Consider the following 72,089-nt stretch of genomic DNA (forward strand, 5'->3'; position numbering starts at 1 on the left):
GATCTCGTTTCGAATTTGTTTCGTTTTGTGTTGTCGCGTTGCACCGTGGAAGTGAACAGCAATAGCAGCAGTAGGAAGGTGGTGGCTAGTCCACTTCTTCACACCTAACAAGCAACAATTGACTGGTCGTGGCAAAGGAGGAAAAGGTCTGGTAAGGGAGGTGCCAAGTGTCATCGCAAAGTTCTTCAAGATAACCGCCATCGGTCGTCTGGATCGCCGTGGTGGTGTCAAACGTATCTCCGGTCTGATCTACGAGGTGTGCTGAAGGTGTTCCTGGAAAATGAGGTCCGTGATGCTGTCACCTACACTAAACACGCCAAGCGTAAGTGGCCATGGATGTCCTCTTCAATAAAACGGCCCTTTTCAGGGCCATCAAGCTTACATCAGTAAAGAGTTGGAATAGAATTTATCTGTGCTTGTTTGTCCATATTCAGAACCACAAGCCCCCAACGACCACACACAATGCTGTCCAGAGTTGTAATCTTGTAACCAAACTTGGAAGCAGGGGTGCAAGTGATTTTGATCGATTCTCTTCATCAACTATCTCTTTGACAAAAATACTACAAATTTGGTACGCCTACAAATCAAAAACGGAAAGAGTTGAGATAATAGATAATTGATCAATTAAAAGAACTAAATGCTCTTCACATTTATTCCGTCCACTATCGGTCCTACGTCTAGCTTCTGTTCGTGCCCCTAGGCACAGACCCTTCTACTTTTATGCCTCAGAAAAATCCCACCGACCTCGGCTGGGATTGAACCCAGGCCCATTGGGGTGAGAAAGCAATCACGCTTACCACTACACCATCAGCGCTGGCTGTTTGTAATATTTCAACAAATAATAACAAAAAATATTAAACAACACATTTAGACATCTTGTTGGACTTTTTGTAAGTAATTAAAGTGGCTGCCACTTTGTACGACAAATGTGTGCTACTTGGGATATGCGATCTAGTTAAAATTCTCAGTTGAAGTAATGTAAATCACTATGGCCCGGTGGTCGGAGGTGAGGCCAGCAGCTCATTGCTCTATTCATACTGCATTGGACATCCCGTATCCAACATGTGTGATGTAGAACAGAGACGAGTTGTGTTTGTTCACATCGACCGATACTGAGTGGTTGCGGTACAAGCACATATCGTCGGTAATAGACGATTGTTGTGTATTGAGAACGCTTGCGCAAAAAGACTAAGGGTGGGAAACGGATTCGAAACTCATATGTCATTAGCCAAATACATCCGTAGACCATAGGTCCACCGTTGTATAATTGGCAATGCACCCGTGTACTGAATGGGAATTGTGGGTTCGAATCCCACCGGTGCCCTTAGATTTTTTCGCAAATTTTCTCACACGCACGTCTCTTGCCGATGATATGTGCTAACCTCTCAGTATCTTCTAACTGTCGCAAATAACAAATAAAAATTGACTTTCAGTCGCTAACCTAAATCGTAAATCTAAAATGAATTACACTTTGGAATCAACAAAAAAATAATAATATAAATTGATGTGGAAGGGTAGCACATGTCTAATTTTATCCCATGAATTTAGGTAAACACATACATTTTGCCCCATCCCAACCAGCACCTCGGACGGGTGTTCCCATTGGAATCAATTTCCAGTCCACCTGAACATCAACCCCTTCGAATTATTTACTGTGTTTGATAGGCTTTGCCCTAATCCCAAATTGAAGCCCCGAATTCCCATTACACACGGTCGGTAGCCAAGTTTGTGTGCATAGGTGGAACTATCTAGTTTACATTTTATGTCCATCTGATTCGCATCAAAACCAAATTGGTCCACCGGATTATTGCTCCAACGGCAGGAATGCGATCAAAGGTATCGCCATCGATGCTGGTTCACGAACCTGCCATGAACTTGAACCGATGAGGGAATTGGAAGGAATAAACCGTGATAACTTGTTCGTTTTTATATTATAATTTTGGGATTCAAGTTTATTTGTATTTATGATTATGAAAATTGGTTTACATCTCTTGCAATATTCCGTCGCGCCGACCGGTCGGTCGGGTGGAGTGCAGATCCGTACGTGCTTGGTATATTTTTTCGCAGCTTCCCGACAAGTTCCCAGACAGGGAACTGCGCAGACTGTCGAGCGTCGTCGGACTAAATCCACCAGGTCGTACGAAAAGACGACAATGCAATGCTTTGCTTTATTTAGATATCTGCTCATCGTGTCGCTAAGCCGTTCGGTTGGATTTTTTTTGCATTCCGAAGGACGATAAACTGGAATGACACCGGTAAATATTCATTCGCTTCATACCGAGTATCGATGTAGGAAAGCACCGTTGGATGGTAAGAGCTTTTTTTATTCGAAATGCTCCAACTCCCATCGATGTCAGGTATTAGCAGTTCATAAAGTAGGATTCGCGGGGACGAATACTAACAACAGGTTACTGCCCCAGGATGCGATGGAGCGATGGTGGCACAGTTAATGGATTAGTTGAGTTTGCCTATTGACCCTACTCCAAAGTCAATTGGTTCTATTGAAATGAAATCGTTTTTTTATGCGCTGTAATGCGAACTCATTTTTTTTTTTAACGTGAATAAATGAACAAATTTTTAGTCATTATAGATGGGCTTCGCTGCAATTGATAAAATTGACTGCTTAATGGGAAATAACTTTTATCAATAATGCAGAACGTTCTATTCATTCAGCCATTTGCTGATGGAAATTAATATTAGCAATCAGCAAACACTTTTTAAATAAGGCATTTTATTAACCAAGCACAAAGCGGATGTTGGGTAGGTTATGGCTTTTTTTTTTCAAGAGTATGCTATCCGATTCAATGCGATTTTCAGTTGAAATTCCAATCAAATATGTGAATGAAAACAAACCCTCTTTCTATGGTACTAATTACAACGCAATAACATATTAAATTATATCGTGGTTCTACTTCCATAGGATTAAGTGTTGATCCAAAATAAACTTTATCGTTCGTAATCAAAAGGGCATTACTATAATGTAAATTAATTAAAACGTAAAAGGATTCATTGCTTGAAAGGCCTTTGAGTTGAATTGATTGATATTTGATTGATTATGTACTTAAAAGCGTCAATTGTTCATGTTATCCCGTATTGCCACCACTATCCTTTAAATGCATATTTCAGCCAGGGGTAGTAATAAAAATCATTCAAATCAAAAATCAGTCCGCATCATGCTTTCTTGCCGTGCGGATCTATTTGCTTTTTGCTGAAGGAAGTGTTACTACAATCTAAAGCTACAACAAATTTAAACAGCACTTTTCAGTGTTCAATATACCTGTAAAATTTCTACCTTGTTCAACTCTTATTCCTCTTCGATCCTTGTTTGGACCCTACCCGAGGTAATTCTTCTTGGATATCGATTTGGAAAATTCCTCTTCGATCTTTCAGATTCTTATAGTAATCTGCTTGGAAGTCGATTTGGATAAAAATTTACTGCCGCCATGGCGCCTAAACGCAAAAGAAAGGGGCAAACTCTTGATCCCCCTTCTGATGAAATTAATTTGAGCAATCAATTTGATCTGATCACGGATGATGAGAATGATCCATAATCCAGGAAAAATCATAGTAAACTTTCCTGGCTTAATGCTGAAAAGGAAAAGTTTCCCCTATTGTGATAACCACTTCCAATTTCCATGCTCTTCGCATGGAACTTTTGAACTTCGTGAAATTTAAGTTTTCACTGCAAATTTGCCGTCGGGGTGAATGCCGTGTATTGGTTGAAACCTTGGACGGATTCAAATCTCTTCTCAAGTATCTTACTGAGAAGCAGCATAATTTTGTTTACTGCGACACCAAAACTGAACGTGTGTTCAAGGTTGTCATGAAAGGACTGCCCAGTGGTGAATCCCTGGATCAGATCAAAGATGACCTGGCAAAATTACTTGGAGCTGTGCCACTTCAAGTAATCAAAATGAAAATGAAATCTCCTGGCGATTCGCTCAAAGGAATTTCTAATGATTTTTATTTAGTTCACTTCAAGTCGAGTAAACTAAACAACCTTAAGACCTTAGATAAAGCAAGCCTTATGCTCCATAACACTTCAGGAAGATTGGAGGAAATTTCCAGAACCTCACCCAGTGCCGTAAGTGCCAGGGATGGGGTCACGGAACAAAAACATTGCTAAATGCCAGCTAAATGCATGAATTGTGGTGATTCCTCTCACGCAAAGGACGACTGTCCTGTGAAGGAAGATCCTAAGAAATTGAAATGTTCAAATTGTGGTGAAAAATACAAATCCAATTTTTGGGAATGTAAGACTCGCAAAGCAATCCTACAATCTCGTTCTAAGCGGCAGGAAGAAAACGCTCCACGTTTCCGAACAGGTACAAATTACTCTGCTGTTAACAACCAACGGTCAGTTGCTTCAAATTTTTCATCTGGGTCATCAGGTATGCCCTCGCTGCTTACAATGTTCAGCGAGTAAATGGAGCTACCTATGCTGATATTGCAATGGATAGAAATCAAAATACTGGCCAACGTAATTCTGACGGAAATTTTGAAAATGTGGACTTATGAAGTATTACTGCTCATAAAATGAATTTTTTACAGAAATCATTAATTGACATGATTACTGATATGTTTACAACTAACTCCATGTTTGATGTTTTTTTTTTAACTGGAGTTTAATTTGCTAGCAATACTGTCATGACATTGAAATTTAGCAATGGATTTTAATTAATTAAATATTTTAAATTGGAATGCGCGATCTCTTAAATTTAATGAAGACGAGCTATTTAATTTTTTGAGATTCCATAACGTGCATATTTCCGTTATAACTGAAACGTTTCTTGAACGTGACCATAAGGTTAAAAGAGACGCAAATTATTTCATTCATATAAATGATCGTCTTGATGGACCCTGTGGTGGCGTTGCCATCATTGTTCATAGACGAATCAAACATAAAATTATTTCTTCATTTGAAATCAAAGTTTTTGAAACTTTGGGAGTTTCCATTGAAACAAATTTTGGACAACTTACGTTTATAGCTGCCTACTTGCCATTTTAATGCGTAGGCCAGCAAAAGAATTTTCTTGAGAATGACATTCAGAAACTTACCCGTCATAGGTCAAAATTATTCATTTTTGGTGATTTTAATGCAAAATACCGCTCAAAGCAATTCCAATGGTAATGTTCTGTTTGATGATTATTCTGCAGGTTATTACACTATTCAATATCCAAACAGCCCAACACGATTTTCATCAGCAAGAAATCCCTCAACTATTGATTAGGTCTTAACAGATTCATGTCAACTTTGTAGCCAACTGGTTACCCATGCTGACTTCGGTTCTGATCACCTTCCATTAACTTTTGAAATATCCCAAGCAATAATTTGTAATCCCAACAGCTCTACTTTCAATTTCCATAGAGCTGATTGGGAGCAAAAGTGAACGTTTATGGAATATAGCTTTGATCCAAACATTCCTTTGCAAACCGAAGATGAAATTAATTATGCTGTTGAATCTCTGACTACGTCTATGGTTGAAGCAAGAGCTGTGTCAGTACCAAAATGCGAGGTTAAATTCGATTCAATTATAATAGACGATGACCTTCAGCTCTTGATCCGTATGAAAAAATGTCCGTAGGAGGCAGTATCAAAGAACACGCGATCCTGCCATGAAAGTTATCTGGCGGGATTTGCAAAAACAAATTAAAACGAGATTCTCTGCCCTGGAGAACAAAACTTTTGAAAATAAAGTTTCTTAATTATACCCGAGTTCCAAACCCTTTTGGAAACTCACAAAAATTTTGAAAACCCACAAAAGCCTTTTCCAGCGCTTAATGAAGGTGGTAAATTTTGATAAAATTTTTTGAAAAAGCTCAGAAACTTGCTTAGCAATTCCAGAGTTCCCATAGTTTCAGTTTGGGTCTAACTAGTCCTATTGAGAATCAGGTTGCTCGGGATTATTTGAATTTTTTTCTCCCGGGAAAATATGTTTGATGTTTCCTGGGGGACTGATTTGAACAAAGTAAGATCTATTACTAAAAAGTTTCATAATATGAAAGCTCCAGGTGATGATGGAATTTTCAATATCCTCATAAAAAACTACCAGAGAGTACCTTGGCTTTCTCGGTAAAATTATTTAACACATAGTTCCATTTGACATACTTTCCTGATAAATGGAAAAATGCAAAAGTTGTTCCAATTTTGAAGCCGGATAAAAATTCAGCTGAAACTTCTAGCTACCGTCCAATAAGTTTGCTTTCTTCAATAATTAAACTTTTTCAAAAGATAATTTTAAATATAATGATGCTTCACATCAATACGAACTCAATTTTTGGAGATGAGCAGATATAAACGGAGTTGCAATTTTTTTTTCCAAAGATGAAATATCTTTGATTAGTACTTGACCAAAACTTAACATTTAAAGGTCACATTGAGGGCATTCAAGCCAAATGTAACAAATATATAAAATGTTTGTATCCTCTTATAAACAGGAAATCCAAACTTTGCCTGAGGAATAAACTTCTAATATTTAAACAAGTTTTATACCGGCCATGCTTTACGCTGTGCCAATATGGTCTAGTTGTTGCACTACCAGGAAAAAAGCACTTCAAAGGATTCAGAACAAAGTTCTGAAAATGATTTTGAAGTTGCCTCCCTGGTACAGTACTACCGAAGTACATAGAATTTCGAATGTTGAGACTTTAGAACAAATGTCCAACAAAATAATTAATAATTTCAGGCAAACATCGTTGCAATCCTCAATTGCAACAATTTATTCCCTTTATACTTTAATAAGATATAGTTTACGTTTTTAGTTTTTATGTCAATTGTTTTACTGATATGCAGGTTGAGAAAACCTGTTTAAAATTCTGAATTGCCATGGCAGCAACAATGTAAAAACACTTGGATATATATCATAACAATTAACACTCCAAACACGATGCCTCCGGTAAAATGTGCAACGGGAGACTTGTAATGTTTGAATAATCATAGCTCAGCCATTTAGTGACGAATTTTTAAATATATTGGTGCCATTTGAAGTAAAATACTTTAAAGATATATTCGGCACCAATAAATTGAAAATGTATCGATAAATTGCTGAGCAATGATTTTTCAAACATTGCCAATTTGCCGTTACACATTTTACCGGGCACATCGTGTTCGGAGTGTTAAGGCTGGTAAGTTACTGTAGTAACTGGAGCACCTAGGTTAAAATGAAATGTTATTTATGTTGAATCCGGAACAAATAGAGATTAAAAAAAAGAACAAAAATCGGATTGAAAATTTTGAGAATTCATGTTTAAAAATTGAAACATTAATTGAAATCGGGGAAATTGTTGACAAAATCGGGGGTATTCAAAATCGAGAATGCACTGTATATCTTGTAGACTTTAAATTCTAACATTCATCCTTATAATATATCGCAAAGAGATGCATAGTTCACTGTGTGTTTGTCCAACGAGGTGATTGAACAAATACTGTTTGGCGTGACCGGATGGAATTCGATTTTGAAATCCTTGTTAGAGAAAGCGCTTTTCGCAGGCAATCGGTGATAATTTTAACTATCATAGCAACAGTTGCACATCCGTGCAATTTTCAATTTTTCAGATTTGTAGGAATTTCCTATCGATTGGCGTATTAAGAATTAAAATCCACCATATCTGGATCAAAATCAGACCACTTTCATGCCACGGCTGATTTTTTGGTTTTTGAAATTGCACCTCGAATGTTGTCTTAAAAACACCTGGTAGGGAAGATGGATGTAATGTCGGCCTAAATGCCCCTAATTTGGGCCCATACATAAATTCAGCAATCGACACGTTCATCTAAATAAAATTGAAAAAAAGCAGATTTTTAGCGATGGGCCCTATCTTAGATCCATAGGCCAACATTAGAGCCATTTCTCCTATGTTAGATTGAAAGTTATGCAAACATCCGATTGATGACCTTGACAAATACTCTTTAACAAAATAAAGGTGGTCCTGAAAAGGACCGTTTTGTCGTGATGGTTGAATAATGCTGAGCTATTAGGGTGTTCAACATACTGGCGAGCTGTATGTTGTGGTGATGCGCTTGGCATAGATGGCCTACAGCGACTCACGAAGAGCTACTGAATCTGATCAGTAGCGTTGCGGTTTCTTCCTCCTTCTTTGGTGAATGGACGCTCAGGTGGACTGCAGTTCGCTGATTGCGGCAAGCCTTTCGTTGTGTACTGGAGACCACACACGGTGATTGAATAAGCACCGTTCGGCGAGACCGGATCGAATTCGGGTTTGAAATCTGTAATTTTGATCACTATTGCAACCGTTGGACATTTGTGCAATTTTTAATAGTGACCTCTTGTAAATTGCTATAGAGTTCATTCAATCAGATTCGTAGATAAATGTCCAATAGATTGGCTTGTTTAGAATTAAAATCCATCCGCTATTGACAGAGTTATAATTGGTAAAAACTTGACCAGTTATCGTAACGTGGTCGATTTTGGTTTTTGGTGGTTGCCGAAAGACGTTATCAATAAAAAAATATGATTGAGTTAGGATGCCTCTAAAAACCAGTTGTTTTGCGCTAATATTCATATTTCCAATTTATCAGCAAAGGTGTTTTCAAATGACTTTTAGATCTTTAAAAGGCGCAAATTTTTGCTGCACAGAACTTGTCGATATCCTTCGCCAATCAAGAGTTATTGAAGTTTTTCTACTAAAAATATGCCTTTTCAAATGTTAATATCTCTGGTTGGGGCAATTGATAGGTTGATTTCAATGATAATAAGAACCACCCTAGAATTCATTGTTATTAAAATTAGGGCCAAGCTATAAGGAACAACTTTGTAGAATACACTTTTTGTCTAAAATTTCAATTTCAGGCTCAAAACTAAACCTTCCAGCTAAATCTGCATTCTGAACCACTGTGCAATGATTGGTCGTTTAAGTGCAGAGGATACCTTGGCTTCCAACAAAGCGAGTATCACGTCAACACATCCCTACCCAATCCTTTCTTGACCTGAATTCGAGCGTGGCCGGTGCTGGTATTGTCTAATTTTAGATTAATAGTTTTACACATTGAGGATAGCGGCGCTGCCTCCCTCGCGTCGGTAGCATTGGTGCTCAGCACGGAAATCAAAATCGACGGAAAACAAACCAAAGGAAAAAAAACTTTAAACTGTGCCATTTTGAACTTATGAAAAATGTATATTAGAACCATTCACCCAAAATCTGGGTAAAATAGACTCATCGGTGCAAACCCAGTTTACCCATTTTTTTACAACTTCATACAGCATGCAAAAATGAGTGCGATCCACCCAGTCACTAAGTAGCCTCAAAATAGCATGTATAAGGAGAAAAAAAACCTTCAAAATGGTTGCCAATAGCGTTATGTTGTTTTTCTGTGAGCTACACATGTTACCCCATGGTCCGGTGTGGGACTCATTTGTTAGTGCCGAACCACTTAAAACAATGTGGTGTTTACATCTGGGCTGATTTGCTAGCGCTAGTCTACTAGAACTATACTAAAAAGCAGTCAGCATAATGTAAAAAAGGCTTCAGCATGAGATTTCAGGAACAACTGAAATTCGTTCTAGTTGGTTGTGCTGGCTGAGATGGTGAACTAGCATAAGTGTGAACAGCCCATATGGGCAGACATCTTCCTTCGCACTGCTTCCAATCAAGGGCAGTCAAAGACCACGTGCTCCCCTGTATCCTCCACGTTTCCATACTCCAAACAGAGAGTGCATGTCCAAATTGCGTCAGGTGGAAGTTTACCTCCTCCACTCAGGTTGAGAGAATCGGTATTAACCGATGAGTCCATCTACCGTTCTGCGCTGAGCCCCAGTCCCGCTGTCACTTGGTCATTGACTCCGCTCTCACCATTTTCCGCACCCTTCTGTTTTCCTGCTGCTTAAAGCTCTCACTGTACTCCACCAGGGTGATACCGATAAAGATCATTCCAGCGATAACACATACTGATTCCGACTGGTTCTGTAAGCATGGCTTTGTACTCGTATGGCCATGAACCGGTACATACTGTTCAGTTTCCTTAGATTCTGATTTGTTTCCAGCGCTGCAATCCTGGCTGGATCTCCATACCTCAGTATCGCCGATTGGTATCCAGAGTTGTTCCGCATGATTCTTGCTACCACGTTAAAGGCCTTCGCCACCTTCTCAAGGCGTAGTCGACGTGGCTGTTGAAGTTTAGCCGGTCTTCAATCATCACTCCCAAATATTTCAGCACGCGCTTAGAGGCTATGGCGTGCTCCCCGACGGTGATTTCTGCCTGTGGTGCAGTAGTTACCGACCAATAGCGCTTCCAATTGCTCCTTATATCCAGTTTACAATCGTGTCGATCACCCCTTCGGTCACCTACATTTCCACCTCTTCCAGTGTTTCGCCTACTACCGTTAAGACGATGTTGTCTGCAAAGCGAACGATCTCAACTCCTTTTGGTAGCGTCACCGACAGTCCAGAGTGTTGGACCAAGGATGGAGACTTGTGGAAATCCCACCGTGATTCTAATCGATCTCTGTCCCATGTCTGTCTCGTAGATCATCACCCTGCACAGGTATTCAGGACCCTCATACAGAGCTTCGGTGATGACCTCCCAGCTGGCGCTGTTGAATGCGTTCTTGATGTCGATCGTTCTCACGGCGCAATATCGTTTTCTTCTCCACTTCTATTTCGGGTCTTTCTACCACTGCACTATGGGGCGGCTCCATACAAAGTGGTGGCCAAAAATATTTTATTGGTTTTTCCGCACTTTTTGATGGTATTATAGTAAGTTAAGCATAAAATTAGTCATATTTATGTATTTTCATCGCATCCGGAAGGTGTAACTAGTATTAAACCCAGTAATGAGCTACTAATTGCTGAACAATAAACTTGAAAGTTTGTTTTTAATTTTAGGGACAGTTCAAATGCAAATCAAAACTAGAATAAGGTTGCTGTGTATAAGATTAAATAGGAAAGGTGGAGGTGGAAACCCCCCCCCCCTCCTAGCCAAGACCTGACCCCTCCCCCATTTTTTTATATATGTGATATAAGAGTATTGTTTTACCAATCAGGTATTTTGATGAAGAATTATTTGTCTATCGAACCTCCCCTCTACTGAAAATATTTTTTCCGTCCAAATCTCGCCTTTAGCATCATAAGGGCGTATCTGCATTGATCGATTTTCTCTTTCGTTAATAACTTGGCCAAACCGAAACCGATCGACGCAATTTTTGGACTGTGGCAAGATGTTATGATCAGTGCTGCGATTTGTCATTTTCATTGAGAAAACTTCAGTGGATATAGACAAAATTCATTTCAGCAGCAACACTGATAGAACTGAAAATCAAAATTTCCTTTGTCAAAATCTCACTCTTTTCTTTGTCAGTGACAAAGATTTCCTTGGTGAAAAAACTGTTAATTTGCGCATTCTGTGTCACATTATTGTTCTCCAGGCTGATAATGATGATGATTCGTATTCACTTTGATGGTTCTACACACTTAGTTTTTTCTACCGAACTCGGCTGTGCAAATCTCGGCAAAAAAAAGTTTCACGAGATCTCAGCAAAAGTGACATTTGATTGCTGAGTCTCGGATAATGCTTAGCTGAATCTCAGCAAACAAATGAAATGTTTGCTGAGATCTCAGCAAAACTTTTTTTGCCGAGATTTGCACAGCCGATCTCGGTGGAAAAAAACTAAGTGTGTATGTTACTGTTTTGCTAAATTAATTTGATTTCGATAGTAATTCAGCAAATGAAAAAACTGCACATCGCCGTCACTGATAGTAATATCACTGACAATTGATATTGATTGCTACTGATGGTGACTCTCTGCTGAAATGAGTGACCAGGGTTGTTTTGTTATTATCAGTTTTTAGTGTCGAAATTTTGCAGCACTGGTTATGATCCTTTTCCGTCAGTAAAAAAATCACGTCGATCGGCTTCGATTTGGTCAAGTTATTAACAAAAGAGAAAATCGATGAAGACAAATCGATCAATGCAGTTATGCCGTTATGATACTCAAGGCGAGAAATAAATCATTAAAGCTAGTCGAAAGGATTATTTTTTTTACTATGTTTCCATTATTTTTACTGAACACATATCAACATCGTTAACTAAGTTGAACTACATTTTTTATACTGCAGGGATGAATATACTACAAAATAAAACATAATTTTCTTTGACTAATTGTCATAATAAAATTTATTTAATAACTTTCTCTTAAAACTAAATTAAATTCACAAGCAATTCTACTCATTTTCTACATTTTCATCAAGACCAAAATCATCATCCTGTTGTTCAACATCATCCATTAATGCATCTAGTGCATTGCCTTCAGTGTTTATATTTTCAGAGCTGTCAAGATCTTCGAATACTAAAAGTGATTTCACAACATCTGGATATTCAAGTGATACCAGCTTTCGGATTATATTACCTAGATTTATTGAACTTATCAAAGGATCAGATGAGTTCATAGCTCGAATAAAGACGTCATGTAGATTATCAACTCGTGACCTTTTCCTAGCATGATGGGTACGACATTTTTTTAAGTAGTTTATGTTGGCACTCTGCTGCTTCCTCAGCTAACATGCCAAGAGGAGCAGGTGAATGGATTATTATGCTTCCAGCGTGAGCGCGTACTTTATGCACTGTTGCTGGAATTTTATACCAATCATACAAATTAAGATACCGCCGATATGTTTCCTTACAATAGTCATCCATTTTTTTAGGATTGATCGGGTCTTGGCAATTGATTACTATTAAAATATTACGAAATCTAATAATAAGCTCTTCGTCGATATCCAAAACTTTGGAAAGTAATTCAGGAGTTGAAAATGCTTTTCGACACACATTTCCTGTTGTACTGGTCCCAGCTCCGCCTGCCCTGGGTTGATCAACTCGTACTCCGAACGCTTCGTACATTTTTTGAGTAACGAGTTTTTTTCCGTTCAAGATATTTGGCCTTTAAATCCTTCGTGATCTTCCACGTTTTAATTTTCATCCTATAGGAAATATGTAATAAACACTCGAAAAATCGCATCCAAGCGTGCAGTGGAGATATGCCGTAATGCAGATTATCTTCGTTCGAATCGTATCCTGCTTCAAACTTCTGTAAAGTATTAAAAAAAAACATTGTTATTTTTATGGCCCTTAAAATTTGAAAAAAAAAAAAATATTACCTCTATATCACTCATTGCATTCGGAGTAGCTCCACAAATTGGACAGTTGGACATGGAAGAAGTATCAGTTACATAATTAAGAACTTTGCCGTCGATCATACTCATAACGAAAATAAAATCAACCAAAACATATTCACCATTCGATAATTGAATTTTTACTGGAACAAGCTGACTTATTTGATTTTCAATATATCTCTTGGTGTTAAGCACCATCTCTTTTGACTCTTTGATAAATTCCAGCATAATTGGCCTACAGAACCGAATGCTTTGGGGTGTTAAATTATGCCATAAACTGTATTTCTTGTTGTTCTTATAATAAAGTTGTATAGGAGTAGTTGTCACTGAAAAGTCGTCACTGTCATCTTTTTGATTTGGCGTTGATAGCGCTTGGTTGTATTGTGAATAGCCTGTTGAGCCATCCATACCCCAGCTGCTTAAAAGCACTAGCTCTGTGTCATCGTTGATATTCATTTGTTGGACGATTTCTGCATCGATGATTTGAATGATTCTTTCTGTTGTATGATTCATGAGTGCCTGTAATTTGACCTGAAAAGAAAGAAACATTTAAAGTTGGTGTACTGGAAAAATATGTGGATATTTATGTCTACCTGAATTTTTGATGATGACTCTTCGTTTGACTCGGCTGAAGGTGAGTATACTTTTTTCATACTCTTAATTACATTGTAGCTCGGAAATCTTGATGGGTTCTTTTTCACTGTTTGCTCATATACATATTTAGAAAAAATCGCAGTCTAAAAAATATTCGAACGCCTCTTCAGGTGACATCATTCCATGCGAATCTTTGAGAGTCGTAAACATTTTAAATGCACTTTCTCGATTTTTGAGAACATGGCCAATCAAATTCACCATATTTGAATCCCCATGTCTATACGCAATTTGTCTTGTGAGTAAAAGAGCCCTTTCTATAGTGCCAACATTACCGCCAAATATTTCATCGGTTTTTCTTCGCTTACTTCTATCACTAAGCTCATCAAACTGTTTTTGTGGATGTCCGCGTCCATCATGGCCAGTTGACCTTGAAGTTGTTTCTACGATCTACTCTGCAAGTTCCAAATGACTATCGAGCCAATTCTTATTGTATTTCTCAAAGCGCTCTTGTAGGCGGTGAGCCTTTTGCCACGCATTGTAAAAATGTTGTGCTACGTCCTTCAACTTTTTAAGAAGTTGTTCTTCTTTGGCAAGATCAATATTATATTTTTTCTTGATATATTCAAATGCTTTTGTTGCATTGACTACTTGAGATTCTTTTGGATCAAATAGTAACACGATGCTCCTATGATCCATATTATCACAAACAATTGTTTTCAGATTTTCGATTAAACTACTGCACAATATTGTTGTTAGCACACACACGTTGTTAGCGTTAAAGCCGAAAACAAACTCATGATTTGAAAATATTGTCCTCGTCTTTTAAATGCAAGTAGGTAACATCAATAATAGTTTTACCTATGTTTAGTGGGTAGAAATTGTAAAATGGCACTCGAACAGGTAATTTCCTTTTGGTAGTGGTCTTTCTTTTTCCGTTGGTTATTATGTATTGAAAATATCAAAAGGTTATCGCGAAAACATTGAAAACTTTTTAGTCCAGTTGAGTAGATACGGTTTCTATATGTAATGATAATTTTCGGTCTGTTTTTACCCATTTTTAACAACAATAATAATTAAGTGTGTAACATTTTTAAGACCAAATTTGACATTTAACAGTTTCACTTTTCAACCAGTGTTTAATTTGTACGATTTTTTTTTTGTTTCAAATGCATTTTTTCTACAATTTTCAAAATTTTCCTAAGTCTGATGTCTGTGGCGCAATGAGTTTTCATCACAGAGGGCTGAAATTTTGGGCATCTAGGTTTGAACTATCTGGATATCAAATGGTTTACAAGATACGTCATTCAAAGCAAGTCAATTTTTCGATTTTTGGCCACCACTTTCCCCATAGTGCACTGTCCGAGTAGCATCCACTGTCGATATTCCTTTCCGGATTCCGAACTGCTTCTTTGACAATCCATTTCAACTCTCTGTACATTTCGTTGCCTGTTGAGGATGATCCTTTCCAAGAGTTTTCCTAGTGTATCCAGCAGGCATATAAGACAATACGATGAGGATCTTCCGGTGGTTTTTCAGGCTTCGATAGTAACACTAAATCTACCTGTCTGGGAAGTGACCATCATCAGCGTCTTGGCCCAGCTTCTTAAAACAGTTTGACTTGCAATGCTGTATTTCCCGGCTTTCTCTACTACCCTATATGACCAAAAAATGCCATCATTTTCAACTACATACAAAGTAGAAGCTTATCACCGAAAAATATTGTCATGATTTTTCTACAAATATTAGAAATGATATAAATTCATCCAAGATCAAGAATCATTTTTTCCTAGATTCCTGGAAAAAAATATATGTTATTTTTATTCTTATCATGGGCTTTTGAACGGTGAAAACATTAACTTTCTATTTATTGATTATGAATTTATTGATATTTGATTGATTATGCACTTAACACTGTCTATTTTTCATTTCAATACGGGCTACCACTTCCCCTAAATTATTCAGGTCGAAAAATTGAGAATTCATGTTTAAAAACTGAAACATTTATTGAAATCTGCAGGCTGCCCAAATACAAATTCAAGAATGCGCTGTATAACTTGTAGACTTTGAATTCTGAGATTCATCGTTACAATTGGTAGGAATGTGCGTTTGTCCAACGAGGTGATTGAATAAATACCGTTTGACGAGACCGGATGGAATTCGATTTTGAAATCTGTGTTAGGGAAAGCGTTTTCGCAGGTAATCGGTGATAATTTTAATTATCATAGCAACAGTTGCACATTCGTGCAATTTCCAATAGTGACTTATTTAAAAATTGATAAAGTCTTAATTTTAACATCTGATTCGTAGAAAAATTTCCTATCGATTGGCGTTTTAAGAATTAAAATCCACCATATCTGGATCAAAATCAGACCACTTTTATGTCACGGCTGACTTTGGTTTTTGACATTTCACCTCGAATGTTGCCTTAAAAATACCTGTTAGGGGAAATAGATGTAATGTCGGTCTCAGCTGATCTAGCAATAATGGAGTAGCATCCACGGGCGGTCAATCATGCTCATGCTCATGCTCAGCTCCAAATTTATCCTATCACTACCGCTTAGTATTGGATTGTCTTTAAGTTATCTAGTAGGGTTAACTACCCCATTTCCGGCCTATTAAGCACAACCCACACTTAGTCTTTCTTAATCTAGCGCAGTTTAGCACCAAACGGAATGTTATTATTATTGATGGCTTCCAAATTTATTTAACTTTCCGTACGTACCGTACGTAGATTTGATAAAGAGAAACCAATCGTTAAGATATTGTCAACAGTCTAACACTACTTCTTGACGCCAAACTCGGCGTACGGATTCTAAACTCGGCCTAATGCATTGAAATGCCATTGAAACGCCAATTAATTCACTTCGGCCTATCGAATGAAGATTAAAAGTGATTCGGTCGGAGCACTTCTTTTGTTTTTGGGAATAATGGGTGCAAACCTTCATATCACTAGCGTTCTCATTGACTTCGTTTGGTAGCTTATTAACTAAAGTATGACATGTTAACTCTGAAATCATGGATTTATTTGAAGTTTTCTGCTCGATAGGCCCAAAATGGGCTATCAGGCCGAAGCAGTTCTCTACCCTAATTAAGTAAAATATATATTTTTCTCGTTTCTTAATTTGGTTTGGTCAATATGGTACGCGTTGGTTTAGTTCTGAGTTAACTGTTTGGCCTGCCCTGAGCAGGAGATCTCATACCAGGTTATATCAGAGTAACGGTTCTTGGAATGGCTGGCGATATAAAAGGCATTAACTTCGTGAAACAGAATAGATTGTTTCGTTTTGTGAGTTGTCTTCCTTTTTTACAAAATTCTACCATAATCGTTGCTGCGCAAAGTAGTTTTATGTTAAAAAAAAAGTGCTCCGTGGCTTGAAAAGCTCAAAAACCTTGACTCTAGAACATCAATTAAAGTATTCTGGAAGTATCCTCGAGATATTATGAATCTGCTCTAGAAGTTCCCTGAATCTGCCTCCAAAGCTCAGCGCTGTGCTCCTCATCAAAGTTCATCCAACCTTCTCCCAAAATTACATGTCTTGTATGAATTGGCATTGCTTGGCCTAATATCTTTAGATCTCGAAACAAAGCTGAGCTTCAATTTTCAATGAGTAAATCCGATTATAAATCCTATTTCGTTATCGATTATAATTGCATATTGTCAATCTTCAATTCAGGCTTCAAAGTTGCCCATCTGGAGAGTTTCAAATTCAATTTTGTCAGTCCTTCGACAGAATAACATGTTCCGGTACAGCCAGATGGCAAACATCAGACTATGATGACGACGACGGAGGAAAAAGAAAGCACCAAGCATCTTCACCAGCCCACCTCAGCTCTGTATAGGTATGTGTAATGATCAAACAGCATTTTCCCATCCATTCCAGCTCGTTTAAGTTTCATAAGTTGTTTATCTAATATTTTATCCACATACACAGACGCACACAGACATGCAGTACCAACCAACACACGCAACTGTGGGAGTTTGCTATCAGACGACACCTCGGGCAAAATTGTTTCCTTACCATTCGAGCTGGAAAGAATCCAAACTCGCTCAGCCGCAAGATTCATGCTGGGCTCTGAAGCATTTTTGCCACAACTTTGTATATTTTAATCTCCCCCAGGAGCAACAACAGTCTTCCAATTGTGCTGCACGCTGTTTGAGTTTATATTCTGTTGCACAAACTGACAGGTAAACATATTTTCTTTCTTGTCTATAGTTCAGCAGCATTATTATGTGCGGGTCTGGGCGGGAAGGTTGGTGAACAGCATAGTTTGGGACCTAGCAGGAGCACTGGCTGGTGGCATGATAGGCTCCCATCCACGAGAGACCAAGAAGGCAAGCAGACGGAGCAACTTGCTCTCAAATTGATATACCTACCTTCTATAGAAACTAATAATTTTGCAGCCTAGGTCCGGAGGCAACCACTTTGTGCATCCATCCGTCATTTTTCCACTCGATACCAACTTAGTGTAACGGTGTGAAGAAAGCACGACAAGGCATCGTGTAACGGCTAAGGGGTTGTCCACATACCACGTGGACTGTTGCGGGTTTGGTGGGGGGAGATTTTTGGTGAGTGTCCTCGAAATGGCTAAAATCTCTCAAAAACTGTCCACGTAATTTCTGGATAGACCCTAAAGGGTGCAACAAGGATGAAAATTGTTGTTGTTTGCGATGCTATCCAATACTGCTGATGACACCGATGACGGCGAACCCTCGGGTGGAATAAGTAGAAGTCAATATATCAAATGGCAAACGATGATAAGACGACGGTGAACGAAGAAGTCATGAAATTGTATAACTGATTGGAATTTATAATGGCTCTGAAAGCCTGTTGGGTTCGGTGTTAACTGACCGATAATCTGCAGCAGAAAAATAATATTTCTCTAGTTAGTTTCCAGGCGGTCGATTTTGAGAAAAAATTCACCGCGTTGTCGTTCGACATTCTTACGACATTCCCAGTCCATCGTATGCGCCTGATTTTATCAGTGTGGACGATGGGTGGTTCTCCTAGTAGCTGGTGAAATTCGCGGTTCATTCGCATCCTCCACATTCCGTCTTCGATCTACATGAAACACCAAATTCCGAGAGTACAACTTGCAGACTCACCATCTGTTTATTGATTTAAAAGCAGCGTACGATTCAGTGAAGAGAAATGAGCTTTGGCAGATTATGCTAGAACATGGCTTTCCGGCGAAACTGATTAGACTGATTCGCGCAACGCTGGATGGATCGAAATCAAGTGTGCGGGTTGCAGATGAGATTTCGACCTCGTTCGTAACCTTAGATGGATTGAAGCATGGCGATGCGCTTTTAAACTTATTATTCAATATGGCTCTTGAAGGAGCGATTGGGAGAGCTGGTGTGCAGAGGAACGGTACCATCATCACACGATCGCACATGCTACTTGGCTTTGCGGATGACATCGATATCATCGGAATTGACAATAGAGCAGTGGAAGAGACCTATGTGTCTTTTAAGAGGAAGACGGCGAGGATTGGGCTCACGATAAGTTATACCAAAACGAAGTTCATGGTAGCCGGTAGACAGCGTGGCAGCAATAGTGGTTTTGGTAGTGAAGTGGTGTTAGATGGTGAACAATTTGTGGCAGTGGAAGAATTTGTGTATCTTGGAACTCTAGTGACATACGATAATTTTGTTACCCGCGAGGTGAAGAGACGTATTGCAGCGGCAAACAGGGATTACGTAACCAGCTGAAGTCCCGTAGCTTGCAAACGAAAACGAAATTTTCTTTGTATAAGACGCTGATACTTCCGGTGGCCTTCAACGGCCATGAATCATGGACGTTAAACGAGACTGACCGGAGAGAAGTTGGTGTCTTCGAGCGTAAGGTGCTGCGAACAATACTCGACGACAAACAAGAAAACGGCATCTGGTGGCGTCGCATGAATCACTAGTTGTACGGTACAGATATAGGTAAGCTTATAAAACACGGCAGACTACGGTGGGCTGGGCATGTGGTGCGAATGCCGGAAGAACGACAAGCAAAGATTATATTCAGCAGAGAACACGGTAGAGATCGTCAACGCCGGGGTAGACCTCGCACACGCTGGCTTTTTTTTCAGTTAAGGAGGACATCAGGTCGCTAAACGTTCGTGGCGACTGGAAGCGATTGGCTCAGGTCCGAGTCCGGTGGAGAAGACTACTCCGTTCGGCGCAGAATCAACAAGGCGATTCGTAGCCCATCAAGTATCAAGTATCAAGCAGAGTCCAGGTCTCGTGTTGGTAGAGGACTACTGGTTTAATCAGCGTGTTGCAGATAGAGAATTTCTTGCCCCGGTGAACTTTATTCGACCGGAGCGTCCTTCGGGACCCAAGGGGAGCACGATCCCCTGTAACATTCCGTCTTTGAAATCTTCTGCTGGTGTCATTATCGGTGGTCAAATACACGAACTCGTTGACCACCTCACTATCATCGCTGTGGAGTCGGAGTCGGAGTCGTAGAGTCGGAAGCAATTTTTGAGCATATGGAGATATGTGATTTGAATTGATGAACAGTAGACTGATGCAAAATTTGAAATTTTTGCTCCACAGTGCTTAAATGGTTCCAAAATGGGTCCTGATTAGCCTCCCAAAATTTGAACTACTTTAGTAAGAAACTGACTTGGCACAAACCATTTCAAGTTTATATGGGAATTGCTATAGGAAAACTTATGTTTTTGTTGATATCTATCTAACAATTCACCACATCACTATGCTTTTAAAAATGATAGCAGTGATTGTAGCAAATTTTCCCAGCTACAACTTTGTCGAAAACTACTTTTCAATCAAATGTAAGGAACAAAAGTTATTAATGATTCAAGTCACTGATGTCTTATGATTATGCTAATTCAACTGTTCATCAGGCAACATTGGTGTTTCTGGTGCAAAGAATAGAGCACAAATATCATGGCTACTATGTCACACTGCTGAATACAGTGTTGCCTACAGAACAGCTGCTTGATCATGCCATCAGATTGTCAATCTCTTAAACAATTAATAACAATTTAATTTGACATTTGGCTGAAAAACAATATTGCGTAAAGTTGTAGCTAAGAAAATTTCCCGTAATAATAGTTATAGAAATTTTCGAAAAAGCAATATGGAAAGTGGGTAGAAGCCAATGAACAAAAAGTTTGGTTTTCCTATAGTAATTTGCCAAGTCAGTTTCTAACCAAATGAATTTAAATTTTGAGAGACTAATCAATACCTGATTTGAAACCGTTTGAGCACTGTGGAGCGAAAATTTCAAATTTTGCATCAGTCTAATGAACAGTTTGAGATCTTCAGTACAATAGAACCTGATCAGCTTGATGTCTTGACAAAATATCTCAGACGACTTTATGGAGATCCTGGGGCTTCCCTTAACTCAGTCGGTAAGGGTGCAGCTACAAAGAAAGACCATGTTGGTGGCTGGGTTCTATTTTCGGTCTGGGCATCGAGTATGATTGTATTTGCCGCACAATTCTACTACTGCAAAAATGGTACAGGTATCGAAAGCTCTAAATTAATAACTGTGGAAATGCGCCTAGAACACTAAATTGAGAACACGCAATAAGCTAATGCGATAAGCAATAAGGTTGAAATTTGAAGAAGAAGAAGAAGAAGAAGAAGAAGATGATGAAGTTTAAAGCACATGAAGGACTTTGGAATAATTTGAGTGAAAATATGAGAGATACCATATGGATTATGGAATACTTGGATATCATTAGAATGATACCTGATCAAAAACAACCTGAGGTTTTCAAGGTGTTATTTTAAATAATTTCTTGTCAACCTGGAATCTTTGAGAATATCTTAGAAAATGAAATTTGATGAGATCTAAGATATATATTTTTTTGATATTTTTGGAATCTATGATCACTAGGAGGTTATCTCAATAATTTCTGAGCATCCTAGTATCTTTAGAGTATATCTGGGAGATACTCCCAAGCAACAATTTTGGTTTTATGAGGGTTCCGTAGACCATGATTTAGGCTTGTAGAATGCTATAAAACATCCATAAAACTTGCAATGTTACTTGGGTAGTTTGAATTGATGTGCAGTCGAAGATTTTCAGAATGATACCTGATCAAACTGAAGGCTTGAACAAATATTTTGAGGATTTTTAGAGATCTATGATCAGTTTGAGGTATTTGAAATTATTTCTGAGAAACCTGCTGATTCAGAGAATATCAGAGAGATGTGATTTGAATTGTTGGGCAGATGAAGATCTTTAAAATGATACATGATCAATCTGAAGGTTTGAAAAATACCTTGAGGAGTTTTTGAAGATTTATGCTCACTTGAAGGTCTTTGGAATAATTTCTGAGCAACCTGGTATTTGAGAGAATATCTGGGAGGTGTGATTTGAATTGTTGGGCAGTTGAAGACCTTCAGAATGATTCCTGATCAAACTGTTAAATATGAAGGTCTTTTGAATCATTTCTGAGCAACCGGGTATTTCGAGAGAATAGTTGATTTAAATTGTTGGACAGTAGAATATCTTCAGAATGATACCTTATCAAGCTGAAGTCATAAACAAATATCCTGAGAAATGCTCATGGATCCACTCAACTGTGTGAAAGGCTTCGAAGCATCAGATGAGCGCATGGAGTGTTCATAGGTCCACTCAAAATTGTGGGTGTCATCAGCCATTAGTGGTTTTCCACCATCATCACGATAAAGAATTAAAACAATTTTAAAACGGTCCATTTGGGCACATACACCCAGTGCAACAAATTTTCATCAATTATTAAACTATCCTTGATAAGCGGCAATGAAACAAAAATGGCTAACCTCCGGATAGAATTTTGTTTTTATGGTTTGAGGCTCTCTATACCTGTTTTGGAATGACCATGAGATAGAAGTCGCTTAGTACGAATAAGTGGCATAATTTCTGCTGAGAGTAGGATGCTCTTAAACTTTTACGATGAAGACGTCCATTGCAAAAGGCTTCCTCTGAACAGGGTTTGGACTAAAACATTAAAAAGTTAAGGTTTTTCTCGGGTACCCATCATATTTTTACCGGTTCATAATGGTAAAAAAAAGGAATTGTGGCATGATTGACTTCGGAACTTGAACTACTTATTTAAATGCAGAAAACAGTCGAAATCTTAAATATAGAATCAACCAATCAACCAAAACAGACGAAGCCCCCTTCATTGAAAATCAAAGTAAATTTCCATAATTTTTAAAATATCTAAGGTTCCACAATTACCATTAATGGGTTTTTCATTAAAAATAATACAATTTGCAATACTTATTAAGCTTCCCACAGGATGGTTTGTTAAGAAGGGCGCGTCAATCTCCCTGCAACTGTTGGAGTAGAATTCACACCACCACAATCGAATCCTTAGGACAAAGAAAATGATGATGGTTATTCCCTCCTAGACTCCGACTGTGAATCATACCATCGTCCAGATCTAGTTTGATTGATACCCTGATATTCCCTCCCAACCCAGTATTTATTTATATAATGAAAATATACACTTTAGAAAGATTCATGTAAATTTAGGTGCTCTGAGAGTGACATATACCAGCGTCAATTTTGACATAAATTTGAGTCATAAAATCTTCGAGCAACGAACTTTTCAGTCTCGGAGCACTTAATATTACATGACATGTTGGTTTATGTCTCATCTTTTATGTTAAAGATGGATTCCGTCTCGTGTAAAATTAGTTATTTCTAAGTGTCATGGAATGGAGAAATGAAGTCTATCCGAACATTAAATTTTAAATACTGAATATAAATTTATATGGATAAAATTAATATTTTACATATAATAAGATGCAGCTCTATGTTTTCTCAGCTTCAAGGTTACATTGCAATAACATATTTTTAGCTCGAATGATACGTGATATTCTCTCAGCCTATATCCGAAATACATCATCTTCAAATACATAAATAAAAGGTTACCGTATGCGTGATAATGTTTGCACCATCGTACAAATAAGGTTCCCGTTTCACCTGTGCATACAATGCCTTGGTTTTTTTTGCATGCACGTAACCTATAGCTCATACCGTAGTAGGCTGTGTATAAAAGAAAATGATTTACTTAGTTTGTCAGTTGCACCATGACGAAGTGGCAGCATATTCGTGATTTGCCGCACGCGCAAATGTCGCAAAAAGACATTTCAATCGCCGTGGGAGTGTCCCGGTGGACCGTCAAAAGGGTTTTAGACCGAGAAATGAAAGGACAACTATCTGCGAAGGTGACCACAGGTCGTCTGAGGTCAGCTCGGGTTCCGAGGGTTATCGCTGCTATCAAAAGGAAGGGGTGAATCCAGTGCGTTAAATAAGGAAAATGGCAAAGGAAAACGGGATCAGTGACTATTTTAAAAGAAGATTGCGGGGCGAAGTCGAGGGCACGGAAAAAAACTCACATGATTACCAACCGCATCCGGGAGCTACGAGTCAAATGATGCAAGAAAATCTTGAACTTCCTTAAGCAAAAAAATCCGGCAATCCTGTTCACCGACGAGAGCATGTTTACCGTCGATCCCGTATCAAATTTCAGAACCGACTGGTATATTAGTTCTCTTCCGGCGTGGCCGACGTTCTCTTCTTCTAAAATACGTGGCCAACGAGCACAAGAACGTGTATCTGACCAAGCATCCTGCTAGCTTTATGGTGTTTTGATTGGTGGCTTTCGATGGCAAAAAAATTAACCCGGTGTTCATTCCAGAAGGCGACAAGGTCAACACGGAGATCTACATCGGGATTTTAAGCAAGTGTGTTCTTCCGTGGATCAAAGAACAGTACGGTCCGAAGCCAAATGTTGTATTTCCACAAGATGGGGCTCCGTGCCACACCTCGAACCGCACTCAGAAGTGGTTGCAGGAACATCTTCCGTTCTGGGTGAAGGATATGTGGCCGCCATCCAGCCCCGATCTTAATCCGCTGGATTACTCAATATGGCGCGTCATGAAGGCCAAGGCCTGTCCTAAACGCCATCCGAGTACAGCAAGCCTTAGACAAACATTTACCCATACCTGGGGGGAAATGGATCCAGACTACATTGTTAGAACCTGCCGTGCATTCCGGAAGCGTGTGGAGGCCGTATTTGCAGCAAGTGGAAACTCGATCGATGTTTATCATAGTTTAAGACTCTGAGAAACATCCCCCCTTTGAATAAATTAAAAATCTCGAAAACGAAATTTTTGAGAATTTTTTAATTTTGACATTGCTCAATGGTGCAAACATTATCACGCATACGGTATATGGCTACAATGTGTGTACTTTTAAATATGTATCAGAGTAATACAAGCACATCATTTATCGCTATCAACTTATTAATAACGTGTAATGCTCAGTAAATGAAAGAATTAGAGCCCATTAAAATGTTACGTAAAGCAACTATCCACACCTACATAACGTACTTTTCTTATACTTAATACTTTGCCATATGACTCCACCAACAAGCACTTGACATACTTTTCTACACAAATTCCGCATGTACGAATGAGAACAACTCAAAATTGAGTAAGAGCTACTCATATTTGAGTTCAGGTTAGTCAAATTCACGAAAACGTAGGTCACTCATAGAATGAGTAAATTTTCCGACGCTTCTTCCAGGAAAACTAATTGTGATTTTAGTCTGTATACTAGTACACTTCTAACATGTGTACAGTTTTCTTAAATTTTCCCCATATTGGAGAAGTTTTGGCCGGGAAAGTATCGGAAAATCTACTCAAACTATGAGTGTCCAACGTTTTAGCGATTTTGAGTAATCTGAACTCAAATGTGGGTAGCATTTTTTGTCCATGTGCAACTCACGCCGACCACGCCGCACCGCCGCCGCCGCCGGCAGAAAATAACACATCACACCGCCGCCGAAAATATTTTGATCGGCGCACAGGTCTAATTTCTAAGGCTCTGCGGCGTATGAAGCTGCACGAACAATCGATTCCTCAGATCTTTTCCTTTTGGAAAAGTAATTGATCATAACAGGAATTCAGCGTCCTTTTGAGATATTGGGAAATTTTGCATTGTTCATCGTCTTAAAGATTTTTATTTTTTTTTCCATTATTTGTTTCCCGTACTGAGTACCAATGTTACCGATGAAAGGAAGGCAGCTCCCACGCCTGGACCCTGCCTACCGACACATCAACTAATGGACCGGAGAACAACGACTTTACTTACCTTTACCGTGATTAGAGATTTTGTGCCTCCGAAAATCCCGGCTGTGTGGACTGTGATGGAATCCAGGCCCTTTGGGGTGAGAGGCAATCACGCTTACCACTATACCACAGGTGCCGCTAACGTTTTAAAGTTCTATGCTTTAAGGTCAATTCGGTGTAGACAAGATGCTTAACGGACTCCCTGAAAAGCGTACCACTCGAGTCTATCGCCGATCTTCTTATTATTCCCTGCTCCAATTCTAAGATCTTAATCTCAATTCTATGATGCTCGGAAAATCGCAAGGTATCTACAGAATTCAAGAAACCCCATCTTTTTTGCATCTAGATCCATCTACTTGCATCGCGTTTTATATTTTTGCACTAGGGAATTCTGAGAGCAACTTTTAGAGAATGCAGGAAAGAATGCTAAGTGTGAAAATCCGCCGATATTAGTTATAGGCAAATCACCCACGGTGCTGCTAATTATTGTTCAACTTACCCGTGCAGTAGCTGAATCCAAAAATGACCTTTCACCAACTGTGTAAGAAAAGTCATGACCTACCTAGTTTTTATCCATCTCGTATCTTCCCTCTCCATTGGTATAAAAGTTATAAAAAGTATTTTGAAACAATAATTAATGATAATTAATTACTGAATCTAGATCCATCGCTTCCTGTTACCTCAATCCCAGGTCCCGCAGCATAGCCTTCATCCGGTGCTTGATGATCGGTATGCCATCCGCCGAGTGCAACTCGCGTCCTGTAATGATGAACAGTTCTTTGAACTGCTGCGTCCGGTGGGTCAACTTTCTGCCGTGCTCTTTTAGGAATCTCTAAACACTGCAGCGCTTCTTCCGAGTGTAGATAGTGCAAATCCAACACGCCCACATTGTTCAGCGTCAGCTTGTGCACCGCCATGATGGCATTCGAGGCCTTACTGCTATACATATCGATTTTGGTTCGATGAAGCCGGGCAACCTGGACATAGTACTCGGTCACCCTGGCCATGCCCCGCTGAATGGCATTCCGTGCCTTCTCGTGGCATTCGTTTTTCAGTTCCTGGTGGTCCTGGGACATATTGCGGCATTCTTCGGCCGTTTTCAGATTGATGTCGTCTTCGCTGGATGACGGTACCTGCTCGACCGTTGGAGGCGGCGAGGTTGAGGACGAAGGAAGTGGTTTCTGTTTTTCAGCTTCTGCTCGCTTCATAAGGGCTTCCCGTTCGCGGGCGATTTGGTTTCTCAGCTCTTCCGGAATGGAATAGTTTAGGACGGTTATAGTGTCGCTGAATTTGTGGGCATGTAGGATTTCTGCCAGGACTTTCTCGTCAATGACAAGTCATATGCGAGGCCAGATCTTGCGGAGCTTGCTTAGCCCATCCGTTGATTTCGCTTCGGTACGCCGTTAGGGCGTAGTCCATTTCCATAATGTCGTTCAGGTTGGGGGAATCCTCGATGGTCTTTTTGAACAAAACGGGATACTTTTCCTTCGCTTCCATTTGCTGTGCCAATCGAGCATCTTTTTTCATAAAATCCTGCTTTCCCCCTGCAGCTGTACATGGAATCCAAGAACGACAAATACAGCTGTTCTGCCATTTCGGAAGCCATGAAAACCTTTGTTCGTTCATTGGTTAGTTCGTCTAAGGAGATGGCACCGAACCATGCTTATTCTTGAAAGTGGCGTGTAGCTGGCTTATGAGATTAATTCCCAACGTCACTTCCAGCACTTCGGGATCGTTTTGCAAATCTTCCGCTTTGTCTTTTCTTTTCGTTGTGTTCCGGGGTGATTTCGAGCTGACGGTAGACCGATTGATTTCGTAACCCCCTCCACCACCACCACCACTACCGGAGGGATAACCGGAAGGCACTTGCGATACCATTGTTTCATTGCAATCGCCGCCGGCTTCCAAATTATCCGTTGTCTCGAATTCGTATGTCTTTTGCTCTTCTAGCAACAGATTTGCTGTCCAATCACCGTGCCCATTGCAGTTCTCGAACTCAAACAAATCCCACAGATACTGGACCGGAATCTGGGGATAGAGGATGCAAATTTCAGAGAAGCTAGTGTTTTCATTTTTGCATCCTCGTCTGTGCCTGACCAGAGCAATCCGTATCTTTTCCGACTTCTTCTTTTTGCTGGGCTTGACCGGCGTCACACCTGTGAAAATATGTCCTCACTCGTTTTCTCAGAACGGCCGTCCCGGTCGCGTTCTCTCCTGTGGCTTTGCCACGGCGAGGAAACGATTTTTGCAAATCCGTCCTCACTTGCATTCAGAACGGCCGTCTCGGTCGCGTTCTTATCCTGTGGCCGTGCCACCTCGATGAGACGATTTTTCGCAAATCCGTCCTCACTCGTTTTCTCAGAACGGCCGTCCCGGTCGCGTTCAAATTTCCAATTTTCCTTGCAAGTGGGTGATTTGCCCTTTATTACCTATCGGTGGTCTCCAAGATTCCAGGTTCGTCTCCTGGCAGGATCGCCAGAAATGTTAAAATCCGCCGATATTATTGTTCAACTTACCCGTGCAGCAGCTGAATCCAAAAATGACCTTTCACCAACTGACAGGAAATGTGTAAGAAAAGTCATGACCTACCTAGTTATTATCCATCTCATACTAAGGTAATTCTAAGAAGAATTCTTTCAGAGTTGCGAGAAGAATTCCAAGGACATTCTGAAAAGATTTCCCAGCTCATTCTCTAGAGAGAGATCATGAAGAGAGATTTTTCCTCCCGGGATAAAAGAGAGATCATGAATATGTTTGTTTTCTGTGTTTCCAAAATTATTTGAATTTATTCGGCTCCGCTGAGTTTCTTAAAACGTGTAAAATATGAGTTGTTGATTGCGATCCTTTAACATTCGATACATTTTTATAAATAAAGGAACTGTCCATTCCAAACCCGGCAAATTAACAATGAGCATTCAGCACGAGGCACCTTGGCCCACTGTCAGTACTCACTACTTGCCCTCTACAATGATTCAATTTCTTTGCTGATGAGTTTGGTTCTCTGCTTAACGCGTAGTTTGGTCTCTTCTGTTGTGCTCCATTGCGGAAGTTGTTGCGAGTTGATGCAGCAGTAGGTACGGACCGACCGACCGACCGACTAGTTGAGTTTCCGCATCGAGGAACATCATTCCGGTGCCGCATTCATCTTCTAGGATAACTGACGGGCTGACTGACTGGATTCATGAGATAGAGAGGAGTGATGGGGCGATGAAAGGGCGAGGCGAAGAACTGCTGCGAATAAACATTGCGCAAGAAGTTCGTCATAATTTCACCGGTTTTGCATTTCCATTTTAATTGTTGGCAAACTTTAATGAAGCCAGCTGCCCCCCAGTTGAAATCGGAGATGGATTTCCGGCATTGCCGAATCGTTCCATTGCTTTTGATGGGAGTGAATCTCCTTTTCGGGGAATCCAACGACGGAAAAAAATGGAAGAATGGAAGAGTGATATTATTAATGATTGTGTAATGGGGAGTCGAGTTAGTTTCTCCAGGAACTTTAACAGCAGAAAGGGGAGTGTATTAAGGCCCCTTTTATTGATTATGTATATTAATGACATGTAACGTGTTGTAAGATTTTGTGACATTATTCGTTTTGCAAAGGATAAGGTCTGTGCCAGAGAATAAAAACAAGGACACTCGAAATTTCATGCCAAACAAAATTTGCAGGAGGTATTTCAATGAATCTTTTTACATTCTTTCATTTAGCTACCGTAAGTGACGGTGAAATTGGCCCAAAAAATCAAAATGTTTCGTTCCCTGCCTCATAGCATTCACATTTTAGCAAGGAAAAACAAATTAAGCATGTACATAAGTGATCGAGCGTATCTTCTCCAAGATGACTATTCTATCACCAAACCATAGTCCTGAGGTTCTAGGAACTTCCCTGAAGCTTTTGAAAGTTTTCTGAAAATTTAGGGTTTTTCCTAAAAAACTTTGAACAACCCTCAGTTTTTTAAGCTTTGTTGAAGTTAAGTTGTCCGGTCGAATAAAATACGCCGCCCCGCCGGTCCCCAGTTCATGAGTTGATGGGTCGATAGGTAGGGTCCAGGTGTGGGAGTTGCCTCTCTGGCGTCTGTAGCATTGGTGCTCAGCACGGAAAACAAGCGACGAAAAATAAATCAAGGCCAACAAAAATACTCTGTCTCAGACGTCATGTCGATTAGAAGTGACATTTTCGTACTACGATTTATAGAAAAATGTTAAATACGGCAATTTAAAAAAAATAAGATCCAAAATGGCCAAATTTCAGAATAAATATGAATGAATATGATAACAAACAGTTACACAAAGTTTCATGCAAATCGAAGAAGGTCGTGGCGTCATTTGGCGTGGATCTGCTCTTATATAATTATTTTAAAAATAAATCGTCCAGCTCAAACCTTTATAGAGGTAAGAGGTGAAACCATCATCATCATTACAGAATGTATCAATCGTATTTAAACTACTCATACATGCTGTAAGTTATTGATCTAGCGGGATTCATTCATGCTTTCCATTTCAGACAAATTCAATGATTAACACCAGCAAATCAATTTGGTTATCTAATTGACTGAACGTGATTGTATCAAAAAAGGTACATTTTTGATAGAGTGCTCAATAATAACTAGTGCATTCCTAGCATTAAACCAACATCAACCTTCGAATCAAGTGCTGATAAATGATCCTTCGTACTGAGACGGTGCTAGAGTCTTCAGATTTGACACATTACGGCTACGGTGGATAGCCTGGCAAGAAAAATATACTCTCACTCACGTACCGTACTTGCCGTCGTGCTAACCGAAAAGTTTCCTGAGCTCTCGTGCTCTCAAATTGACTAAATTTGAATAAATAAAACATAAATTGAACACAATTGTTAGCAATGATCATTGTCGGACGGTGGAGAACGAGGCAAACGAGAGAAAGTGTGTACAGTCCAAGAACTCAACAGAAGATGATTCGAAAATGTGTAGAAAATGGATACCATATATTTTCCTCGCCAGATAAGGTGAATGCGTTGTACATGACTAGCAGAAGTTCACAAAACAGATACAACCCTCCACCCTCCACCCCCCCCCCCTCATCGACCACACGTACACGTATGATTCTCTATATGGAGTCGTTTGTTTTTCGGTCGAATCATCTGGACCCGAAATGGCTTGCGGGTGATGAGGGAAGGAACTAGATGCGGTTGGCAGGATCGCTTGTAGAAGAAAAATGAACGTAAATACAGCGAATCATAAATATATTTATATGTACCACCTTTCCTTCGATATTGCTTTTGTTCGGGATTTTGGTTGTTGTGGGCGCCGGGTGAATAATGCTGCACGATGGTATTATTATGATTTTGCTTTGGTACGCTTCCGTTGTTTCCCAGCCAGCCCATGGAGGGAAGAATACGTGTGTTGGTGGCAGGTATTGCAAGGAGCTGAAAAGGAATCACTTTCCTTTGTTGTGCTGCGGTTGGTTATGCTGTTTTGGTGCGTCGCGATGCTGCCGAGGGTGTAGAATACAAGTCGAAAGCGACTACAGCAATCCCCCGAAGAGCGCGCTTTAAATTTGGGTTTAATTTGGGTGTCAACTCTTAACTATCAAACATTTTTGTTTACTGCGAAAAGGATACTTATCATTTAAACGATGGTTTAAAACACTCTTTTCGATTTATCAATATTTTTGCAACCATGTTAAAGATTAAAGAAAATGAGTCCTCCGTAGTTCAGAGCAGTTTCAAAAACTCTTTCAGTGTTTATTTTTTCTAATTTTTGTTTGAGTTTTCAAAAGGGTGGGGAACTCGGGTACAATTTTGAAACATTATTTTCAAAAGTTTTGTTCCTCAGGGCAGAGAATCGCTTTTTAATTTGTTTTTGCAAATCCAGCCAGATAAATTTTATGACAGGATCGCGTGTTCTTTGATACTTTCCTGACATTTTTTCAGACGGATCAAGAGCAGAAGATTATCGTCTATTATAAATTAATCGAATTTAACCTCGCACTTTCGTAATGGGGCAGCTTTTGTTTCAACTGTAGAAGTATTCAGAGATTCAAGAGCATAATTAATTTCATCTTTGGTTTGCAAAGGAATGTTTGGATCGAAGCTATATTTCATAAACGTTCGATATTGCTCCCAATCAGCTCTATGGTAATTGAAAGTATAGCTGTTGGGATTAGAAATTATTTCTTGGGAGATTTCAAAAGTTACTGGAAGGTGATCAGAGCCAAAGTCAGCATGGGTAGCCAAATGGCTACAAAGTTGACAAGAATCAGTTAAAAATTAGAAGCAGGAATGATGTTTGTATTTCCTACCTGTTGCTTAGCACGATATTGTAAGAACGCTTTATGAGTCTTACATTCCCGAGAATCGGATTTGTGGTTTTCACCACAATTTGAACATGTAATTTTTTTAGGATCTTCCTCTACAGGACAGTTGTCCTTAGCGTCAGAGGAATCACCACAATCCATGCATTTAGCTGGTATGTAGCAATTTTTGGTTCCGTGACCCCATCCCTGGCACTGGGTGAAGTCTTGGAAATTTCATCCAGTCTTCCTGAAGTGTTCCCACTTCACTTGGACATGGAGCATAAGGCTAGCTTTTTCTAAGGTCTTAAGGTTGTTTAGTTTACTAGACTTGAAGTGAATTAAATAAAAATCATTGGAAATCCCGTTGAGCGAATCGCCAGGACGGGATTTCATTTTCATTTTGACTACTTGGACAGGCTCAACTCCAAGTAATTTAGTCAAGTCATCTGATTCAGGTCATCCAGTGGTCATGATCTGATCCACCACTGGCCAGTCCTTTCAAGACAACCTTAAACAGGCGGTTAGTTTGGATATCATAAGTAAAAAATATGTGTTGTTTCTCAGTTAGATACTTGAGAAGACATTTAAATCCGTCCAAGGTTTCCGCCAATGAACAGCATTCACCCCGACGTCCAATTTGCAGTGAAAACTTAAATTGAGCGAAGTTCAACAGTTCCTTGCGAAGAGCATGGAAATCGGAAATGATTATCACAATAGGGGGAATCTTTTTCTTCTTGGCATTAAGTCTGGAAAGTTAATTACATTTTTTACTGGATGATGAATCATTCTCATCATCCGTGAGCAAATCAAATTGATTGCTCAAATTAATTTCATCAGAAGGGGGATCAAGAGATTGCCCTTTTCTTTTGCGTTTAGGCGCCATGGCGGCAGTAAAACGTTTCTCCAAATCGACTTCCAAGTAGATTACAATAAGAATCTGAAGGATCGAAGAGGAATTTTCCAAATCGATATCCAAGAAGGATTACCTCGGTTAGGGTCCAAACAAGGATCGATGAGGAATAAGAGTCGAACAAGGTTGAAAATTTCAGGTAATTATGAGCTAGTGCTGTTTAAATCAGTTGCAGCTTTAGGTAGCAGTAACACTTCTTTCAGACTTTAGAAACTGGACGACGATATACCCCAGCAGATGTTTGCACGTCTACTACTCTAACTACTGAATCCTTGCCAGGATAAACCTTCAAAATCCTGCCCAATGTCCATGACTGTGGAGGTAAGTTATCTTCTTTAAGAAGGACAATAAGACCAGGGACAATGTTACAAGAACCTTTCTTCCATTTGGTGCGAGCTTGTAGCATATTAAGATATTCGGATGACCAACGTTTCCAAAAATGTTCTCGAAGTGACTGTAAGTATTTCCAACGGGTCAAACGGTTTACAGGGATTCCCTCAAGAGTAGGTTCAGGAAAAGCAACCAATTCTCGACCAATAAGAAAGTGGGCGGGTGTTATGGCAGATGGTTCATGGGTGTCTAACGAGCTAGCGAAAAGTGGACGTGAATTAAGGACTGCTTCTATCTGCGTGAGAACAGTGTAAAATTCTTCGAAATTGAGAGAGGCATTGGTCAGAATTTTACGCAAATGGGTTTTTGTACTCTTCACCCCAGCCTCCTCCAATCCTCCAAAATTGGGTGATCGAGGTGGAATGAATTTCCAAACAATTTCGCGGGCACAACAGAACTCATTGATATTTCCTTTCGCTTGATCATCACGGAACATCAAAAAAAGTTCGTGAAGATCAGATTTAGCAACAGCAAAATTTGTGCCATTGTCGGAATGTATTTCTTCCACTAGTCTCCGACGGCTGACAAAGCGCTGTAATGCAGCTATAAAAGCTACTGACGACAAGTCGAAAACTAATTCCAAATGAATTGCTTTGGTAGCAAGGCAAATGAAAATACAAATATAGGCTTTTGTTCGAACGGTTTTTCGTAGACCGACCTTTATGAACATCGGTCCAGCAAAATCTACGCCGGTGTGAGAGAATGGAGTGGAAGGAACAACACGTGCTTCGGGCAAACTGCCCATCAAAGGCTGTAGAAAACGGGGGCGAGAACGGAAACATGTCACACATTTTCTCAATACCTTACGAATGGTAGATTTAGCGTTGATTAACCAAAATTTCTGACGTAGAAGCGACATTAATCCAGACGGTCCTAGGTGAAGATATTACAAATGCATATCACGAATGAGCAGTTCACTAACAAGCTTCATACGGCAAACGGGAGCTATTCAACCTACCACCAACTCTTATTAAACCGTCCACAATAATAGGATCCAGCATCGCAAAACGACGACTAGGCTTTCCTGACGAAATAAGGCTTTTTTCGTCCGGCATCTCAAGATGTTGAACTAACCCAATCACAAAAATCATCGACCTTCGCAATTCGGAAACAGTCAAGTGAACGGAAGACATACGGTTTGCATGGTTTGATCTGCAATTGTTCGCAAAGCGTAAGACGTAACCAATCACTCTTTGCAATTTTCGAAATGAGCCGAAAGCTTCAAGAAATGGAACATCTTGCAGAACAATGGTAGCAGAGACTACTGGCATGCTCGGACAAAAATCGGGTAACTCAGATTCTGGGAATAGATCCTGACTTGCGAATTCACACTGGCGCATTTTCAGAAATGATGGCCCACACCACCACAAATCATTTACTGCAAGATACTGTGGCAGCTGTCCTCGAGACACAATGTCGGCTGGGTTTTCGATAGAACGAACGTAATGCCAGGAATAATCAACGGTTGCTGTATTAATTTCCGTTACACGGTTGCGGACGAAGACTTCAAGCTGGCTGGAAGACTTTTTCAACCAGGCGAGTACAATACGACTGTCGGACCACAAATACACGCGATTTATGTCTATTTTCAACGACGAGATGCATTTGGGAACCAATTTTGACAACAATAAGGCGGCACATAATTCCATTCTAGGGATCGTCAAAGGTTTCAAGGGAGTAATTCTTGATTTACTGCATAGCGACGACATTTTTACATCGCTATCCGAAACAACTCTCAAATAAACAGCTGCTCCGTAAGTAAGCACTGTTGGAAGCGTCAACGAACCCATGTATTTCGACGAATTAAACGTCCGTCAATCCCACGTAGCGGGGAATCTTGATCATATCAATATACTTCAACGAATCTCTAAACGTAAGCCAAGACTGCAGAACTTCACCTTCCAATGAGTCATCCCAACCCAAACCATCTTTCCACAAACACTGCATGATTTTCTTTGTCAAAACAATCACCAGAGCAATAAGACCCAAAGGATCATACAGTGAACCCTCTTTCAAGCTTACAACGTGTTTCTGATTCAATTTTCTTGCACCCAGCTTCTGCGAACGAAGTTACTTTATTATTTAAAAATTTGGAGTGAAATAAAAGCTGTGGTCCTGATTGCATTTCAGCGGTTATTATCAAAAATAACTCTTCGCGAATCTTGGCGGAAGCATTCAATTAAATACTGGAAACAGGTTTTTATCCAGATTGCTTAAAAGTTGCTACGGTAGGTCCTATTCTCAAATCCGGGGACTCAAGCGATCCATGTAATTATCGTCCAATTTCAACGTTATCAATTTTTAATAAATTTTGGAAAAATTACTGCTCAATAGATTCATGCCTTTTCTAAATAAACATAAAGAATTATATAGGGGAAATGGCTCTAATGTTGGCCTATGGGTCTAAGATTGGGCCCGTCGCTAAAAATCTGCTATTTATCAATTTTATCTAGATGAACGCGTCATTGGGACGGTACTCATGGATATTTTTGGTCGCTTTTGAAAATTTAGTCGATTGCTGAATTTATGTATGGGCCCAAATTAGGGACATTTAGGCCGACATTGCACACATTTCCCTTAGCTCACAATATGGTTTTCGGCAAATGAGTAGTACATCTACTGCAACTGCTGAATTGTTGGATGATGTTATCAATGGTATTCATAGATTTGCGTAAAGCATTTCATACGCTAAACCACTCCATTCTCTTGGAAAAACTTGAAGGGTATGGAATCAGAGGAGTTGCAAACGATGTGATACGTGACTATTTGTCAGGAAAAACAGTATGTTTCTATACGTACATCTAAAAGTTCTGTAAAGCCAATTGGAGTGGGCGTACCTCAAGGGAGTAATATAGGCCCATTACTGTTTCTTATGTACGTAAATGATTTGTCCAGACTTCAATTGAAAGGGGTTCCACGCTTATTTGCCGCCGATACTGCTCTTTTCTATCCGCAAACTAATGTAGAGCTTATAGTTCGTGATATGAATCAGGATTTACAGGCTTTATCAAAATACTTCTCAGCTAACCTGCTTTCCCTGAATGCTTCAAAAACGAAATGTATGTTTGTTCGTTCCCCTAGGAAGTCTGTACCACAGCTTGGCAACGTAACATTGAATTCATGTACAATCGAAGAAGTTTGAGTTTGTTGTGTTGGCCACATAAACGTTAAGTTTCATCATTCTATTCAATTACTACTAGAAATGTTAATAATTTACAACTGTCAAGAGCTCACACAATTATTGCTCAGAAAAGGATTTCGATTATAGTTCCACACAGCAAAAAAATAATTTTGATATCACATCAAAGTGGATGCACTACAATCATGTCGAAAATTTCATGTAATTTTTATGACCACATAAATAAACAAATGCAGTAAGAGCAGCGTAATGTCAGTTCATGCATTGTATTAATGATAATTTTGTCCTTTTTAGCAAGTAATATTACACCATATTTTCGACATGATTGTAGTGCATCCACTTTGACGTGATATCGAAATTATTTTTTTGCTGTGCAAAGACATACATCCGTTTGCCTCTAGAGTTAAAACAAATTAACAACCGCGGTGTTTTTAGAATCAAATAAAAAAAATATTTAAAACGGCATTCTTGGATGAGTTCATCTTGTATTACCTACCAGAAGCATAATTGTTCCTCGATTAAAATAGTTGTAAATTTTTGGATTAATGCTTTGTATACAAGTGGGTTCCTTAAAAGAAAATTCGTTTCCACTGGGACATCACATCCATACAATATGATAAATATCAACCTCCTTTTATTATTATTATTTTTCTATTTGTTTTGACGTAGGACTACGTCTGTAATTTATATATGGAGGCACACTTTGTGAAAACCGAAAATGGAACATGTAACAAAATTATGAAAGATTTTAAACGGTTATAACTCAGCTGCCCCTGGATTAATTTCAATGATTTTGTCACCAATCGATCAGAAATATTCCTACGCATCTGTTTATTTTAAGACTTTATGTCAATATTTAAAATTGAATGTGCAACTGTTGCTATTATCATCAACATTATCACCGATTGCCTGCGATAAGCGATTTCCCTAACACAGATTTCAAAGTTGAATTCCATTTGGTCTCATCAAAAGGTGTTTATTCAATCACCGCGTGGGGAGTGATGGTGTTCTCCAGTATACAACGAAAGGCTTCCTGCAAGCATAGTTGAAGATGCTAATTTCAAATAACAGACTGTAGTGGTAATTTTTATACGATAGATGGAGTAGATGAAAGCATAGAGTTGATAGTTCCGTTAGAGTACGGCAGTGTGAAGATTGCATATAGATATTAGAATAGAGAGCTAGGAGAGCCTTTTTGTCAGTGGTGGTGGGGGGGGGGGGGGCACCCCTCACTATCCCTCTCCACAGGGGGAGTTTGGTAAAGAGAGATGAAAAAACCGATTTGTACCTTCCTTAAAAGTTGTCCTAGCTCTCTATTCTAATATCTATATGCAATCTTCACACTGCCGTACTCTAACGGAACTATCAACTCTATGCTTTCATCTACTCCATCTATCGTATAAAAATTACCACTACAGTTTGTTATTTGAAATTAGCATCTTCAACTATGTAAATCGTTGACTTCACGTAGAAGTAATACTAAAACATATAGTCAAAGTTCCTGCAAGCAGCTAGCTATCGAGGTCTGATCGGATTCAGTTCCAATCACCGTTTGTGGTGGTGTCCGGTCGTCGGCATCATCATCAGCAGCAGCAGTGCTTTCGGCGCGTGGCGTTGAACATTGTGCTTCAGTACAGCAAGCAAGCAGCGAGCTGCAGCTTACATGAGCATCCATAGAAGGAGGAAGAAGCCGCACCGCTATTGATCGGAATCAGTAGCTCTTCGTGAGTTGCTGTGCCAAGCGCGTCACCCTCATTCCAAACAACATACAGCTCACCAGCCTCATCTGTATTTAACACGCTAATTGCTCAGTATTACTCAACCATCACGACAAACGGTCATTTTCAGGACGACCATAAATTTGTAAAAGAGCACTTTTGGACATTTGACAAGGTCATCTATCGAATGTCAGTTCCCATATCAAGATAGAGCTGGAGTTAAGGCGTAACAGCTTTTGTTAACAATAACTTCATTCGATAATGTCTTGAAAGTCAAGACTCGTCTACGAAAATCAACATCACCATTAAGTAGGGTAAGAGTTCCCCTACACGAAGGTAATGTTAGTTTGCGTGGGCGTGCCTTGAATTTATAAAAATCATCGAGAGAAGTCATTGTTTACAAAAGCTGTTATGCCTAATTCCAGCTCTATCTAGATATGTTTAAATCTGAGATGACGGCAACATTGGGGGTGCAATTTCAAAAACCAAAGTCGGTCGCGGCATGAAAGTGGTCAGATTTTGATCCAGATATGATGGATTTTAATTCTTAGCACCAATCGATAGGAATTTTTTTCTACTAATCTGTTAAAATTAAGACTTGTCCATTTTTCAAAATGTCACTATTGGAAATTGCTCGAATGTGCAACTCCAATAGTGACATTTGCGGTGTGGTGAGTGGTTGTGTTCTCCAGTACACTACGAAAGGCTGCCTGCAAGCAGCGAGCTGCAGCCCACAGGAGCATCCATAGAAGGAGGAAGAAGCCGTACCGCTATTGATCGGAATCAGTAGCTCTTCGTGAGTAGCTGTGGGCCATCTATGTCAAGCGCGTCATACTAAAGAGTATAAACCGAGAGAACCCCGCTCAAATTCCTATTCCCACACAAAACACAAGCTCCTGCTGCAGTTAACCAATAAGATTTATTATATAAGACCACGTCACCATTGCGTACAACCCCATAGGGCTGTCTCTTGTAGTTTTTTTTATCAGCTCATTATTAGCTTTATTAGTTCCTTATTTTGCTGCACAGATTGAGCTGGGATAGAAGCGTCTATTACCAGGGGCTCACTTGAGCTCTTTGGTGTGGGGGATAGTGGTGGCTCAAAACGTTGTGGTAAAAAAGCGTACCGAAAAAGCTGGACATCAACTAAATTACTGGTTGCTGAATTCGTAGTTCAAGCAAGTTGAACATCAAATTCAACAGTCCACACCTATAGCGCATCATCAACGACGAACGATAAACAAAATCATGAGCGGTTCGTTGGCATCGTGCCGAGCCGATGTGCATCGCACAGTGTTCGGGTTTCTCTTTTGGTTCGGTTTGGTTCATCAAAGAAACCCAGTGCTGTGCATACATGAGTAGGTTGCCACCGAGCCCCACCGAGCGGTGTTTTTACCAAGTCTGGTTAATTTAACAAAGATTTGTGCGATTTGCTAGCCCCGAACTGTACTGGATGAATCAAATTTTGCTTTATATCTGCTCACACTTGCCCCACTTACATCTTCTCCCACTTTTATGTATCTTATATTTCTGAATTGTTGATTTGTTATTATGCAATCACCTACAATTGGCTCACTGTATCGCGCATATTGTCTCATCTCAGTGAGTATCATCTAGGGGAACTGGGTGTTAAACGCGCCGAACTTCTTTAGCAGCAATTGGTATGAAAATGTTATCAAATGATAAATCCTACACACAAGATTTTTTGCCGAATCTCGCAAAAAACTCCTGAGCTGGCAAAACCAAAACGAAGATTTACGAATTTTGGATGAAACATAATTGGATTTCTTTTGAAAACTCCAATGTCGTTGTATTAATTTGTTTTTTTTTTATAGTCACTGTAATACATTTTTGATCATTCGTGACTTGCCCGGGGATGAGGTTTGAACTCGTGACCTTAGGCATGAGAGGCATGGATGCTTTCCACTACGCCACGCCCGGCTTCTAAATGTCGTTTTTATATTACCACGCTGGCACGTTCTACACCATTTCCCCCCTATAAGAACTGGGTAAGGAAGCAGTGAATTACTTGGTTTTCCCACTTGTCGATGGGTGGTGACGGTGCCATCGTAAAAAAGCAGGACCAATTGTTTCTTGCACTTCCAACTCGTAGGGGAGAACAGTCTTTAACGCACCCCATGGGGTTAAATGGCACCGCGCAGTTTATGGTTACTTTCCCCTTTCCTAAGTATTGAGATTTTATGATCCGAAATGCTAGTTTAAGAACGGAACTATCAATGCTACACGTTCCATTCACTTATTAATAATGCTACCAAAAAAAAAACCGCTTGAGGCCATTTTATCCCAGGGGTGCGTTTTGGCCTGTACTACCCTACCTATGTGTATGTAGGTATAAGCAGCGCTGAACAGGATCGAAAGAATATTGCACTCTGAATGCTGTTTCTGATACTTTCGACCCTGGCAAAGACAAGCGGAAGATAAAGTAATGTCTAGTCTGGTGGCTAGTGATGTTGCTCCGGGTTACGGAGATCTTTGAACCATAAAAATATTAAATTTCATCCCTCGACTCGATGCTTGTTTTACGGTGTATTTTTATCATTCGGCAGAACAAGTAATAGAGCTATACCTATTCCGAGAATCAACCAACCATTTCCATGTGCGCTTGACAGTAGTCAGGTATGTATATATTCGCATTGTTTCCGCTCTCGAGAATCAGCTGTTCGTTGGAGCGCGAAGTCTCGGGAAGTCGTCGGTTGGTGAATGATACAGTATCGTTCGGCAGTTGGAACGTTGTATTGTGCGATGTTCTATCATTTGAATTTTCATTGAATTCCTTAGAAAACCTATCAAACGCGATGCATTGAAGCGGACAGAAGAGATATTAGCTTCACGAAAGGATGCTTATTACCATGCTGACGGAGTACAGATTTGATTGCGAGGAGCTTTCGTTGGAAAAGGAATACAGCAGTCGGATCAGTGTGATGTATTTCTTTCTATATTTAACCTCATTCAAATTGACTGTTTCGATCTGCTTTTGACTTTTACTGTCAGCTGATGAAATGCTATCCATTCCCGAAAACCCATCGGGATTGCCTGGGTGAAAAGCGATACCACAATTTTCGAGCCGGAAGCACATTTTTAAAACGTCACGTTCAGCGTGCCAACTTGCAACATCGTATATCCACCCCACGTACGTTCATATCCTTGTTGCTTGCTATGTATTCTTTGTCGCCTCATCAACACCCTCCCCACCCCCGCTGAGGAAAGGGCTCACAATTGTTGAAACCAAACCGCACCGCTCACTTGCTTGCCGGCATGCTTGCTCGCCTTTGGGTTTCGTTTTCTCGCCACACACACACACACACCCGGGATCCGGTTTTGTCCAAACCACGTTTCATTGAGAAATAAACAGAGGCATCGTTGGTTCTTGTATCGCTCTCATCGTAGCTACGTTTTTCTCGCGTTCCCGTGAGCTGAACTTGTGTATTCTTTTTCGATGGGATGCTGCCGTTGCTCCTCTGAGGGAATCTGCATAAGAGCATAATACACTCACGCCTCGGTCGAGCTGGAGAGTAGGGTGTTGATTTCGTCCTTGCGGGATGGTTGGTTCAGCCACTTGTCGGTTTACCAACGAAGATCTACCGCAGCAGCCACCACACATTGAATCACATACGTTCGTTGCCTAGCGAAATGGAGGATGGGGGAGCGTATGCCGTGTGCACGTCGTTCACTATATGGCAGACTCATCAACCAGCTAAGGGGAGTTGGGGATAAGTTTATCTCCTTTGGGATGAGAACGGTCGAATATGTTGCAGCTATTTAGACTTCATGGACAGTTAATTTTTTGAGTCTCAATCATTAAGATGGGTATTGCTTTTTTAATGCTAGCAATGTTTATTGCTGAAGGAGTTTTTTGGGTTGTTTGGGAACCATCATCAAACATGAAAACTATAAGCTGATGGCCAACAAGCTGCGATGATTATATGTGCTATCCGAAAAAAATTAGCAGCTCCTGGTTAAAAAACGGAAAAAACGGAATTTTTGAATTGACCTTCTCTGATTTGTATGAAACTTTACGTAATTGTTTGTTATGATAAATGATTCAAATTTTTGCTCAAACTCGGCCATTTTGGATCTTGTAAAATTTTCAAAGTGGCGCCCCTGAATTTTTTAAAAAAATTGATGCGCTGAATAAAATGACCTCTAGGACAAGGTTATAGTTAAAAATAATGTCTTTCTGTAATGAATATTTTTTTATTAAAAAAAAACAAAACCAAGTTACATTAAAATGTCTTTGCTTGTCTTTTGAAAAATAAATAAAAAAAATAATGATAAAAAGCTTATGAAATTTACAAACTTTTGGAATGTACAAAACCATCGACACTTGAAAACTAACAAAAATCGCAGAACAAGAACTTTTGGTAAAATTTTTGAACTTTTTGTTAGTACGTATGTATTTTTTCCACAGAACATTATTTAAAATGTATCTAACATTGCTCTCTGGGAATACTTTACATGAAAAAAATATTTTAACAAAAAGTTTTAAAATTTGATCAAATGTTCTTGTTTTACGATTTTTGATAGTTTGGCCTTAGATAGCCTAGTCAGGGAAGGCGCTGTATTACCAAGCTGGAGGTGTTGGCGTGTTCACGGTCCGATTTAGTAAGTCTTTCAGATTGTAAATTTTCTTGACTACCCTGGGAACAGAGTATTATTATACTAGTCAAACAATATACAAATTCATGCATTGGTTGACATATGTAGAATACTCTCAATTAATACCTTAGGGAGTGTTTAACCCTACCCTACCCATGAGGGGACTGTTAAAAAGAAACTCTTTCATAATCGTACAAAGCTATTAAGGAGGCTATGAAAACGCAAGATTATCAGCTTTAATAGCAAGCTGTGGTGTAACGATCAGGAATTTTGTATAAATTTGTATATGAATTGACAGGCTTAAACTGTTTTGAATTAAATTTCCTTTGGGTAGGCAATAGGAAAACTTTAGCATTTTGCTGTATCTTTCCTAAGAAAAGTCCTTTCAATTTATAGATAAGGTAGGAAAGGGACTAAGGCACTTCTATCGGCCAAGTTATCTTTCGTGTCTTTAGACTCACGAAAGTACACGATGGGTCTTACATTTCCTTAATCTGAGGATTCACAGGCTCGATCATTTCGTTTGTGGCTTCCCACCAATCCAGAAGTGTGCGCGTGTGTGCTCGAAATTTGCTGTTTTGTCCGCACTCGTGCTAGTGTTCACCTTTCTGTTGTAGTGTTGTACCTTCATTCCACAGCAACCAATTGCGCACGCAAGCGCGATTCTTCTTCCCATCGGATGGAATTTCCCGGCAATTGTCAACCGGCCGGAAGCGGACAGATCCGTGAAAGCATCGGTCCGAATAGGTTCAAGGGACCTCCACGTGGACAGGATCCATACGCCGGCTCGTCATCAAAACCGGCACGGCATAGTAACCGCCATCACATCGGCGTGTGAAGGGCCGAACCGCCATTTGCTACTGTCATCAAAGGGGTGACGCTTTCTACGCGACACCGAGTGCGTCGAACCCGTCGACAGGTCATCGACTGTGACCGTTGGCAAAACCAACGTAAGCTGCAACAAGCCATCATCTGGTGAGTCAACCATGCCTTTATTTATTTGTGGAGTGTGGCGTCCGGTCAGGGCGCCACTAAGTACTTTGACTATATGTTTTAGTATTACTTCTACGTGAAGTCAACGATTTACATAGTTGAAGATGCTAATTTCAAATAACAGACTGTAGTGGTAATTTTTATACGATAGATGGAGTAGATGAAACGGAACTATCAACTCTATGCTTTCATCTACTCTATCTATCGTATAAAAATTACTGTTATTTGAAATTAGCATCTTCAACTATGTAAATCAGGTCCGTGATGACTTGCCAAAACTCGTCGATTCCGCCAAAAACATACATGCGTAATTCAACGTTGCAAATCCTTGTCACCAGGCATATGCCTTTGTAGAGCTGAGCTACCGATTTGTGACGACACCCAACAACACATAAAGCTGGGCTTAGACTAGGCAGTTGAATTCAATTGATCATTTTGGATGGTCAAGCTTTGAACCCACCACAGCAAGCTTTTGGCGCTACTTTATATGGACGATCAAATGTAAAATACTGTGGTAGCCACAGCACAGTTCTGTCAAAACCTCAGCATTTTCATTGATCCATTGGCTTGAAAAGTTAAGCCTGGTTCAACATTTTTTTTTCAATTCAATTGAGTTGATCAAGTCAGTTGAATGGCATGGTTTACACGTTCAATTCGCGTTCAAGTCAGTTGAATTCAACTGACTTGATCAATTGACTTGCCCTGTCTAAATTAGAGATAGGCAATCCGCTCCTGAGCTGTTCTATAGACCCAATTCTCTATAGTGAGCTGATGACCCGCGGTTCATTTTTTAGGAACCGCAGCTCATCAGCTCACTGATATCACAAGTCTAAACCATTCAATCCATCATTCATAGCGGAACTTTTCAAAAAAGGACTCATTACTCCACTTACGCATTGAATAGTCATCGCGTAAACCCAGACGCAATCGTAATACACCATGTGCCTACTGATCGACAGCACCATTGTTAAATGCAAACTTCCAAGCGGCTGTTTGGGAGAGAGAGAGACATAGTATGCACATGTGCTACGCGATGTTAATTTTCTACTGGTATTATCCAATTTATTTATTTACCCAGCTCTTATTGCTGATGTTATTCCTCACCTCTCCTCCCATCATTCTCTAGAGGAGCGGAAGATCCGCACAAAACAAATAACCGAAAAGCGAAATGCAGCTCTCCAGCTTATCAGCTCAGCTCCGGGTCCGAATCATCTACTCGAATAATTCACTGGGAGCTGTTGACAACTCTCGGGCCCGTCCAGCTCTTCGGATCTTTTTTCTCTCTCGATTCTTCACGATTCAGCTCCGGATCCGGATCTGAGCTGAGCTGTACACAGAAAAAAAATGTAATATCGATGAACGTAATTCAAGCTGATGTATGAAATAATGATGTAATAGCAGAAATCAGATACAATATTACATCAACAGATGTAATTTTGTTCGCAAAATCGGTATACATCGTGCAACGTAATATAACACCACCAGCGGAATGACTTCTGTGCAACTATTTTTTTCTGTGTAGCTGAAGCCGATAACAGTGAGAGAAATTCTGCTGGAGAATTAACATCAGAAATAATAACTGTATGTAGACTGGATTGCATAGCTTGAGATAAGGCGTAACATCGTGTGCCACGATGTAAATCATATCATCGCGTGTGACATAGGTGTAGCTCTCTCGTATACATTTTTTGCTTTTACTGATATGATGTTGGCACATATTGCGCGCATTTACGCGATGGTTGATCAGTTGTTGCGTTAAAGGGTGTCCACGATGAAATTGCCACACTATGAAATTGCTCTAACTTTTTAACCGTTGGGTAGAATTTAATGAAAATTTGGGTGGATTTAGTTCATAGTGCATTATTTACATCCTGCAAGTTTTAAAGTCCTGTGATCAAAACTCGCGGAAATGGAGTCGAAAGAACAGCTCGTGCGTGATAAAATCTTGCGCATTCATCACGAGAACAAGGATCTCTCGCATCGTTCCATCGCTAAAACGTTGGGAATCGCGAATTCCACGGTGTCGCGAGTGATTAAGCGGTTCGAGGAACGGTTGACCACCGATCGGAAGCCCAGAAGTGAAGGAAAAAGTATTCCGTACAACACCAAAAATCACAACCGCGTAGTTGGGGCCTTCAACCGAAATCCGAACGCCTCCGTTAGGGATGTGGCTAAGAAGCTGCACCTAAGCCGAAGTTTTGTCCAGAAGGCCAAAACTAAGGCTGGGCTTCGAACGTTCAAGGTACAAAAGGCCACTAATCGCGACGAGAAGCAGAACAAGTCCGCCAAAACCCGTGCCAGGAAGTTGTACCTCAACATGCTGACGAAAGTTGAATGCTGCATCATGGACGACGAAACATATGTGAAGGCCGACTTCAAACAGATCCCCGGCAACCTGTTTTTCACGGCCAAGGATAAGTTCAGCGTTCCGGAGCATGTCCGCACTCAGAAGATGACCAAATTTGCGAAGAAATTCCTGGTTTGGCAAGCCATCTGCACGTGCGGGAAGCGGAGTGCACCTTTTGTGACCCAGGACACGATGAACGGACAGGTATACATAAAAGAGTGCCTCCAGAAGCGGCTGCTTCCTCTCCTGAAGGCCCACAACGTCCCAACAATCTTCTGGCCGGATTAGGCCTCATGCCACTACTCCAAGGACGTGCTGAAGTGGTATGCGGACAATAAGGTCAATTTCGTGCCGAAAATGTTCAACCCTCCCAACACTCCGGAGCTCCGCTCCATCGAGAAGTACTGGGCGATTATGAAGCAGCACCTTCTTAAACGACCTAAGGTAGTGAAGACAGTCGAGGAACTGAAGAAAGTATGGGTTTACATGCAAAAAACGGTTGATTCACAGGTTGTGCAGAATCTTATGGCCGGGGTTAAGGCCAAGGTGCGGGCATTTGCGTATGGACTGTAAATAAAATACGAGTAAAATGGTAAAATGAAGTTTAATAGTTATTTCTCAATCCCTGAAAATTTGATGGCAATCGGATGAAAACTCGAATTTTGCGAACCAATTTTGTGTGTGGCAATTTCATCGTGGACACCCTTTATTGGCGTTTTCCATTGAAAAGTAGTGCCATATTATAAGGTACGGATTTATTGATTTAGACTACTTTCACGATTTTATGCAGTTTTATGCACTAAAACCGCAAATTAATTTTCCGATTTTGAATTTGTGTCATAATTTCTATAATTTTAATGTGAGCTGAAGAGCTGTTCAAAAGAATCGAGTCCCTTTAGTGAGCTAGATGGGTTTGATCCACTCAGCTAGATGAGCTGTTTTGCCCACCGCTAGTCTAAGCCCAGCTTAACACTGAGCACATGAGAACATGAAAAACAAAATCGTGAATGAGAGTATGATAGGGAGGAGAATAGGAACGAACACACAGAAACAGAAATAAAACGAAATTAGTACAAATCTAGATGGAGCTGGAATTAACCAACATAATCGTCGGGTAGGGGAGTCTTCACCTATCCGATGGTGATGTTGATTTCCGTTGACGAGCCTTGACTTTCTAGAAACTATCGAAATAAGTCATTGTTTACAAAAGCTGTTACGACCTAGTTCCAGCTCTTTCTAGAAATGTAAATAAACAGCAATACCCCGTACAGACTATGGCTTATATCATGTAATATAGGCTGTCTTGCAATGAGCACTCATACGTAGGATTTCCAGTGAAAACTAGATGTATGAGTGCTCATTGCAAGACAGCCTATATTTCATTATATAAGCCATAGTCTGTAAGGGGTATAAGAGGCACTCAATATATCGTCGGTCATGATATAAATAAATGTTGGTTTCCCGTTCCAAATCTCCCTAGCTTTAATTATTTGAATGTGTTTGACATCACTCCGCGTTCGTGTTAGTTTTCGTTGCCCGTCCTCTTGTTGAGTTTGAATATTGAATGTTGAATAGAATGTACATTCCACTACCAGATTAGAGAGACGTCTAGCGGCAAGTGACGGGACTGGCCAATGATGAGAAGTTCTCTCTCGTAGAGTTTTAAGGTATGCAGGAGCTCTACCGTTTCTCTGAGTGATTTTCTGGAGTGTGAATTCATGGGGATAATAGGGAATTCCCGTTTGGTGGTTTAGTTGGAAGCTGTCAATGATCCGTAAATCCTATCTAGGTATTAATCTCGCCCTTAGGGAAAATTAACCTTAGACGTGTGGTTTTCCTTGTGGAGTGACGCTTAAGCCAGGCGTATTTAAGCCAGATAGTCCGGGCTAGCTACAGTGGTTGTCATTAGACTTGAATTTTTGTTTTTGGATCTAGGTGGAAGCAAGCTCCAAATCTGCTCAACTATGAGATTAATTGAAATATTCACTAAACTGACACATCCTGGTCTTCATGCTCCCTTTAATTGAAGTCAACGATGGCAGTTCACAAAATATCCAATGATTTATCCACTACATTCAAGAGCTACTTATGTTTAAGCTTACATATACAAAATTCTCGCCGATTTAGGTAATTTTTCAAAGAAATATCAACAACTGGACTTTTGGTAAAACCTAATTTGAGTAATTTGAGTACGATGAGCATGATTACCCGCCCACGGCTGCTACTCTGTAATTGCCAGATCAGCTATAATTACACAGAGAATAAATAGACAATATTTGGGACTAGCATTCATCCTCAATGTGTAAATACTGGTGATCAAACTAGGCAATACCAGCGCCGGGAATGAAAGCCGAGGAATCCTCTGCACTTCCTCGTGGAATCACTGGGATTTTGGGTAAGAGGGTTGAGTTTGCAGCAAGGTTCATTTTGCTAAACGATAAGCTGAATTGATGTCCTAACGATCATATAACACGAAGAAGCTTAGGATTGAACCCACGGTCCTCTGCTCGGTACGCACAAATGATTGCCACTATGCAAACGAGCTCCTTTTATTATTATTGAGTTGCTGTTATTACCATGTAGTCTTGAATGTGGAGGGGCCTGAGATTAGACTCAAACGTTCTGCTCAGTAAGCAAAAACGGTCACTCTAAAGCCACCGAGCCCATCATATCACATCATCGGATTGTTGTAACCATTTAAACCTGGTACCGACGATGACGACAAGTTTCGCAAAATTCACGATAAGCAAGCGATTTAGCCATACATCTCTTTAATATAAAAGAACCTGTTTTACTGCTCTGTAAATAAGTCGCTGCAACTGACGATCTTTCAAATCCGAAGTATGAAAGTTACGAAAAAGCACTTTGGCCTTCATTAAGTTCTACTTTAACGTGATGTTAAATGTTTCGATTTGCTATTAACGCATTGTTTAGGCTATCGTGTCTCCTACATCATAACAAGCTACGACTGACGCAACGGTTGTTTAAACAATGGTTAAGCAAGCTATTCATTTGAAATCACATTATCGAAAGCAGTCAGTAATGTAATTTGTTATTAGTATATTTATTCGCGACGATAACCTATCAGATGACACACTTTTTGTAAGGTCAAGGAAGTGGTTTCTGGATAAATACATACCTCGATCTTTCAATAAAATAAAACTGGATCAAGCGCGCGTCCTATTTGTCTAAACATTTCAAATCGTTTCGCCCGAGAATTATCAGCTACAATATTCTACAATAGTGGCCTGGGATAGATCCTAATGTCTTTTCCCCTCAAGCATCAACTATGTTCTTGCGCTCGGGTGTACACCTAGCCGACTATATATTGGTACCACGGGAAATTATTGACAACAAAACCGTCCGTTTTTGGCATGGGGTTCGATTTTGGCACCATGCCAAAATCGAACGGTATTTGAAAATAATGTATGTTTGCTCCTTGGGATTACAATTTTGAATAAAAGATTAATTATTAATAATTCCTACGTCATGAAGAAACGTTGGGCAGATTACATCGTAGTCGTTAGATGTTTTAAGACTGAGAAAGTGGTTAAATGGCAATTTCCATCAAGTCCCAGTCGACACTATTATTAACGCATATGTGTAATGATTTAGAACGATATTAAATGACCAGGATAAAATTCTAAGTGTTAAGCTAATTAAGATCATGAGCAAAGTAGGCATTGTTAATCATATTTTAAAAATGTTTGGTATCTGAGGAATGGGGGAGGTGTGGGTAAAATGGGTAGGCGGGGTAAAATTGGCAGGTACATGTTTCGTCAGAAAAGCGTCAAATATCACTATTTTCATTATGCATCTGTTTTTGCCCTCTTATTTCATGACAATTGGAACATCAAGGGATTTTCTAAAACTTCAAAATTTTGCAAAAATAAACAAAAAATGTGATACCTTCCTAAAAACGCCTTCTGCTTTAATTTTTACAAGGTCACTGCGAGCTTCAAAATCATCTTTAATACACACAATCTAAGGTGTACACTTTCCTGTAATTGTAGTGTTAAATTGTTCTTCAGCCCAAATGTTCATCAGGCTTCACAAATGTATGAACTATAACAATGCTGATGCATCTGCAAAAAAGTTGTTTCCCATCTTCACTACTTATGCTGGCAATATATATCCTTCACGGCGAGCATCAATCCCACCGCGTCGCCATTTCACCGCCCTGGGGATGATGTGCGGAAAGAAGAGTGTATGAATTGAATGGAATAATGGGCCATTTTTTCCACAAACAGTTTGCCGCTTTTGCATCATCCGGCCCACAGGTAATTAACACTTTATGTGCCTCATCATGGTAGCCCCCCTTCTGCTCCCCATTCATGTTTGCTTGACACGAGGGGGCGAAGTACAACAGAAGACGGCAGTAGCAGAAGTCTGGTGCTACACTGCAGCTGCCTACTGTTCAGCTAAATACGGTTGTTAGCACGAGGCAGCAGTGAGCGACAATGCAGGACGCGTTTGGGGATAGAGATTTATGCCTCCCCTGGCGCAAATCCTGTTCATTTCCATTGTCACACACCCACTCCTAGTACCGGTTCGGAAGGTAAATGGGGTTGTTCGTTTGGTCTTAAATGTAAACAAATATTTGGGTAAACTTTATCGGACGAAATGTGGGTGCAGTAATTACTCAACGTAATTTGAAATTATTTTGATCACCCCTAGGACACTTCATCTCGAAAGGTATATCAGGACAACCCAGTTATGGAGACAGCCTGGAGGTGAAATTTGCGAATGATCAAGAGTGTAATATTTTTTGTTATTGTATATGAGAGGGGAGCGGCTGGAAACGGGGGGCACTAGATGCTGGAAAACAATTAAATTTGATGGTTTGCGTGTCACAGATATTTGCGATACGAATGATATACTTAAGTATAGACATAGGGTAGAACAGGGGACAAATGCACCCGGGGCAAAACGCCATGGCTTTTGATAGCACTCTTAATTCTGGGATTATTTATGGTGAAATGCTAGTTTAAGTACTAAACTAGCATTGTGGCTTGTCAAAATTATGAATTAAAATCGGTATTGCTATGAAAAATCGCATCGGGCGTTTTGCTCCGGGGTGCATTTTGGGTTGATTTCCCCTACGTATCATATGGAGAGTCTGGATCTGGGTAAAATTGATGTCACTTTGACTGTCAAATTTTTTAGGTTACTCCCTCTGTTTCTCTTGGCATCCCAGTTATACATAAACAGACACAGTGGGGACTCGTTTGCTAATTGTCTATGTGTGTGTACATTGTTGTGCTAATAAAACAAACGGCAGCCAATTAAAGCGTGACACGATGACGGTGTAATAAGTGAGGCTAATGAAACTGATAGCATAGAGAGATAAAGAGTCTGTAATATGAGTAATGGCACAGATCAAATGTGTGACATTATGAATAATGCTAGCTTACACTGGTTGCTGTCACTCACATTGATTGTTCCATGTACGAGTAAATGGTTGTGTGAGTGTGAATTATGGCTGCGCATAATTATTGAAGCTGTCTAGCGTTAATGTTTAATTGGTTGGAAAGGATGTTCTTGCTATCAGCAGTAAATTTTACAGGAAAGTTAAATTCATTGCAAAATATTAAGTGAAGGGATTAGGATATACTGTAAATCTTTTGTAGTTTGAAAAAGGGCATTCAATTCAAAATTTTCACACTGAGGTGTGTTTTCCAAACATTAGTGGATTTTGCTTGAATTTGGCAGCAGTTTTCTTCGGTTATGCAATTTAGGGTTACCTGTAGAGGCATGTGAATAAGTTCAGGGTGAACACATTTGATTACGTTTTATTATTAAATTTTTGTGGTACATGCTTGAGATTTTTTGAGGTTTTCTCAACACTGATCCCATCTATCCTACATATACAATCTGGCATCATTTATAAAAACCGTTCTTGGTCGCTGAGCTCATTTGCGTGTAACCAAAGACATCATATTAACTTAGTAACTTAGGCTGTGTTACATTTGGTGAATTTTCACATAAATTTGACAGATGGAAAATTTTCAAATAAACCTGCTATTGTACCAGACTTATTTCTGACAGACCAGGAATAAATTTTGACAAACACCTTCTTGAAAACAGGAAGATCAACAACAGAGGGATTTTCAAACATCTTAATTTATTTTCGAAGTGTCAAATTTAAGTGAACATTCACTAAATGGAACACAGCCTTAGGTTGTGTTCCATTTAGTAAGTTTTCACTTTAATTTGACAGATGGAATATTTTCAAATAAACCTGCTATTGTACCAGACTTATTTATGACAGACCAGGAATCAATTTTGACAAACACCTTCTCGAAAATCGAACGGTAAACAACTAAGGAATTTTTGAACATGTGTCAAGTTTAAGTGCAAATTCACCAAATAGAACACAGCCTTAGGGCAGACCTGCCAAACAGATTATAAATGGGAGTCTGTTTAGCCCACCGGAAAAATACATCCGAGTCCAAGCTGAACCAACGAATGCCCACGGGTATTACCAACCACGAAACAGTGAACACGATGATCATAGGACATATTAGACAAACAGTAAAGGTCCGTTTAGACTATCTGATTTCTTGGTCTGATTTTGACCGCCTCAATAATGAAAAATCTGCTCGAATTTACATTCGACACACTTTGTCGAACACCCCTGTTTGCTGGTTTTCACACTGCTTGCACATGTCGAAAGAACTGTCAATTTTGATTTCAAAACAAAACTGTATCATTTATCATAAGTAAATAATTCCACCTTGAATTACCGGAAACTCTAGCTTCAACAGACGTATTTGTTTTTATTATTTTAAATAAAATTAGAAGGAGAATGTAAACTTTGTGGAGTTGGATATGGTTGCTCAGGAGGAACCCTGGCAGGGATCTGGTCCTTCAAGAACTGCGATATGAAGATGAAAAAGGATTTCAAAACTGCGCCAGGATGTCGATACCAACCTTCGACAAGGTAGTGGGTAAAGTACTCTATAGATCTAAATGATTCCTTGAGTTATGAAATTTTTTGTTAAGAACTCAATTCTGCATGTTTCTCTGAAGAATTTCGGACGTCCCTGGTGTTTTTGTTTCTGTTCTCTGGTATTATATCTTCAGAGATCAACAAACTTTCCTGAAGATCTGCAAATTTCTCGGTAGTTCTGTGGATTTCTTTGAAGTTCTGTGTGTTCTTCAGAAGTTCTGCAAATTTCTCTAAAAATCTACAAAGTTCCTGAATCCCTGCAGATTTAGGATCATTAAAGATCAACAAGTATCTCTGATGTTCACTAAATTTCTTATAATTTGTGCACTTCTCGAAAGCTTTGTAATTTTCTGTGTAGATTTTAATGATTGCAAATATCTCCGAACATCTACACAATTCCCTTAAGTATTGAAAGTTTACCCAGAAATTTTTAAGCTTCCCGGAAGATTTAGGCAGTTCTCTGAAGATCTACTATTTTTTTTCTGAAGTTGTGCAAATATCTCTAAAGATCAGCGGGCTTCCATGAAGCTCTGTAAATTTCTCTTAACATCCAAGAATCACAATAAAATTTTGAAAATTATTTAAACATCTGCAGATTTACGATCTACTCTCTGAACTTTTCCGAAGTTCCTAAAATTTCTTTAAAATTCTGTAAAGTTTTCTGAAGTACTGTATTTCTGATCTGTAGATTTCCAAACCTCTCTAACGTTCTGTAAATTTCATTGTGGATTCTTGGATTTCCATAAAGTTCTGCAGATTGATCTGAAATACCCCAAAGCTCTACAAATTATCTGAAAATATATGAACATCGCTGAAGTTTTTAAAATTTCTCAGAAGATTTACGAATTTCTCTAAAGCTGTGTAAATACTTCAAAAGATCGGTGAACTTTCGTGAGCTTCTATGAGTTTTGCTGAAGCTTTGCATTTGCTGTGATTTGTTTTGGGATCTCACATTTTTCTGAAACTGTGAAGCTTTCTGAACCACTGAATGTCTCTGAAGTTCTGCAAAATTCCTAGCAGTTCTGCAGATTTCTCTTAATACCTACTCTTCTGAAGTTCTGCAAATATCTTCGAAGTTCTGTAATGTTGTCTGAAGCTCCGTAATTCCTCTGTATTCTCTCGGGCTACCCTGAAGATCTGAAGATCTGAAAATTTCCTTGAAGATCTTCTAAATTACCTAAAAATCTCAAAAATTTATCTAAAAACATTTGAGCTTCCTTGAAGTTTTAAATGTCTCTCTCATGTATATAGACCGGATATCAATGTTAGACGCCATCTTGAAATCCAATATGGTGGCTTCTGGTTGCAGAAAAACTGGGAAATAATGTCAAATATCCTTCAATATGGGTATGTTTGGCATCAGGATGACGTCTAGAGATCGGAAATCAATGTCAGACGCCATTTTGAAATCCAAGATGGTTGCTCTCCGATTAAAGGAAAACTGGGCAATACTAGCAAATATCCTTCAATATATGTATTTTTGGAATCAGGATGACGAATATATACTGGAAATCAATGTCCGACGCCATTTTGAAATCCAAGATGGCTGTTTTCGGTTATAGGAAAACTGGGAAATAATGCCAAATATCCTTCAATATGGGTATTTTGGAATCAGGATGACGTACATATATACACCGGAACTCAATGTCTGACGCCATTTTGAAATCTTAGATGGCGGCTTCCGGTTATAGAAAAACTGGGAAATAATGCCAAATATCCTTCAATATGGGTATTTTTGGAATCATAAGTTAAGAACATAAGTTTTCATTGTAGGGTATTTGATAGTTTTTCTAAAATCAATTGCCGTCATCTTGGACTACAAAATGGCGTCCAACATCAATTTTCGATCAGTACTCGTTGTTCCTGTTAGGAAAAAGAAACATACTGTAGGGTATTTGGCCTAAGGGACCTCCCTTAGCTCAGTCGGTAAAGGCACAGCTACAAGACCATGCTGGAGTTGGCTGGGTTCGATTCCCGGTCCGGTCTAGGAATTTCTCGGGTTGGAAAATTTCTCGTCTTCCCTTGGCATAGAGTATGATTGTACTTGCCACACAATTATACTAATGCAAAAATGGTACAGGCATCGAAAGCTCTCAATTAATTACTGTGGAAGTGTATCTACACAGTTCGAAAAAGTAGTGTCAATTTCTGTTCAATATGATGCACATAAATGGAGCGTCACATATAATATACGTTTACATTATATATCATGTAAAGTTCTGACACATTTTATGCAATGCAGCACATATTGTATACAAAAGCCCATCTTTGTAAACAACATTGTTTGCAAGTTACTCGGTTGCGTGAAATGAAATACAAGTCTACGTGAACGAATGTTTACATCATAATTAAAATTCAGAATTTTTATCTGTGTAGAACACTAAGTTGAGAGTACGCAATAAGCTAATATGCCATACGCAATAAGCTTGAAATGCAAGAAAGAAGAAGAAGAAGAAGGGTATTTGACAGTTGATATCCGGCCTAAACACGGCCGCTGTTCCGGAAATTTTCATATTACACAGCAACATCCCATATGGGCAGGCTTTCGATTCATAGCATATTCAGGAAGTCCACATGCACACTAGTGCCACGCATTGAGAGAGTTCTGAACTAGTATGAACACCATCCGGAAGACCGTGGTCATCTTAACAACTTTGCTGAAGAGCGAAACCTTCTATATGGCCACGATCTCCAGATACAGCTTATACAGGAAATCCATGTGCACAATAGTGCCGCGTAGTGAGAGAGTTCTGAACTAATATCCCCACCATCCGAAAGGGCTTGGTCGCCTGAACAGCTTTGTTCAAGACAGCAACGTTCAACGTGTCCAGGATCAAGAGATATTCTACGATGGATCCAAATTCCATATCATATAGCTCACGTCATAAGTAATATGAAAGCGAAGCGCCTTTAGCGGCGTAGTTCACAATTAAACCTGAATCAAATAGCGCAGACTTGATGGTCTTAATAACCCAGTATAACAACTTTGTCCAACACAGTATAGCCACAAACGAAGTGACAGATGACTAACTGGCGAAGAAGTCAATTAAAATAATGTGGTTCGCTGTGAAAGAATTTTCTTAGAAGCTTGTGCCATCAGCCACCTCTTCTTTTCCTTTATTTAACGTCGGTCTCTGTTCCGCAACCTAGTGCCAATCACCGACGGACATCGATTGCCATCCATTGACGGCAACCAAATGTGCAGGAAGGCAGCTTTCCACACCTGCGTAGGATATCGCACCCATTCACAACACACATGGGCCGGGACCAACGGCTTTACTTCCCTTCCGAAGGAAGACGTGACCAGAGATTTTTATGCCTCAGAAAAATCCCACCGACCTCGGCTGGGATTGAACCCAGACCCATTGGGGTGTTAGAAAGCAGTCACGCTTACCACTACACCACCGGCGCCGGCTCCATCAGCCACCTGATGGGCTAGTATTTTTGTTTTGATTTGAACTAAGTTGATTTTGTGTGCAAAGAGTGTATTATTTTGTCATTTTTTATGCATTTTAGTATTGAGTAGAGTGAAAGAGATAGAACCAAAACATTATAGTACATTTGGTGAAAATACTAGTATGTACAATCCAGTAGTTGTGGGACACTTAAAAATTTCAATAGCAGCCAAAGTTTTCGAGCTGCTCCGTCTGTCACTTCGTTTGTGGTATAGCTTTATATATTGAAACAAACGAAATTATCCACCACAGCTCCTATTAGGGCCCATGCATTAATTATGTCATGCTAAATCGAGCAAAAAATACCCCCTCCCCCCATATCGTGACGTTTTTCCTATACCTAATGCATTGCTTTTCACAAAATCTTAGCCCCCCCTCCCCCCTTAGAGCGTGACATAATATATGCATCAACCCTTAGTGAAAATCTCATAAGCTGTCGGTATCCTTATTCGTGGATAGCCCGGGAATAAGGAATCCGGCAATAAGGGCTACTTATATGATGGTGGATCTCCTGAAGACTTTCATGGTTTCGGCAGCAACACCAACCGGTGAAAACTAACGATTTTGAAATCGCTCACACTGGGTTAGCCTATCAGTTCCGAGTACATCGTTGAACGTACTCCATTCTAGTCGAAATTCCAGTACTACACTATGTTTGTTCTGATTTGCTATGAAGTTTGACAGATACAATAAGGGGTTCGAGGATTTTCATATGTTTCGAGGGGTGCATCGATTAGTTTGGGACCAAAGAGATTACCAGAGCTGAGCCAAAAAGTTGAGCACGTTTCTTCGGGACCTTCTGGTTTTAGAGTTACCTTCAAAGTGTTTTTTATGTTACTTCATACGCGAAGTTAACGATTTTCAGAGTTGGTTGGAAATGCTAACATGAAGCTTTAAGGCCCAAGCGCAATGACGGCGGAAGCGGAACGGCAACGGCAGCGGAAAAGTCCGATCTGAGTAAGCCTACTTGTCGGATTGAAAACTAATTAGATCCAAATCGACTTCAGTTAGGCGTCTTGATGTCATTAGTGACAACTGTCAAACTTTCCGTTTCCGTTCCGCTTCCGCCCACATTGCGTTTGGGGCTTTAGTGTGATGATTTATTAGCTAGAGAATGATCTTTAGAAGAATGTAGGTGGATAGTTCCGTTAGAGTACGGCAGTATGAAAATTGAATAGAAGTTGAAAATGAGCGAAGGGCCATTAAAGCGACAGTTTTTCAAGATGACGCACATTTTTGCCTAGCCCGTACGATGTACGCGGGGACTTGAAGTATGTCTCCAAGTCCACAGGCAAAAATGTGCGTCATCTTGAAAAACTGTCGCTTTAATGGCCCTTCGCTCATTTTCAACTTCTATTCAATTTTCATACTGCCGTACTCTAACGGAACTATCCACCTACATTCTTCTAAAGATCATTCTCTAGCTAATAAATCATCACACTAAAGCTTCATGTTAGCATTTCCAACCAACTCTAGAGTTACCTGTCAATTGCCACTCAATTGCCTCCAATTTTGCCCAATCGAAAATGTTTGGGAAATTACCTACCTAGCATCTGGCAAAGTTACACGGGATGCTGTAGAGTTGTATCAATTTTTTTTGTAATTTTAATAAAAGTTCGTGATTTTTTCATGAGTGCAATGGAATAATTTTCTGACATTTTTTTATGAAAGTGCTACAAAAATGCAACAATTTAACTAGGGGAAATGACGGCTTCGGCATGCCAGACTATTTTCGGCAACCCAAATTGAAACACTATTTTCACTGGATTTTCTTACGAAAACACTTCGCTGAATGCATGCAAACGATTCTTTATGCTTTCAGCTTCAATTTGACTATATTTTTACCACTGAGAAAAAGCAATCTAGCAAGTTTTCTTGAAATGAAACACACGCACTACAAATTGTAGCTGATTTCGAGTTGCCGATAATAGAACAGCAGATTTACATACAGTTCAAATGGAACGGTTGCCGAAGAAAAACTGGTTGCCGACAATACTCGCTCTCACTAGAGAAGATTGGAGCTTTGTAAAAGCGTTTCAAAACAGTTTTTGACAATTCTTTCGACTGAAATTGTTAGAGCATCTGGCAGCAAAAGATTGTAAACAAACCAATACTGCATATGTGTGCGTTTCTTAGAGAATAAGGCTATAGAAAGAAGGTCGCTGCTTAGATTGCCGAGAATACGTAAATTCCCCTACCTAACATTTTTCTTACGTCAAACCATTTCTGAGATAAAGCTGATTTCATACGTACAGATTGTGAGTGGACCACGCTTTAGTTAGCAGGAAGTATCAATTGAAAATGGTGTGATTTCTAGTGTACTCCTGATTGAATTCCATTTAATTGGGTGGGTGATATGCTCCGTTTGATAGTTAAAATGATGCAAAATAAAAAGCTTTATTTGGTCTGCAAATAATATTTCTGTGAATTGCAACCGCTGTCTGATAACAGATAAATATGTGTTTTTTCGTGAAACCTTTCCATTCAATTGATCCCAATCGACTATTGGGTGTACTTTAACTATTTAATGTTGCTTTTTTCGACGAAACCAAAATTATTCTTCATCTCTTAAATGAACTGCAGTTTTGAACCCATCAGCTTCAGAATCACTGGTAACTTTATTTTACCCGATCCTACCACAATCATGTGAAATAAATGCTACTAGTATAAAGAATTGTAAATTTATTATACTCGTGAATGGAAGCGCGAATCACTTAAAAATGCATTTCGTCGAATTCCATACGTGCATCACGCTACAATGCCTACAACTGACCCGGAGTGCAGTTTAACAGTGAAAAGCGATATGGGTTAAGGGGCTGCCACTCGATTTTATGACCGGCGCGGCACTAATTGAAAACTCCTAAATTGAAAAATCTTTCATCAAATATTGAAACAAGCCGGAGCGATGCGAGAGCTACAGCTGGCACTACCCAGAGTCTGATGTGCAAATAAATGCATCAAATTTGTATAAAGCTCACTCCGCGTGCTGCAGCCCCTGTTTGGTTCCAAAGCGGCTACGAGCCCGCAGGGATGAGTTGCGTGTGTCATTCATGTTTTCAAGAGCACCCACGATCAGCCAACTACCCAGTTGTCATGCTTGCTACTTCTTTTTTTTAGAGAGCACCCGCATTGAATCAAATCCGGTCAGTAGCTGTGAGACTGCTGGTCGGAGGTACCAACACACACACTCGCAAATGATTAAACTAAAATCGAATTAATTAAAATTTAAACAGTCGATTATTTGCACTAGGATTTGAGCTCCCGGCTACGTTCGATGTTACGGATGACTGGGTGCTGCTATACTGTTTCGGTGTTTTTGTATGACGGCGTGACGTAACAGATTGCAACCGATGCGATTACACACGTGGACCACAGCCCATCGACGATGGATGCTGGTTGTTAGCTCTCGCTGGACCGTTTCCAAGCAAATGTCCAAACTCTAGGTGCTTGTTTATGGGAATGCTTTCAATTTCAGACTAAAACAGATCGTTGTCTTCGTAATCGTTGTCGAAATTGCAATTGTAATTGGTGAGCGAATTCAGGTTTGCATCGTTCGGTGTGCAACTGTTGTTGAGAGTGGGACGATTCTCAGGAGAGCAAAAATCGGATGAGATGGGTTGGGGGACGCATGCGCGGAATTTGGTCGATTGGTGATTGGCGAGATGAGACTGTGAGTGAATGCTTATTTCTTGCGTTGAGGTGGATTCTGCACTCTTGCTAGTGAAATGTGCTCGAAATTTAAATGTGTTTTGATGGGTATGAACTGTATAGGCGAATGTTTACGATTTCTCTGTGCCCTCTATACAGACATTAGCAAGGCATTTTACCACATTGACATACCAATGCTACACTGTACTGTAAATAAAAATTATTCAGTAGGTATTTGAAATTTGATTATTCTTCCTGATGAATGTGGGCGTCTTAGTGGAATAACCTGTATGATGAGAGAGAAGGATTAGTAATTTCCATTTAATTCCACTACCTTATTTGCCTATCCTTGTCAGATACGCGTATTACGTCAACAATGTGCATACTTCAGCAGTGTCTTGTACTAATACTCGACTGAATATAGGTCCTAAGTAGTAGCTTGAAAAGCCATGTGTGTCCGTTTCCTTGATCCCTGTTGAGTAAAGTTGAATTACGTTGTTTGTTGATCTCGAGGCTCTCTGCAACATCCAATTTCCATGGTGTAGATACGGCCCGTAAAATCGTGATGTTGGTGGTCCTCTGTGAAGATGTGTTCTGCAACCTTTGATTTGAAATCGTATGTTAAGCCTTTCCCTCTTGCTTTTTGGCCTTATTAACCTCCGCTATATGTTCTTTAAATCTAGTTGCTAAAGTTCTCTTGGTTTGTCCTACGTATACTTTGTTACAATGATTTCAGATTATTTTATATACACCTGCTTTACCTAAAATATTAACTGGGTCTTTAGTGGATCCTCACAATGATTTCAACTGGTTATGTCTACTGGTGAAAACTAAATCTAATCCGAATTGTTTTAACTGTGGTCTTAGCTTACAAGTAATATCTTGATCAAATGGAACGGACACTCGTTTCAATGGTTCAGGTGCTGCTGTGAGGGTTGTAAGTAATCTCCTTTGTAGAATTCTCTTTTTTATCAATGATTGCCTGGATTGTGGTCTCCTTGTATCCGTTGAGTCTTGCTGTTTCGAAGATGTACTGTAATTCCTTAACCTTTCCTGTATCGCTGAGTGGAAGAGTCTGCAGCCGATGAATCATGTGATGGAAGGCGGCCATTTTCTGCTGGAACGAATGGTTGGAAGTATAGGGGATAACTCTTTTGGTGCTTGTTGGTTTCCTGTTAATTTCCTATTCAAGCGAGGAAGATGATGACGATTCCCTGATGACAAGAAGATCGATAAATGCGAGTTTCTCGTCTTTTTCTAGTGAGTGAATTTGATATCCTTGTGAATTCGGTTGATCTCATCTAAAATTTGTGGAAGGGCTTCCCGTTTAACTACGCTGAAGATATCGTCAACAAACCTCCACAAACGGTTTGGTAATAGTCCTTTCTCTTTCAGGATTGTCTCCAAGTTGGCCATGAAAAGTTCACACAAAAAGGGGGATAGGGGGTTTCCCATTGGGGCTTCTTTCGTCTGCTTGTAGAAGTTACCTCGGAAAGAGAAGTAGTTCTCTTCCATACAAAGGCGGGTCAGCTTAAGGTACGTCCGAACCTTGTTTCGCCATGCTGCATCCTCTCGTTGTGTTAATAACCAGTCCTCCAAATGGTTGATCGCTTCCTTGACTGGTACGCTGGGAAAAAAGAGCTGTGACGTCGAAATATACCATAATCTCGTCCTCGCAGATGTCTCCTGAAGTTTGTAGTTGCTGGGAGAACTCCTGGGTGTTACTAACTGCTTTACTCTGGAACTGATTCGGCATACTCTGGAACTCTGTGACTAGCCACTTTGCTAGTTTGTGGGAGGGGGAACCAACTGCAAACACGATCTCTCGCATTTCATTCCCCGGTGTATAATGGGATTGGGTTCCCTTAAGCGACCTGCTCCATCTGCACTCCTTCAGTGCTTTCTCCACGCGTTTCACTATGTTCTGTAAGGAGTCTACTCGAAGCTGTCTATACGGTCCGTTGTTAATCTTCGTTGTCATCTGATTGTCGTAACGAACGCGTTGCCTTTGTCTGCTTTCACGTAGTATACTGCTTTACTTTTCAGCTCCTTTACAATCCGAATTTCCTTTTCGTTGGCGCGACTTTGTTCCTGTCCGTCCTTGATTATGTTCGATGTGCTATTCGTATTCTGTGATGATGTTGGAAGTGTCTTGGTAATAGCTGTTTCTATGTCAATGATGATCTGCTCTACGTCTGGCTTGGTTGTAACCGCGTACCATAGCCCCTTGTTGAGGTGTGTCAATTGTTCTTCCGTGAATGCGGTCGTCGATCGGTTGATAACCAATCCATCAATGGAGTGAACCCTCGGCGTTGTGGTGAAGGTTGATGGGATCTGTTTACCCGTTCGGTGTGTCGCCTAGCTTCTAAGTGAAAATGTACCTGGGTTTATCACCCATATTCTTGTTATCTCTTCTGATCTAATCTAATCTAATCTAACACCAACACATCCAGTTCATGAAAGCAAACTGGAAAATTATAGATATACCTCCATTCTTTTTCTTGTCTATTTGGTATATTTTGAACATCAGAAATGCGCAGTATTAAAGGGGCAAGATGATTCAGAAGCATCGGGCCTATTAAAATCAAAGATTAAAACACGATGCTTCAGAATCCAATAAATCGATGAAACGTGGACATCTCGTACCGTTTGTTCCGCTGTATTGTTATTTATAAATGATTGGTCGTTGGCAGCATCTTGTCTAAAAAAGTTAAGTGATGCTCAATTTTCCTCGAGCGGTAGGGACATGAGCACTAACTCTTGTCCTAGCCCATATGGCTAATGGTTAAAGCGCCATTACTCGCTTTCTGAAAAGAGTGAAATGGAATAAAAGGCCGTAGGAGAAAGGAATTGCAGGAAGGAACCCTAGTTCTATCTTCCCTTGAGAAAAAGCGGGTATCTAATCAATTTACAGGAAAAGTTCACTAAAACTCACAATGGCCCTTACTATGGGTGTCACTTCACTGTGAAAACGAAGTGAAGTGACCAGTGACTCACGTGACATCGGTAATAAGGGCCAATGACTCGCGAAATTTTCCTTTTTGTGCTTCATAAAAAACCTCGCAAAATTTTCCAACGCTGAACACGAACAGATGAGAACTAGATTTCAGTAGAGAGTAATAGAATAAAGATATAATAAAAAGTAAAAGAACATATAAATGAAAATACAGGGAAAATCTCAGCCAGTTTCATAATTTTGTACTCTTACTGTTCTGCTCCACTACTGTTGAACCAAAGGCATTTCCAAGACTTTTCCGGGTTATTTCCAAACTAGTCCAAAAAATCATGAGCACTTGAACTTTCAAATACAAAACACTAGGAAGACTCTCTTGCCAAATTAATTAATTGGCAAATCTATGTTGGAACTTGGCTATACCCATTCGTTCCCAACCTTTGATAATAGTGCGCTCGACATTTGATTTCTCATCAAAATACAGCACGAAAGCGGCTCTCCGAGATGATGTCTAAGGAAAAGTTGTAGAAACCGAAACAGGTGAATATATGGGGTGGGTGAGCCAGTAGTGAAGATACTAAGCTATTTTATTAATTAAACAATAAATATATGATGTACACACAATTGTTATACGTCAATCTTTAGCTTTCAACATCTATTTTGATAGAAAAATATTACACTGTAATAAAATTGCATACAATTTTAGAAAACTCATCCTCCATTAATAGGAACACTGTTCTAGTAGTTGTGGTAGTTGCTAACTTTGGTTCCTATAATAGTGGAATGCGTTGGTTTCTTATGGGTTCCACTATTAAATGAACACTACCGCAACTATAGGTGCAAAGGTGTGAAAACCTTAAGGAAAATGAATGATTTTCCGTAATTTTTGGGCTAATTTTAAGTTTGAAATATGCAAATATGCTTTATTGCTACCGATAAAAAATAATCTTATCCGGGTCCTCCTCACTATTCCGGCACAACCTCCATACCGCAACTATAGGTACACCACTATTACTGGAACACCTACCCTAAACAAGAACAAACTTACCAAATGAACGATGGTTTGCCCGTGAAGCAAAAACTTGGAAGACTGTTGCATCTTCTAATTCTAGCTCAACACATAAAACCATTCCATCGGATCTTCAAAGAAACTCTTACACCATCCGCCTCCAACCTAATAACAGCTTTGATGAAAAGGATGCTGATAAGAAATGAAGCCTAAAATTTGACACTCGGACATTTTTCACGTCCTTTCAGAAGCAGAGCACACTTCGATCGCTGATAACGACATCTCTTCTGATGCTTGCAAACATGATAAATCATGTTTTCTTTCTCGATTCTAAAACTATTACATGTATAACCGTCCGGCAAACAGAGTGCCAGCGCTAATCAGGCAAAAGCAGCCGAAAACTACGAAAGCGAACGCACGCACAAAACGCAGAGCATACTTAAAACACAACCTATCCGAAGGAGTTCGAAGCTGAACTCTCATTTTTTGTTCATTTTACCCCGTATGCCAATTTAACCCTCACTTCTCCTAACATTGATGTTTCAGCGAAGGGTAAGAATAAAAATCATTCAGAGTGAAAAGTTTGAGAATTAATATTTAAAAAATGAAAAATTTAGTGAAATATGCAGGCTGTCAAAATTGGGAAAAAAGCTGACAAAATCGGGAAGGCACTGTATATTGAAGAATGACGCAATGGCAAATCGGAGAAGGTCGTTATTTGGCGCTCTATAAGCAATAGACTGATGCAAAATTTGAAATTTTCGCTCCACAGCACAGTGGTCCAAACGGCGAAAAACGTGATCGTGTGAGATTACGCAAAATCCTTTGACTTTAGGTATACAGTGTCTTCAGAGAAGCTTTAAGGCACAATTGGCGCCATCTTTTGATGGCAGCTATTTTGTGATCAATTCCCCTTAAAGTGGGATCCAACATTTATTTTTTTTTTAAGTTGAGATAGAAGGTTTGTGTATTCAGCAAAGTTGTAGATTATGTTAATACAAACCACTTTGCTCAAGACATAAACCTTCTATATTTTTGCTCAATTGATCTATAAGGCGTTTTTTGTGGTCGTGCCTCTTACATCATATTTTTTTACCATAACTTTTTAAATGTAATTTTTACAGGTTTGCAATGTCCTAAGGACTTCTTTGTATTGTTGAAATACATGTTTTTGTAGAACATTGTTTCTCGCTATTTCCTATATACTTGGAGATATTTGGGATTTTTCAATAAAATTGGCCTATTTTTGAACTCAAATATTTCATAAGGTGGCAAATGGTGGCAGATCAAACAACTTACATTTGAAAGTACAACAAAAATGCTGCAAAATTATGCCGGAGTTGTCTACATCGGACAACATCCGGAAAAGTTACAGCTGTTTTAAGAAGGGATCAAAATCAAATGTCTCCTAATAAACATTTGATCTCATTCAAAAGGCGACAAGCGAGATACTGTGACTATCTGTCTGGTATGTTTATAAAGATCTTAATTCTTCGTTAGATCATTTTCCAAAGCTTTATGAACATTCTTGTATTGATATGTTGCGTTAATGACACTCTCTTTTGAATTAAAATAAAAATAAAACCCACTTTTTATGTTGCTTTATTCGCTATCAGTATCGTCAGAATCAGACCCAGTACTTGAGTCGTTCATATCTAGTAGGAATCGAGCATCATTAGAAAATAACATATTTGGCTTGCACGTACTAATCCTATTCATTGTAATGAATGGATCAGACAACTCAAGCAATCGATGCAGCAGATCGGTATTCGTTGCCACCCGAGAAATTTTCCTTGAATGGAACGCTCGTGTCTGTCGGATGACTTTATTCATCGATTCTTGTGCCTCCTCGGAAAGTTGACCAATGGGCACCATAAGTTGGTTGATGATTCTCGAACCATGTAACAGGATCTTGTGCACAGAGGCAGGCAAGTAGAACCACGGATACAGCTGAACTAGTTTTCGTGCCGTTTCTATACAGTAAATATCGAATTTTTCCACATTTACTGTACGACCAGAAGCCAGAACTTGCAAAATTGTACCACATCGCTGAATCACATGTAAGTCTAGACCTAGATAATGAAAAATGCGTGCTGGAATAAAGAAAAGTATAAACTGATATATATTTACCTAAGATTTCTGCAGACTTTTCTGCATCTCTGAAAAATCGACGAGCTGTGTTACCGTCGTTTGACGTTCCTGCCCCAGTCGAACGCGGTTTGTCGATTATTAATCCAAGTTCCCTTTTGAACCGATTCTGTATTGTCTTCTTCCGTTCTTTCATCCTTTCAATTTCAACTCCTTGAATTCGCCATTTTTCTATATCAAGCCTATACGAAACATTTTTTCTACATGAAACATAAACATAAATCGAATCCAGGCGTGAAGAGTCGATAGTCCGAATTGGAACGTTGTTTTATCAGCAACGCGTTTTTGAACATCTTCGATTTGGTTCATCTGTTTCGGAGTTGCACCACAAATGTAACATCTTTGAGAGGATGCTGTAGATGTGATAGCATTACAAACTTTCCCGTCAATCATTGTTAAAACCATGCTGTATTCCACAATCACAGTTTTCCCATTTATGCTCGTTTTGAATGGAACGAGATCTGTTATTTCACGATCAACAATTTGTTTTTCGGTTACCGATACTTCTGTTGTTTCTTTGATCAACTGAATTCTTAATGGCCGACAGAACCGAGTTGATGATGGGGTGGGATTTTGAAAAACAATTTTTCCGTTAGTTTCCGCCTTTATCGGGACAATTGACGTTAAAAACATGTGCGAATCTGATGCATCTTCGTCCGTTGTAAACCATTGTTTATATTGGCTGTGATCGCTGCTTCCGTCAAACCCCCATTTCACAATCATTTTCACTTTTAAAAGCTCATCGGCGGAAAGCTATTTCACTATATCTGCAGAAGATTGCAAAATCCGTAAAGTAGTGTGATCCAAGAGTTGTTGCAGTTGTACTTCAATTAAAGTTTCGCTAACATGAATATATTCCTCATCAGGGTAACATTGTTGTTTTGCTGCTAAAACCTTATGGTACCAAGGATATAATTGCGCATTTCTCAATCTTGCACCCTTTCGAATGTTGATGTATTGAGATTTTGTCAAATCCTGTTCAATAATCAAAGCTAACGCTTCCGAGTCAGAGAAGGGAACTATTTCCGGAAGTTTCGATGATTTCCAGGATTTTAAAATTTTTGTCGCACGAGTTGGGGAAGTTTGTGTGGCTTCTTTGACAATAGAAGCAGCATCATTTTGCCCAGTTGAACGCAATGACATTTGTGCAGCATAGGTCAACTCATCAGCATTATGAGCTGAGCGAAGCACCGCTGTTCTACGTCTTTTCACACAGTCTGAGGTTTCGACAAACGCTTTAATTATTTTGTGTGTAGCATTGGACGTTGATGGAATGTTTTTAAGGATATGCTGCGGTAAACAAAATGGTTTGTCAAAATAAGCAACGTTATTTTCCAGAACTCTAGCCATTGTGCGGTTATGCCTCTGCCACAGCTGGCTGAAATATTTGCAAATGTTATCCAAGTAATTTTCAATCTCTGACATAACATCAATAAGTTCTGCATCTATTTCAAGACATCGTATTATTTCTTTAACCAAAAAACCCAATTTGGTTTTTTTGTCACCTTCCGCATTTTTCCAAAGCAGAAACACCTGACGATAATCCATTTCTCCTGCAGATACTGATAGAACATTTTAGTATAATATAAGTAAATAATGTGTTACCATATTAATGTTATTGGAAAGCATTCAAATTATGCTGAACGCCAGAATAGAAGAAAATATCTGAATAATCATTATAATATATTTACCGGATAGTTAAGAAGTTATTTCGGCTGAATTTAAGAAAACTTAGAGCACTTCACAAAAAACACTTCCGAGCACTACGGATGAAAGCTTCTTCCAAAGTGACCTTCAAGCCGTGGTTTTACAAAGAGCATTGTACTATCGGAGATAATTGAACAAGTGTGCGTGAGATGCTTTTTATACACATCAAACTAAACCAATAAAAATCTAAACAAAAGAGATTGCTGACAGCTCTCTTACCGCCACAAACGTAGCTGACACGTGGTTTGTGATCATGGTAATCCTTACGTATTCATGGCAATCCTTACGGGCAAGAAAATTGAATAGCTGAATGTTGCCATTCGAATGAGATCAAATATTTAACAGGAGACATTTGATTTTGATCCCTTCTTAAAACAGCTGTAACTTTTCCGGATGTAGTCCGATGTAGACAACTCCGGCATGATTTTGCAGCATTTTTGTTGTACTTTCAAATGTAAGTTGTTTGATCTGCCACCATTTGCCACCTTATGAAATATTTGAGTTCAAAAATAGGCCAATTTTATTGAAAAATCCCAAATATCTCCAAGTATATAGGAAATAGTGAGAAACAATGTTCTACAAAACATGTATTTTAACAATACAAAGAAGTCCTTAGAACATTGCAAACCTGTAAAAATTACATAGAAAAAGTTATGGTAAAAAAATATGATTTAATAGGCACGTCCACAAAAAACGCTTTATAGATCAATTGAGCAAAAAGATAGAAGGTTCATGTCTTGAGCAAAGTTGTTTGTATTAACATAATCTACAACTTTGCTGCATACACAAATCTTCTATCTCAAGTTTATAAAAAAAAAAATGAGTGTTGGATCCCACTTTTAGGGGGATTGATCACAAAATGGCTGCCGTCAAAAGATGGCGCCAATTATGCCTTAAAACTTCTCTGAAGACACTATATACCTAAAGTCAAAGGATTTTGCGTAATCTCACACGATCACGTTTTTCGCCGTTTGAACCACTGTGCACAGTGTTCAAACGGTTCCAAATTGGGCCCTGATTAGCCTCCCAAAATTTGAACTCATTTAGTGAGAAACTGACTTGGCACAAACCATTTGAAGTTTATATGGGAATTACTATGGAGAAACCATATTTTCGGTTCATATCTATCTCAAAATTAGCCAATTCCCTCTACTTTAGAAAACGATAACTGAGCTTGTTGAAAATTTTCTCAGCTACAACTTTGTTGAAGATCACTTTTCGATCAAATGTAAGGAACAAAAATTATGAATGATTCAAGTCACTGATATCTTAGGATTATGCTCAATTAATTGTTCAGCAGGCAACATTGGTGTTTATGGCGCGTAGAATAGAGAACAAAAATCATGGCTACTATGTCACACTGCAGAATACAGTGCTGCCCACAATACAGTTGCTTAATTTTGCCAAAAGATTATCAATCTCTTAAACAATTAATAACTATTTAATTTGACGATTGGCTGAAAAGCGATTTTCTGCAAAGTTGTAGCTGATAAAAATTCCCATAAGGATAGCAATAGAATTTGTTTTTTTTCCTTTGGTTTGTTTTTTCCGTCGTTTTTGTTTTTCGTGCTGAGCACCAATGCTACCGACGTGCCAGGAAGGCAGCTCCCACACCTAGACCCTACCTATCGACCCATCAACTCATGAACCGGGGACCAACGGCTTTACTTCCCTTCCGAAGGAAGGCGTGATCAGAGATGTTATGCCTCAGAACATCCCGGCGGTGCCGACTGGGATTGAACCCAGGCCTGCTGGGGTGAGAGGTAATCACGCTTACCACTACACCACTGGCGCCTTTAATAGAATTTGTTAACAGTACAATATGTAAAAAGGCTAAAAGGCAATGAAGTTTTGTTTTCCCATAGTAATTTCCATATAAACTTCAGATGGTTTGTGCCAAGTCAGATTCTTATCAAATGAGTTTAAACTTTCCGAAGCTAATCAGGACCCGATTTGAAACCGTTTGAACACTGTGAAGCGAAAATTTCAAATTTTGCATCAGTCTAATAGGCATCCTATAGGAATCAAGACAATTAAAAAAAAGTACCGAAATTCAATGATCGATGATAATAAGATAAAATGTTGGACACTTTTGCCACCACATGATGTGGACCTATATGCAAGCTGCGACAATCGATAAACCAGTAAACCCTAAGTGAGTGTTCCAACGATAGAACGATACAACAATGCGGAAAGATTTCTTCCTTCCCAGGATTACCCCACGGCAATGGTGAATCAATGAAAGTTACAGGAAAATCCAAACCACTTGCTCCATATTCTGCCGCTTCTTCTTCGACCGTCCAAAGTCGATTGGAACGAGAAAAAGCCTTTCTTATCTGCGTTTGACTAAGCTCCACATGCTGCTGCATCAACGAAGGAAGTTTGCAGCTTGAAGAATGGAAATTCTATTCATACTTCTGTGCTGTATTCGCTTTGTAGAATCGAGCGTTATGTGCCACGTATCGTATGCCAGTAGTGATGGGAAAATGGCAAAGAATCCCTTCGCAATAGGATCTGCTGCTTCTATTTTTTTTTACTAATTCTAAATACGAGTGGACGACGACAACGACGACGACAATGCGGCGGAATCAAAAGAGCAAAAGTGAGAAATTCTCCAAATGAAATGTTGCTTCAGCAAAGTGACATTCGATGTCTTCCATTTTCGCCTCATGTGTTGCAGCCGGACCGAACGGAGACGCGCCGGCAAGTGTGAGCATCACTCTTCCTTGTCCCGATACTGGTACTGGTAGGTATCGGAATTCTAAGCTGTCGCTTGAAATGAAAGCCCCAAGTGGAACCGTTTATGAGATAACAACATTTGTTAGGTTTTTACCCTCTTCTTGTTCCTTACAGGCAGCCGTTCAACGTCTCAGCTCGATATAGACGATGTGTGCCGGATGATTCAATGATAGAGGTCCATCCATTGATGCGGGAAATTGTGAACCTTATTTACGAGGTGAAAGGACGACCTTCGACGTCGGGGCGGAAGTTTATCTGCATACCAGCAGCGTCTGGTGGCAGAGAGCTTTCGATAGTGGGACATTGTCAAGAGATTTTCCAATCAAACGAGTGGTTCAGAATTCTAGGATAATGGCTTTAGTTTTTGCCTGTTCGATCAATGATCTGCCTATCACTTGCAAAGAAAATGTTTGAATTGATTTCATTTTTCTCAGAACTGATTTTAAAAAAAGACCTGCTCTGGTTCTGTAGCTAAGCCCTAAAATGAACTTTTTTCTTCTTTGTTCTTAAGAGTTCCCTGAAGTCATGGTGTTAACCCATGGCATGGCTATTCTCAGGATAATGATTTCTTTGATACCATAGAATCTTCATCTCAACAACATCGCAAACCAAGCCAACAACAACTGGCGACAGGGAGTTATTAGACACTCCGCCGGCTGCCAAAATCACAAAGCGACAATTACCGGTCCCGTGATAATTTGCATATTTTCAACACTACTGCCGTGCAATCACCGACTTTGCTCCTCTCACTCGAGTACACTCCGTGTGCTTCAGTTAAACCGAACCAACGCAACGGAGACTATACGATCAAAAAACTAGAACTGAACGGAATCTACCCGAATGCACTTGGTGCATACCTACCATCGCCATCATTCCATTCCACCTGAAGCAACAGCAAACAAGCTAGCGATAATGGAATTCATAAAAAAAGTGCAACTTTTCCTCCCCTCCGGGCGACGACTTGTGAGTTGTGAGAGTCGACACTCAGTAGGAGCCGCCAGGTAGGTTATGATGCACACAGTTCAATCCGAAGGAGCCGCATGGTTCCACCCGGTTTTTAGTTTTCCTCGACTGCCGTTTTAAAATTCATGAATTTCAAAATGCAAATGAAAATGAAGGCGGTGCTGCCTGTCTGGTGAATGATGGAGTCAGCTAGGTTGAAGAAATACACTTTCGCCGCTTTTGGGAGGTGAGAGGAGTGGCAAACTCTGTTTCGTGGAGTGATGAAAGGTGGAAGAAATGTTTAAGCGAAGTACAGAAAAAAAAAGAAACAGAATC

General features: G+C 39.7%; 1 pseudogene; it reads right to left on the minus strand.

The window, feature by feature from the left end:
* Positions 1 to 26,489: 26,489 nt before the first annotated feature.
* LOC135709720 (uncharacterized) lies at positions 26,490 to 44,818 on the minus strand (annotated as a pseudogene).
* Positions 44,819 to 72,089: the final 27,271 nt, after the last annotated feature.

The sequence above is a fragment of the Ochlerotatus camptorhynchus genome, unplaced genomic scaffold, assembly GCF_037179485.1.
Source record: "Ochlerotatus camptorhynchus isolate MF236.1 unplaced genomic scaffold, CSIRO-AGI_Acam_v1.1 ptg000036l, whole genome shotgun sequence".
In the NCBI taxonomy this organism is placed as follows: domain Eukaryota; kingdom Metazoa; phylum Arthropoda; class Insecta; order Diptera; family Culicidae; genus Ochlerotatus; species Ochlerotatus camptorhynchus.